The following is a 72,089-nucleotide window of genomic DNA, read 5'->3' on the forward strand; positions in this document are numbered from 1 at the left end:
ATCTCGGCCGACTCATCCTCGCCCACCGAAGTCATGACTTGCGCCCCAATTCCCTTCTCAAGTGTGGGAGGTTGAGTTTCCTACATTTTTGGGTCATCCTTTGTGCCCGCCGAGATTACCATGGATCCATCGGCGGAGGATGGAGGAAGCTTGGCCACGGTCCCCCATGAAGAGGCCCATCTACCATCCCCTGATCAGGTATGAAACAAGAAATACATACATATGCACATATGCAATTTATTTCCCTTTCTTGAAATATAATGCCCATTTTTCTTGCAGCCATCTGGTGATATTTTTGACTTCTTAGATCAGTGGGATGCATCTATATCCTCCGCATGAGGCTTCCACTCGCCTTGCCACTTCTTCCACATCGACCAGGGGCCCTACAGTTCAGGGGTGAGGCCATACTTGTCATACAGAGATGGAGACCTCATGTCCTTGGAGGACAAAGATGAGATAAGCAAGCTCAAGGCCGCCATTGAGACTTTGGCGAGTTCTGGCTTTCACGATCCACGCTGCTAAGATTACTCATCTCTTTGGTCGGTGGAGAGATTCGCCCCCGCCGTCCTTTTCTAGAGGAGCAAAGGATAGGCCAAGACTTGGAGCGGCAGATTACCTCATGTAGTGCCACCATGAGGAGGAAGATCGAGATCGCCCGCCAAATGCAACAGGAGGCTGCAGATATCGATGGCAGGTGAGGCAGCTTCAAGAAAGGAAGGTGGCATTGTTGCCAAAGTCTCCGAGATTGTCCGGAGCAATAGGCCTCTCGAGGCTCAACTTCTCAGGATGCAGCGGCGGGAGCATATCGAGAGAGGAAGTTGATGATTCAGTCTACCTTGTCCGCCGGAGATACCGCGATGGAGAGCTTTAGGGCTGCCCTCCGCACCCTTTTCCCCGATGCTTAGGTTCATACTTGGCCATTGGTTGGCCCATTTTGTACTTAGCTAGTTTCCTTTTCTTTGGTCACCATATGTGGTAGAACTAGCTTAGTTATTATTTCTTGAACCTTTGGTGGATATCTAGGCCATTACTTGGCCCCATTTTGTTGTAGACTTTTGCCCACCTATATATATATGTGATATCTTTTGGAAGAAATTCTTTTATGATGCCCATTCTTCCAATAAAGATCATTATTTTATTGTGATATATTTCTTCGTGGCAGGTTATCTCTCCGCCATTTCCCAAACCGTTGGGTAATATTTTTTCAAAAATCGACCATTGATCGGCGCATCATGGACCCGACCATTTTGGTCACTTAACTTGTACGCCCCCTTTCCTAACACTTGGTGGACGAGAAATGGGCCTTCCCAAGTTGGAGACCACTTGCCAAATTTTGGATCCTTTGATCCCACCGGAAGAATGGTCTTCCATACTAAATCTCCGACCCTAAAACTCTTGGCCTTGGTCTTTTTATCGTATGCTCGAGCCATGGCCTCTTTTTGGGCTTTCAATCTATCTAAAGCGCCCAATCTGACCTCGTCAAGGTCATCTAACTCTTGTGCCATGGCTTGCCCGTATTCGTCCTCACTCCATTCGGCATGGTGAACCACTCTTAAGGACTTAACCGAAATCTCAAATGGCAAGACGGAATCATGGCCATAGGTGAGGGCGAATGGCGTTGTTTGCGTGGCAGACCTTTTCGAGGTTCTATACGCCCATAGAGAGTTGGAAAGAAGAGAGTGCCATTCCTTGGGATTTTTATCAATCATTTTTTCCAAAATCCCTTTTATCACCTTATTACTAGCCTCCGCTTGGCCATTTGATTGGGGATTGTATGGGGTGGATTGAACCATCCTAATTCCCCAATTTCTCGCGGCGGCTTGAACAGCCTCGCCCATGAACGCCGTTCCTCGGTCAGTCATGATGGACTCGGGCAAGCCAAATCGATGGATGATATTCTTCTCAATGAATTCTATCACCTCAACTTGAGTAACTTGCTTGAGTGGGACAGCCTCCACCCACTTTGTGAAAAAATCGGTGGCCACTAATATATACTTATGGCCCTTAGATGACTTTGGGTATATTTGGCCAATCACATCCATTGCCCAACCTTTGAAAGGCCAAGCCTTGACAATGGGATTCATTGGTCTGGCCGGGACATGTTGGATCGGCCCATGCCTTTGACAGTCTTTGCAACCCTTGGCATATTCAATGCAATCTTTGAGGATAGTCGGCCAATAATAACCGTGCCTTCTTAAAAGCCACCTCATCTTGATGCCAGCTTGATGAGCACCGCATATCCCCTCGTGGACCTCGGTCATTGCTACGAGTTGTTCCTTTTTGCCCAAACATTTCATGAGCAAGTCATCGGAACCTATGCGGAACAATACTTCATCCCTTATCACATAATATTGGGCCCTCCGCCGAATTTGTTGGCTATATGACCCATTTGGATTTTTCAAATACTGCACGATGTCGTGCCTCCAATCCTCCGGTGCTATGGTTAACACCATAACTTCTACTGGAACCCCTCTTTCAAAGACGGAGGGGAGAGACCTCTTCTCAACTTTAAAAAGCTCCTCAGAGAGCCCTTCGGAGATCTCCACTCCGGATGCTAATTGGGCCATGGCGTTGGCCTGAGTGTTATATTCTCTCGGTAAGTGGGCGAGTCTCACATCATCGAAATCTTCCATCAATTGGCTAGCCAACGCATGATATCCAAGCAAAGCTTGGCTAGTCACCTTGTAGTCGCCAGACAATTGTTTTAAGACCAACATTGAGTCTCCCATGACCGCCACACTTTTTACCCCAAGCTCTTTCAAAATTTCCAACCCTATGATCAGGGCCTCGTATTCGGCCTGATTGTTGGTACAATCAAAGTCCAATTGAAAAGAATAACGAGTTCGGAATCCTTTGGGCGTCTCAATGATGACACCTGCCCCGCCCATGTTAAATGTTCGAGACCCGTCAAAATAAAGGCGCCATGGAAATAAACTCAATGTGCCCACCTCGAGGAAATCCATCTCCTCCATTTCAACACAAGGGTGGGCCGCCAAGAAATCGGCCAAAGCTTGCCCCTTAACGGCCTGCTGGGGCACATATCGGAAAGTGAATTCCGCCAATGCCATTGTCCATTTTCCTATTCGCCCTCTAATGATTGGGCGAGTGAGCATATATTTTATCAAATCAGTCTTGGCGATTATATGCACCACGGAGGGCAACATGTAATGCCTTAGCACTTGGTCGCAGTAAAATACAGGGCCAAGCAAAGTTTCTCCACCGGAGAATATTTTCTCTCGGTGGCCGTTAGAATTCGGCTGAGGTAGTATACCGCTTGCTCTTTCTTCTCATCATTGTCTTGGGCTAGTAAACTTCCGATGGAGTTTTCCGCGGCCGAAATATATAGTTTCAAGGGTCGGCCACGCTTTGGTGGAATGAGCACCGGAGGCTTGGCCAAATATTCTTTAATGGCGTCAAATGCCCTTTGGTGAATCTCTTCCCACCGAAATTTCTCTTCATCTTTGAGTTTTAGCAAAGATGAGAAAGGCTCAACTTTCCCTGCGGAGTTGGCTATAAACCTTCGAAGGAAGTTAATTTGGCCCAATAAACTTTGCACTCCTTTCTTGTTTTTTGGAGGGGGCGCATCAATGATAGCCTTCGCCTTATTTTTATCAATCTCAATCCCCCTTTGGTGCACCAAGAATCCTAAGAAATTTCCGGCGGATACCCCAAAAGCACACTTTTTTGGGTTCATTTTCAATTGATGCCGCCGCATTCTTTCAAAGGCCGACCGGAGGTCATCCAAGTGGCCTAGTCTAGACTCCGATTTTATAACAACATCGTCGATGTAAACTTCTAAATTTCGACCGATCATGTCATGGAAAATAGCGTTCATTGCCCGCTGATATGTGGCCCCGGCATTTTTCAGGCCGAAGGGCATCACCACATACTCAAAAGTTCCAATGGATCCGGGGCACCTGAAGGCTGTCTTGTGGACATCCTCCTCGGCTATAAAAATTTGGTTATAGCCGGAGTGCCCATCCATGAATGATAAAATTTCATGCTTGGCCGCCCCATCGACTAAGAGGTCGGCCATGGGCATGGGATATTCATCTTTGGGAGTTGCAAGATTAAGATTGCGAAAATCAACACATATTCTGATTGCTCCCGTTTTTTTCTTTGTAGGTACAATATTTGAAAGCCATTCTACGTATCTAGCTGGCCTAATAAATTTGGCTTTTACAAGCCTTACAATTTCTTCCTTAACCTGTAATTCTACTTCTGCCGACATCCGGGGCGGCTGCTTGAAGGGCTTGAAATCTTCCACCATTGGTAAGCGATGCTCGACTAAGTCACGACTCAATCCGGGCATCTCGGTGTAATCCCAAGCGAAGCAATCCTTGAACTCTCTCAAAAGCTCTTCCATTTTGGCCCGAAGTTCTGGCTCCATTAGACCACTTATGTAGATCGGACGATGGTTGTCTTCCGTCCCCAAGTTGATTTCTAACAAAGGGTCTTGGACTTCCGCCTTCGAATCATCCATCTCGCTTGGTGCCAATTCTACTTCTTCGAGCTCAAGTGCATCATCCTCCGGGCCTTCATGAAGAAATTCCACCAAGTTGGCGGTGGACCCATGCTCGGCCGCTCTTTCGGCCCAAAAACCATATAGCCGTCTCAAAGTGTCTTCCACCGCGGCCTTCTTCTCTTCCTCGATGTTTGTATCACTCATTGAGGGAGAAAAAATCAGCTATAGTGGGACGCTCCCCATTCGCTTGGGCATCATGTGCCCCCAAGTCTATCAACTTTTGGGCCGAGACTCCCGTAGGTCGGCCGTTCTTATCTGACCCCGTAAAATAAAGGGGCCCAATGTCATCTTCATAAAACTTTGCCTCTACTGCATTGGCAGAGGCCATGAAGGGCCGTACATCGGCCTGAACAATCTCTACACTTCCATCCTTGTGCCAAAATTGTAAAAATTGATGTAGTGAAGAGGGCACGCACATGCTTCCATGGATCCAATCTCGGCCCAACAAAGCATTGAAATGGGCCGTTGTCTCCACCACAAAGAAGGCAGTCATCCTCTAACTTTTGCCGTACTCTAACTTGGAGTGGGAGAATCCCCTTTGAAGTCGTAGTGTCTCCCACGAACCCACTGACTGTTGTCTCGGTCGGGATTAACTCATCTGACCCTTTCTTTAATTTCCTCATGATTGAGGCTGGTAGGATGTTGACCGTAGCCCCCATATCTACAAGGACTTTACTCACCGGAACTCCATCGAAATGGGCTCCCACATACAAGGGCTTAAGGTGGGAGGACATTTTCTTGGTGGGCATGTCATAACACACCTTCTCGGGCACTTTTTCCTCCTTTTCGGGCACCATGATGCAAGGTTGGGCATTCCCTTCCTTTGGAGTTTCTTGGGCCATCCCAATTTCTTTGGCCCCTTCCATTTGGACCATGGACTCAACCTCATCGAACACATCTCCGTCCATAAAATTAGGTTGATCCGGCCGAGCTTCGAAAAATAATGGGAGTGTAACAACCATGGCATTTACCTCGTCAAAGTCTCCAAACTTTACTTTGACCTTGCCCACTTTTAGCTCATTCTCAAACTTGGCCATCTCTTCATTCCGTTCTTTCTCTAAGTGTTCCATAGCTTCCTCCGACAGATCCTCTAAGTATTCGTCGTCCGCATACTCCTCATCTTCCCCATATATCTCTTCGTCTTCGGCCGCCGAACCTTCGAGATTTTCCAATGGCTCCTTAGCTTCTTCCTCGGCCGTGTGCTCGGCCTCTTCTTCTACCACATTAATTTCAGCGTCGACCATAACTTGGTCTTCTTCCGCCCTAGGCTCGCTTACTATTTTATGGGGCACATCCCCAACTTCTTGGACCATGTTTTGGTCATTTTCTTCTTTACTCTCAACCTTGGTGGGTTGAGCCACTTTGGTCATGGCCGGGGCCTTGGCGACTAGAGGCTTGGCTTTTGGTGGAGCCTCCCTTGCCTTTTGAACCTTGAGAAGTTTATCTCCTCTCCTCTTAGTCGGTTCACTAGCTTCCACTTTAGAGTTATTCGCCTCGAAAGCCCCAGTCAAATGGGCCTCCAATTCCGAGATTGGCTCTTCTGGGGCCAAGTTACCACAACTCGGCCATTCACCCATTCTCGACGTATTTTCATCTCCTCGGCCGCGGCTGCCTCCAAAGAAGCGACGGCATCGGCCTTGGCCAACTCCAACTCCTCCAATCGAAGTTTTTCGCGAAGCTCGACCAATCGGTCAAGTTGAGCTTGCCTTTTATCCGCCCAATCTAATTCTGCCTTGCAAGTGGTGGCATATTGCCTTTGAGCCCTTCTTGTTTGAGTCTTGCTCAAAGGTACAGGCGGGAGTTTTGGGCCCCTGCTTCTATACCATTGGCCCACCTTTGTGTTTGGCACCTTGAAAGTTGGGACACCACTACCGTCCGCGGGGCGGGGTCTTGATACATATGCCACATCTCGGCTTTTGCCTTCTCCCACCGAAATCCACATGCTTCGGTTTTGGCTTGAATCGGGCGAATCAATGTGTTCATATCTTAAAGGGGCATGTTGATTTCTCCTCTTCGGCTGATATCTCGGCCTCTCATACCTATCTTGGTACTCATGCAATGGCCGTTTGTTCGACCTTACTTCCATTTCGCCCCTTGGGCTATGTGGGCCGTAATTCTCGGCCGGACTTGTTATCATCTTCTTTTCAAAACTCCTAGATCTGCCCACTTGGACTTGATCCTTGGTTTGCTCCTTAATCAGCCCTCTTAATGGGTTCATTGGTTGGCCCCTTGGGCTTTGGCGAAACCACTTCGAGAGTCACCTCACATTGGCATCGACTACATAGCACAATGGCCTTTGGAGGTTCTTCCTTGGTCAAAACTTTTGTCTCGGGAACCTTGGCCACCTCAGGGTACATTTTAGCCTTGCCCTTCACCTTAGGATCCGCCGGAATTTCCCTTGCCCTTCTTTCTGCCGCAGCCCTTGCTGAGCCACCCAAGTCCAACCTAGGCCTAGGTTGGTCTGGCCTTGGGAAGTTAGCATTCACCATGTTGACTTGAGCATTTGGGAAAGGATTCTGGTCGACACCCATTGTAGCTTTCTCCGGAAACTTCAAGATCTTCCGATCGATGAGATCCTGCACGGCATTCCGAAAAACCAAACAATTGTTAGTCGTATGAGACCACACATTGTGAAACTTGCAATAAGTTTTATTTCTAAGTTCGTTAGCCGACGGAATATCATGATCATTAGATAATTTTATGATCTTTTCTTTCAAAAGTTGGTCGAAAATTTGTTCGGCTTTAGAAATATCAAATTTGTAGGACTTAGTCACGACCGCCTTTTGGGAGGTTCCACTAAACTTGGACATTTGGGCCGTGGTCGGCCTTTGATCCTTAGAGGTTTTAGACAAAGCCTTGCACACATATGGCCCTTTGGCCATAATCTCGGCCAAGTTTACCTCGGCCGACTATTCTTCCTCCTCTAAGTAAACTTCATCACCTCTTTCTTCTGAGTCTATATCTCCAATGTCTACAGCGTGGACCGCCGTGGTCCTAGACCCGGAAGGTTTGGTTGAATCCCTATAAAATGTCGGCCGGGGTGCCGGCCGCCCTTTTTGTTGCTCCTCCTTTAGAAGGGCTTCGTATCGATCCACCCGAAGTAAGAGATCATAAATGTCGCGGAACTCAATTCCTTCGAATTTCTTTCGGAGGTCAAGCAACAATCCTCCTTGGGCCAATTTTGCAAACTCGTGCTCCGGCATATTGACCGTACACCTAGCCCTTGCTTCTCTAAACCGCCCCAAATATTCTTGGACCGACTCACTTGGCTTCTGACTTATCTTTGCCAAGTCGGCCATTGAGACTTCCGGCTCCGGTCGATAAAATTGCTCGTGGAAGACTTGCTCCATAACTTGCCAATTCGGGACGGAATTTTGTGGAAGCTTAACATACCATGAAAAAGCTGCCCCCGTAAGGGTACTCGGAAATAGCCTTAGTTTCAAGGCCTCGCGATGCCCAATCTCCGCGCATTGGGCCGTGAATCGGCCAATGTGCTCAACGGTCGACTGGAGCCCATCTCCCGAAAATAGTGCGAAATCCGGAACCTTGAAGCCCTCTCGGAAATTCCTCTTGATCAAAATGCTCCGGATATGGCCTTCGGTAGACTGGCCTACCAATCCTCCTAGCATGGGGCACCATATCTTGAATCATTTGTTCGACCGCACCTCGGTCGATTGCTTGATTCCCTAGCAATGGGTTGTTAGCATTCCCGCCGGGGTTATTCCAACCACCAACTCCGAATTGGTTGATATGAGGCCCAGCGAAATTGGCCCCAGCCGCTTGGTGAGCTTGTGGGCGGAATTGATTATATGGCGGGAACACTTGAAATTGGTTGACCGCCGCATATGGGTTGTTGCCCATCGGCGGAATATTAACCACTGGGGCTTGGTTGCCCCCAGCTGGTGGATTAAGTTGGGGCAGATTTACTCCAAAACCATTTGGTTGGGCCTCCACTTGTGGCCCAACCGCTGGTGCTCCAATAGGCGCCCCTTGGTTTCCATTTTGGCCATTTTGCTGGCCTAACCATCGATCAAATCTCTCGTTGATCTGAGCACTTTGAGTGGCCATCGTTTGGGCCATTGTCTCCATGACACGCATGAGTTGTTGGAGTTCCAATGAAGTGGCCGGATTCGGCCTCAATACTGGTCCCCGGCGACTTCCGTAATATCCTCAACCACCACGTGATCGTGGCCAACGGCCGTGTTTCGGCCGGGGCCATTTTGCTCTTGAGTGGCCGGAACATTTTGTGGCTGAGTATTCAAAGGGAGTGAACCAGCCATGCTTGTCTCTGATTCCGACCGAAGTCTAGACTCTTCAAATTCTTGATCTCTTCTAGGATTCCTCCTAGTGTTTACGACCATACAAAACCTAGTGGTCCCACTGGGCGTGCCAAATTATGTTACCCTCTTTTCGGCCGGGGCGGCCGACGGAAGGAACTTTTGGTCCTTCTTCTTTTGGATGCGGGGCGTGCCACCACCAAGCCCCGAAATTGGGCTTGAATGGAATGAGAATAGATGGATGTGTTGCGCTTCTAACTTCTGAGCAAACGATTGATCGACCAAGCAAGGAACCTCTTCTTGGCCTAGATTCTTTCACTTTCTCGGGCTCGAGAATGGTTAGGTTTCGTACGGATGTTTTTGTGATTTTTATGGTTTATGTAAAAATAATGCAATTAAACTAAATATGCGTATAAACGTAAAGACAAGAATTGAAATGCAATAAAATAAATCAAAGTGACAGATAAAGTAAGAATAAAATAAAAGCGATAAGAACGATAAGAACGAAAAAGAAATAAACTTGAAGTTAAATTTAATCGAAGTGCGATAACAATTAAATGTAAAGGAATTGAAATAAACTTGAATTGAAACGACAAGAAATATAAACTGAAACAAGAATTTAAATGACAATGAAAATATAAACTTACACTAGCAAAACGAAGAACTCACTACACTAGGTGCTTGAAAAATAAAATCCTAAGTCTAGGAAAAGAAAAGTACGAGCCGAAAGATAGGTTTGTTTGTCTGATGTTGTGTGTCTGATGTCTTCATGGAGCAAGGTTTATATAGGGCACTCGTCAGCCCATGGGCTAGCCATTGAATGGCCAAATGTCAACTCTTCTTTAAAATTTCCTTTCGAAGCCCTCCTAAATCCGTGAGATTGCGTTGATATTCTGACAGGCTTGATTCTTCCTTGTTTTGGAACACTCGGAGTTACTATAAAAACTCCCTTGATTTCTTTCCTTATGAGGCCCTCCGCCACGTGCACATTATCCTCCGAAAATCTAGAATAGGATGGGAAGGGCTTCAATTTTGAAAGCTGGTCGTGCCCAACAGTTTCCTTAGTTTACATATATTTGTATATGTATACAAATAATTATATATATATACCAATATATGCATATATGGGAGAATGAATCAAGACAGCTTGGTTGAAATGCCTGGCCCATGCGGATGGGTTCATAAAGTGAAGCCATCCATTGTGATATACAATATTAATATATATATATATATTAGGTCAATAAGTTGGCAGCCGCATTCATCCCTTTTATGCCCAGCCGCATATTCATCCGGCCGCATATTCATCACACCCGCCGCAGTCTTCCAACTCGCCCGACTACGAACTCCTCCAATCTGGCCGTGCCCAGCGAGAACAATCTATATGCACTAGCCCAGCCGCAATTCTTCTTCTCCGGGCACACCAAATCGTGCCCCGCCTATTCATCACACCCGCCGCGGCCTTCCATTCTGCCCGGCTGCGGTCTTCCAATTCGCCCGGCTGCTCTTCCACCCTGCTGCGGTCTTTCAATTCTGCCCGGCTGCGGTCTTTCCACTCTGCCGGATGCGGTCTTCCAATTCTGCCCGGCTACGATCTTCCAATTCGCCGGTGCGGTCTTCCATTCTGCCCGCTCACGATCTTCCACCGGCTCACGATCTCCTCCAATCTCGGCCGTGCCCAACAGAACAATCCATATGCACTAGCCCACCGCAATTCTTCTTCTCCGGTCACACCAAATCGTGCCCACTGCCTATTCATCACACCCGCCGCATATTCATCACACCCGGCCGCTATTTCCAACTCCATTCGAGCCGTGAGGCGCATCTTGTATGCCCAACTTTTTCGGTCATGCCCATGAAAAACCTTGGCCGCAACCTCGTTTCAGCCCTTTCGAACAAAACCCAGCTGCGATTTTAGAGAGCTGTTCAGCCCGACCGTACTCTCCTCGTGCCAATCCAATATCCCGTGCCGGATTAGGTGGGTTTCACCACCCCCAAACAGAAAGTTTTCCAAACAGCTCTTACCAACTGAGGCAGCTCCAAAGCACCGAGACCAAAAGACACCCCTTTCGACTAAACCCAGCTCCAAAAAGACACCCGGAAGAAGGAAACACCGGGCTCAATATCAAACTCTTGCCGTGCCCGAAGCTCACTCTAAACTATGCCAAAACTCCAAATCTTGTCTGAATATCCAAAGTCGGCTCCAAACTTCCTCCTCGCTAAAGCCAAGTTTGGAGGTGGCCTCCAAATATTTCCAATCAACCTCTGCCGTTTGGCAAGGGTCGAGCAAAGGTTAATGGGGACTACCTCCTTGCAGCCGTAATCCAATTCCCACCCAAATAATACCCACCGAAGGTCTAGCTGAACACAAGACCCGGCTTACCCTTGCTTCCTAGCCCTCTTGCCGAACCCAGTGCGGTTCCTAGCTAAAAGATACAATAGGCAGCAACGACCAGTTGCAGATGGCCCAGCTCCCAAGACCCCTGCTGAGGGCCTAGCTCTCAGACCGAGACAATTTTCACCAAGGCTGCAGAAAATCCAAAGCACTATTGCGGAACGGCAAGGAGCGTGCAAATGTTTTTGGGGGACAAAGCTTGACAAATGCCCAAACCCTATAAGTTGAAGTCACAGCTAAGACAAGACCCCTGGTCCAACCCACGAGTCCAGCTCCAATTTGGAGGCCCGCCCTGCCAAAACCACAAAAAAAAAAAAAAAAACCCAAGGGCCCAGTCCCAAAGGCCCAGCCCTTGCCTCACGCCAAGCCCAGTCAACATATGGCACTCACCCTAGCCACCAAAGACCAAGGGCTGAGCAGAAGATCAAGAAGGCTTCGCAAGGCCCTCAAGGTATCTCCGTGTCTTGCTGAAGGTTTTGCAGGTCCGGCTCCTATCAAAACACCTTCAAAAAGGGAAGCTATTATTATTATTATTCTTTCCTAAAATAATAATAAAGAATGCATTCTTGCATTTTTCCTTCAGCACCCTTGTACCTTTTACAACCCATTTTGCTTTCGGCACTCCCGTGCCTAGCCACATCGTCTTGCAACATGCAAACTTTGTGTTGTCTTAGGCACCCTCGTGCCTGGCCACATCTTGTGTTGCCTTTGGCACCCTCATGCCTAATCACATAGCCTTGGGACACGCAAGCTTTGTGTCACCTTCGGCATCCTCGTGCCTAGGCACATCGCCTTGCAACATGCAAGCTTTGTGTCCCTTCGGCATCCTTTTTGCCTTTGGCACCCTCGTGCATAGCCACATTGCCTTGCGACACGCAAGCTTTGTGTCACCTTCGGCACCCTTGTGCCTAGGCACATCGCCTTGCAACATGCAAGTTTTGTGTCCCTTCGGCATCCCTTTTGCCTTTGGCACCCTTGTGCCTAGCCACATTGCCTTGCGACACGCAAGCTTTGTATCGCCTTTGGCACCATCGTGCTTACCCACATCGCTCGACATGCAAGCTTTGTGTTGCCTTTGGCACCCCCGTGCCTAACCACATCTTGTGTTGCCTTTGGCACCCTCGTGCCTAGTCACATTGCCTTCCGACACGCAAGCTTTGTGTCGCCTTTGGCACCCATGTGCCTAGCCACATTGCCTTACAACATGCAATTTTTGTATTTTCGGCACCCTAGTGCCTAGGCCCATAGCCTTGCGACATGCAAGCTTTATGCCTTCGGCACCCTCATGCCTAGCCACATCTTGTGTCGCATTCGGCACCCTCGTGCCCGACCACTTCACCTTGCGACATGCAACTTTGTGCCTTCGGCAACACCTTAACCTTCGGCACCTTCATGCCAAGTTTTCTCCCCCCAATATCCTTCTTACCCGGGGACTTGGGGGACTATGGGCAGTGCCATATATAGCTTGGGGATCTTGCTTCAGGACCCTCAAGGCCTAGCCTCTTTACCATAGCATCCTTGCCGAAGCCTCAAGGCCCCGGCCTCTACCAACGCTCAACTCCACAGAGCCCAGTCTCGGGCTCCCTGCAAAATGTTTAGGTACCCAGCTACCAACAACGTTAGAAGCTCACACAGCCACCGTACCTTCCAAGTGTTGAAGCAACTTCTAGCTTGCCAACTTGGGGGACTAGGAACTACCCTACAGCTCCCACTGAACCTAGAATGCTCGGTCATGATTACACAAAAAACTCACAAGTTCCCAACCCAGAAGTCACTTCTCGACCGCGAACTTGGGGGACTACTGTTTACACCATAATCAACCGAGCATATCCAGCCTTAAAGCAACTAGCACCAAGGCAGACACGTATCACCACCACATCGACTTACACAAAGTCCCACATCAGAAATCTACACAAACCTCCCACTTTCACCTCTCTATAAATAGGGAGTAGTATCCATGTGAAAAGGGGACTTCTTCTCCCCACTTAGAGGAGGATCTGGGTCTCAGAGCTAGACTCTAGGGCCGGGAACTCCCTTCTAGATCCTTAGCCTGGGCATCTCACTTATCATCTTTATATTCGGGTCCAACCCCATGTACAAATGTAATTATACACTATTATAATGAGAACATACTTCTCCGTGGACGTAGCCCATTCATTAAGGGTGAACCACGTATATCTTGTCTTCTTTACATTTATCGCTTGCCTAAGTCTTTACAAACATGCTTAAGGTCCTCACCTTCATTTATCATCCATCACACATCATCACTAAGTTGGACTCAATCTTGGCCTAACCATTTTGAGCATCAACAAATTTAATATTATTATTTTTTAAATTTTAAAAAAAAAAAATTTGGTTTTTTTTTTTAATTAAAATGAAATTGCAATAAAAAGATTAATTGTAAAGAAAGCATTTATTTTATAAAATAAAATAAATGTATACAAGAGAAATATTTTAAAAATAATTATGGAAATAAAAAACTAATCAAATAATGTTCCAAAATCTACATGGTAAATCGTCTGCCACATGCGGCTCGGAGGTGTGGGCGTCTACAGGGCCGTGGTGCGGTGGGGATGCTCGGGTGGGACGTGCTCGGAGTTCGGCGCACAAAATTCGGGATTGGAATGCCGGACCGCAGGAGGGACTGCAGAATCACCGACATCGAACTCTCAAGCTTGGCAACCCGCGATGTCAAAAGCAGTCACTGATTGTTTGCTCGCGATGATGACCGCGTCGAGGTTCCCTCTGTTGGGCATTCCCGATCCCCTACAATATGTTCCCAACCTTCTCTCGAGAGTCGATCCAGCATCCTGTGGAGGATCCACAGACTCGATCAGTCTCGGGAGGAAGTTGGGAGGCGGACTCTAAAAAACCAACTGGCTCTTCTCCACCAACGTCGTCTATTTAACATTACATAAAATATAAATTAAAACATACATATAAATTGAATGCATAACATAAGAATTAAAATTAAATAATACTTACACGAAGGGACTCGGCCAACTCATTCCCAGGTCGAACATAAACGTCACCAAAGACGTCGATATCTGGGAATTTCGACCCCCCCTTAAATTGAACAAGAGAAGAAAAATATTAGTATGAACAAAATAAATTAGTAATAATGACGTATTAAAAATTAGATATAAATTATTTTATTCTTACCCACCGCCGTGCTTCCATCCTATATGAGAAGGGCCTGGAGCCGGAATGGTGGAGAAGAGTCTTCTTCTTCCTATTGCCCTTATTCACTTGGGCTTTATTCTGTTATACAAAAAATAAAATGTATTAGTTGAAATATAAAAAATTAAATAATAATGAAATATAAAAAATTAAATAAACATTAATAAGAAATATGTAATAATTAAATAAATATTATTAAAAAAATACCACATAATCGGGCTCCTGAAAATGAGCGCTGAGCCACGCCCAACTATCCTCCGCCCCTCAAGCTCTTTGGGCAACCTTCACGAAGAGCGATTTGCGGATCATTAAAGCGCTGAAAATAGCGGTGCAAGTCGCTTTTCCCTTGCTTGTACCTCTCAAATGAAGAGTCTATTGACGTACGCCAACGATTCCTCGTCAAGGTCCTCTAAGTTGTAGTTCGTCTGCAATAAATTAATTACATACATTAAGTAATAGAAATATATAAAGTTTGAAAGAAAAATAATTAAAAGGTAGGATACATACCGACAACTGGCCGCGAATCTCCATCTTAGTCTTGTCAGGCATGACCTTCCAAGACTTCCATTGCATCGGGCAATGGGTCCGAACAACGTGGCCAATGTCGTGGGCCAAGGAGCTATGCAACTCCGCCATCGGTGCAGCCCGACGACGCTTTTCTTATCCGATCTTGATACGACTGTTGGTCACCCGGGTGACCTTTGTCGTCTTCAGCTGCCGACACGGCCCTAAGGTGTTCTTCTTGGCTGCAAAGAGATATGACAATAATGTTAAATAAATAACAAATTTAACTATAAAATTCCCAATTAAAAAAATTAAAAAAAAAGAACTACATTGAAGGATATATATACCGTGACCCAGAAACCAAGATCGATCGATGTGGTGTCGGTGGTGCTTTGGCAGACGGTGCCGCCGCTTAGCGCTAATAGGCTGCACCATTGATGAATTTGATGATGCAGGCACAGGATCCCGGGACCAACTAGCACGTGGTCCTGGTCCATCGATCTTTGGAGCAAAGGATGATGTGAGCGAGGGCTCTGAACTCGGTGTAGTCGTCACCGCCCTACGACATTTAATCAAGTCTGACATCTGCAAAATTTCATTAATACACATACAAATTAATCAAATTTAAGAATATATACTTAAGCACATACAATATCATTAAGAATTTGAACTAATTAATTAAAAGCATAGTTTGGCCTAGGGTTTGCGATTTCGGAGTATCCGAGACTCCGATCCACGATCCGTCGAATCCTACACGATCCTATAAATACAAGATACAACATATGTGAGTTTGAGTTCGATCCAACGGTCCGAACATATCAAACCTGGAAACCGCACAATAGGCAAAATCCATTCGAGACTCAAACGGTAACCAAATTCCAATCCGAACACACCTACGCGCTCGTGACAACTAGGGGATTGCACTAGGACCCCATGCCCAATGCTACAGTATCCCACGTGCCACCACACGTGCGGCCGCGTGGGTGCCCAAAGCGATAACAATAGCCGGAAAATCCAAAAAACATTAAGGGTCAAGGTTCCTACCCTAGGTTAAAAACATCAATTGGAGGCACTTTTGTTCTCGGACCTACCCCGAAAAATGGCCGGAAGTGGCCGAAATTTCAATTCAAAAATCGGCCGAAACCTAGGATTTCAAATCCACTGCCCTATTCAAATGATCAATCAAATCCTACCTAACCATCAGCTAAAGTATCAAAAATAGTCCAGAAACCATACCTCAATTGTCGGATTTGGTGCTCGAAGGAGAGAGAACAACGCCGGCGAAGATTCGATGAAAACCGAGCAAATAACGACGGAAGGATGAACGGCGCGGCGGGAAGCTCGGGGTTCGAGGGTTGTGGCGGCTGGGTCTCAATTGGGGCGGAGTAGTGGCTGAGGTGACGATGGAGAGAGAGAGAGAGAGAGAGAGAGAGAGAGAGAAAGAGAGAGAGGGAGAGAGAGAAAGAGAGAGAGGGAGAGAGAGGGAGAGAGAGTTAGGGCAGATTTGAAAAACTGGGGAAGAAGGAGAAGCTTGCGGCGTTTCTGAAAACTTATGTGAAACAGAAACAGTTCAAACCTGAAATAACTTATTAGATATGACATTCAGTGGCTAGCAGGTAATAGAATGAAAAATTTATAAACTAGTGTAAATAATACAATTCAAAACTTCAACTAGCTCGGTCAGTTTGTGGTTCACTATTTTTCTATTTTGGCTATAATAAATGAGCTCACCATACAATAATTAGATGTAACCAGTTTGCAAAAAGCCTTAGAAGCTTACATATTACTACAACCTAGACATAAAAGCAACAAGAGGTTATGAGAAGCACCTTTTGGTACTTCAGAACTTCTGAGTGCCTTATTCGAAGGGTGAAGCACTCTATTCTGCAACCAACTTTGCACCTAAGACAATTGCAATAGAGTAGGGCTCTAAAAATGATTAATCAAGGACACCTTATGGTAACAATAGTAACAAGAATATCATGGTATTATACTACAATAAAAGTAAAGGAAGAGAGAGTGAATGAAATGTACAACCTTAGTCCATTTCACAATTGGTTTCCCAGCACGACTGGCGGAGTGACTGCATAAGCATAAGAATCAGTACAATATGAAATTCTAACCATGAAATGAAACTCACTTAAAACATTTTGCAATATTTTGACAAAATTGTCACTTTAGCACTTGTTCTCCTAATTCCCTCAGCAATCTCTCCATTTTTTGAGTCTGTTCATAATGGTGGTGGAAAAAACCAAATAAAAGCAAAGCACAATTAATTTCAACAGATAATCTCTCCATTTTCTAAGTCTATTCAACAAACATTTATTATTTACAAAACCAATAAAGACCAAGAAGAAAAAATTGAGAAAAACTTACTACAAGAAAACATGCCTTTTGTGAAGAGGGGTAGTCGTCACTGAAACATGGAATTTCGTCACAGTTGAGTATATGTGACGCAATTTTAGCGTCACAACTTTCGTCACCTATACCCCGTCACCGATTCTCCCACGTGACGCTTTCTCTCTTCGTCACATATACCCGATATGTGTGACACATACTGCGTCACTATACGTCGGATTATGTGGCTATCCGTTAGTAGCTTCCTACGGCTATTAGTGATGCATGATTTGGGTCACGGTTTAGCTGCATCTGTGAGGAGTAATTCCTCTCCTAAACTTGGTATAAAAAGCTCCTTCCTATACAATACGTGACCCTTTAGGTGTCATATATTTATGTAGTGTGTGATGACGTGCGCATCACATATTTTTTAATGTGTGACGATGCACATGTCGCATTATTTTGTAGTATGTGACGATGTATACATAAGATGTCTTTTTAATTGTGACGATATTGGCATCACATATTTCTTCAGATTGTGATGAGGTCTGTGTCACACATGTTCCATACCAAGGTACCTAATTATGAATAATATGTGCAAATCCAATCACAATTCTCAATTCTCATCCTTTTCAATGTATAATATAAAAATAGATAATCGCATTTTCATTAATAAAAAAGTAGGTAATTACATTGTATGTTCCAAAATAAAGATCCAAAACTAAGTCTACACTTTGTACAACTAAAAGTAAGTCTAGAGAGTAAGTGTGTTCCAAAATAAAGATCCCAAACTAATTCTAGACTTTGTACAACCAAAAGTAAGTCTAGAGAGCAAGTGTATGTTCCATATGGATATAATCCCTAAATAAGTTCTCATCAAGATTCTGGTTTGCTAGTTCATCATAATAGTCATCATCAATATGGACACCATTACTACCTCTAGAGCTGGTGCTGGTCTGGCCATGAGATGCAGCCAAAACAGACCTCAATTGGGCTCTCAAATCTTCCTTCTCCTTTTGCAAAGTGACTAAATTTGTTGATAGCATCTTGAGCTGATCATAAATTGCACTCAACTCAGAACTTGAAGCCATTGAAGAAGGAGTGGATGAGCTAGAGGTCTCCATGCAAGGAAAAACACCTACACCATGGATTGATCTTCCCCTTCTCCCGAGCTTCTCACCCATGATTCCAAACACAGCATCTAATGGCACTTGTATCGAATCAGGTGCAGTACACTCAGGAGCTTCTTGAATCAACTTCTCCCTAATCTCATCTTGCATTTTCTTCATCTCATCCTACAAAATAAAGTTTTAGAAAAACCACACAATTAACCAACATTACTGACTTGAGTGCACAACACATATGACCATAAATCCACACCTGGAAAATTAAATGGAGCAAAAAACCTTGTACAACTTTCCTGTACTAATTATAATTAAAATTGGAGTTTTATTTTTAGTTCATAACATCAAACAAGATAAGATGTCGTCAAACCTGCATTAAAGTGAAAAAAAAAATATGAATTTTAATCTCTAGAATCCCCCCACTGAAGTTTTTATTTTGTAGTAGACTTAATTAGTATGACTTGTCTGAAATCTTGCTTTTTTTATGTTAATGAATTTTGCTCGGTAAACAAGGTTGACCATGCTAAGCACCAACCTAATTCCCACAAGCAAAATTGTTCATCTCAAGGCTAGGACTCAAGTTTACATCTTTGACATCTCGGACAAGGAAGAAAATTCCAGAAATGTAGTAAATATAAATACAAACAAAAATACAAATAGAGGTTAAAAAAATCTGTTATAGTGTTTGATTGCAACCAAGTTTAGAAAATAGAAAGCATGGACATCTATTGTTAACAATTTAACTAAAAACAAGGCATTGCATACCACACATATTGTCTTCTCATATGACTACATTGATTCAATCAACATATTGGTACAAATAACTAAAGAGATACCCAAAATAAAAGGAAAAGGAGACAATCTCCGAGCCAACAAATCACTACCCCGCATTCCAAAATATTGGTTCAATCGACATATTTTTTAAGCATTGTTACCAGTTATATATACAAGGGATATTAATTGTGTATTTAGTACTCACCTTGGGAGATGCAATACTGGATTCCTTAGTTGACCTATCAATGTCAAATGCCGCTTGACCACATTTGTTCATGGAACTTTGATGCACTCTTCCATCCCACATCAAGTAATACATAATCCAAGTCTTTCTTTCTGTGGTTGCGAGATGCAAAGGCGTGTTTCCAATGACATCAGGCTGATTTATGAGGCACTCCAGTTCTGGTGTTTCTAGTATATACCTGACCACATTTGCTCTGCCACCAACGATCGCCATATGAAGAGCATTCTGTCCATATAGGTCACAAATTTCTCCCGAGTCTGGGCAATGTCGGATGATCTCTCTAATCACAGAGGTATGACCTTTGCTGGCTGCAACATGAATTGGTGAATGGCCCTCTTTGTCCAAAACATATGCAATAGAAGTATCAAGTTCTAGTAATCGTTTAACTGTTCTATGTTGGCCAAGGGATGCTGCATAGAAGAGAGGAGTTCTGCCTTGGTGATCAGTTTCTTTGATTAGCTGCTGTTTGAATTGTAGGAGTGATTCCACGATGTCTTACCATGACAAATATTGAGTTTGAGTTTGAGTTTAAATAATGAAAATACAGAAGTTGTGAAACTAATATGACCCTATGTTCAATATATATGTGTATACGTGTTTGTGTGATTGGAATTTTATTCTATGAAACTTCAAATACCAAATGCATCTATCTGAAGTTAAAGTCCATAAAGAATTGTAAGGAGTTGGATATTATAATAGTTGCTGAAAAAGTGTGCAAAGTTAAAACATCCATTGCTAAAACAGCTAGAACAGAACTACGCCAAAGTATGAGATAATAAAATGCTTCTCAACCACAGCTGCATGCAAGGCTGTTCTGCCATCTGACCCGCCATGAGTTGATGATGCAGTTGATTTTAAAATGATTATATATTTAAATATAAAGACTAAAAACGATTTGATTAAAATGAATATGAAATTTACAAAAGACAAAAATGTAGATAACCTAAAGAATAGTTTTTTATTATTTAAAAAAACATAACAATTTGGCACTAAATAATACCTTTCCAAAGCTAAAACTATGAGTTCCACCAGTAGATTGTGTAAAAAGTCTATCTTGATCACAGTGCAGGGGATTCCTGAGGCCACCAAGGCAAATTCAAATTTTTATTTTGCAATTCATAGTCAAAATGTAAATTCAAAGAGGACAAAAGCACCATCATCAAAACAAATAGAAAGTATGTTGATAGCGTTGCTAGAATATGATTTGGTTGTTTCATCTCTTTTCCTTTTCTATTGCTATTTCATGTTTGAGTCCAAATAGGTTAGTAGATGACACAAAAAAAACGTTGATTGAATGTAGACGATTAAGCTAAAAGCATGCAACTGGGATAGAAGTGTAGATTTAAAGAAAATTGAGTTTTAACCATTATAAGGCACAGCTATAAATCTGTGTCAAAGGGGCAAATGGAGTTGGGCTACTTTGTAATCTGCCTGGAGTGAGTCAAGCCTATCGTGGGTTGTGACACACGGGGGTAGTAATGACACGTTGTGCAGAAAAAAATCATTTTATTTGAAAGAAACAATGTAATTGGTAAGCAGTGAACACCAGGGGATATCAAAGATAATTTAATCCAGATTGCCATTAGTTAATCCTCAAACTTAATATGTTGTGTATTCCAAGTTCATTCAGACATTGTTACATGTCAAGAAATAAAGAAGATGCTTTACATAACCAGATAAAACATGCTGAGAAATGAGAGGCATCACGAAGAACAGAAATCTAACCTCAGGGAGTCTGACAGCAAAATATTTATGAAATCCCTTCCGATATTCTTTACAATACTGTCCAAAAGATAAAGTTATGGTAACTTCTGCTCACTAAAAACCTGCAAATTACTTTCTACAATTAGATACGAAACACTAGTTACAGCCAATATTGTTTGAACAAATAAGTGACTGATAAACCAAAGACACATCTCCAGACACCAGATAATCCTGAGACAGCTTAAGCTAGAATGGCATCACCCTATGACTAATTGCAGATGATGTTGAGGAAAGAAATATGTGAACTCTCTGCCTCTCTGCCTCTGGGTTTGAAACAAAACTTCAAACTTTTTTTTTTGTGGGTATTTTTTGTATTAGCAAATATATTTTTTTCATGGGAAAGTTTATAATTAAGAAAAGAAAGAAAGGAGCAAAATTATTGCATCTGAAATGGAACTTTAATAAATTTGACTATTAATTTCTCTAAGTAGAAAAACAGAGAATTAATTCAAAAGATGGTGAATGCAAAGTCCAGGGCAACAACCAATTGAACATATGACAACATTATCTTATATCAAATTGAATACTTGGGATATATAAGCCGAAATCTACACCACTGTCATTGAACATAAGAGTATTAAATTCCGAAAAAAAATTGCCAAGATTCATAGAAGAGTCAAATTGTCAAAATACAAATGACAAAAGTCCTAGTCAATTGTAGAATTAATTCAGTCAATTGTCAAGATGAGAAATTGGTCACTAACAATATAATCTTGAAAATTCATAACGGTCCCCAATTTTATCAAATTGGTGAACTGATGTGTAGTAGACATAGTCATTTTCTTTTTACTTTTTTCAATTTAAGATGACAGAGTTGTAGTTTGGTTTTGTTGTTAATGAGATTTGTATCAAGATGATGGTGGAATAGTAGTTCACAAAGTCTTTGTAACGCAAGGATGCATACAAGTGTGTTAGTTGAAATGAGATATAAAGTCATGTCTGCACTTACAGATAAGACATTCTTCAGCACAGATGCAATATTTAACATCAGGTAGAAGGAGAACCCCGATAACATTGCTATAAACGGGTAACTTGACAGCTGAGGTATTGTGATAATCTGCATTATGGGAATCATGTGCCGGAAAAAAAAGAGCCACAAAGGTAAAGAATAGTATAGGTCAGTACGCATTACGTCGAAAGACATTTATCATGAAAAAAAAAATGCAGAAGCTACAACAATGCAAAGGGAGTAGGAGCTGAAAAATTACCCTCCAATGCAAGAATCATTACAGGACCAAGAAGCCTTTCCACAAATGGGTATATGGTGATTTGGAACACAAAAAGACCAAAACCTACAAGTTGATAAAATCGACAGCGATTATTGAGCATGTGTAGATTTATTTACATAAATCAAAAATTGAAACTGTATCAAATGCTCTATCTTTTGAGTGAAATTATTGTCAAAATAAGTTATTCTACAATTTCTCATCTAGTCAAATTGTCAAAATAGAATTTCTCATATTTGGCCATGTTCAGATTACAAATTAAAGCATGAATCAAAACAACACAAACCAGAACGTAAAAGAAACTTACCTTTCGAATATATACATGCATCATACATCAACTTTTGAAATATATTTCAATTTATACGCATATCGTAAATAATATTGGCTAAAGTAGTCAAGAGGATACATTATACACGTGATGTCTGCAATTTCTTTCTTCTATATAAAGACCAAGTGAGAGAGAGAGAGAGAGAGAGAGAGTTATATATTTTTCACCAGGCTCTAGCTAATTTCATACAAATTACAAAGGTACGTTATACAACTCTCAATTGAACAATACATAATATATGGCTCAAATAGCAAACATAGAAGTCCAAACCGAGATCAAAGCCAGTGCTAACAAGTTCTACGAAATCTTTCTTAGCAAAGGGTACCTTTTGCCCAAGATCTGCCCTAATATTATAAAGGATCTACAGGTGCTTAAAGGTGACGGCAACTCTGTGGACTCAATCAAGCAATGGACTTACTTTGCTGCAAGTAACAAATATAATATTAATTACTATTATAATATACTGGAGTGATAAAATAATCATTATAAACTGCTCTTATATTGTCATACATTCAATCATAACTGTCAATTTCATAGCTGGACTATTATTTATCATAAACCTAACCTCCACCTTAATTAATTGGTTCTCTAAAACCATGATAGGAAATTTTTCTGAGGTTTCGAAAGAGAGTTGAATCCATAGATGAGAAAAACAAATCAATCGCCTTCTGAACTGTAGAAGGAGAGGTCACGAAACACTACAAGAGTTTTAAGGCGACAGTTCAAGTTACAACAGGGGGTGATGGATACAGCCACAACAGCAGCTCGTCAGTGAAACGGAACATAGAATACCAGAAGCAGAATGAGGCTGTTCCGGCTCCTAATAAGTATCTAGACTTTGTGGTCATTCTCACTAACAATGTTGATGCCTACCTTCTCAATAATGCATAACAGATGCATAACAAATTAAAGCATGAATCAAAATTAACGAAGAGCACTGCAATGCCCATTAGAAATTTCTATTTTACCTCAAATATACAGAAAAAGCCAACAAAAAGATATCAAATAAAAATCAACAATTGAACAGGGAAATAACAATCAACAATTTAACAATCAATGAAGAATTTCTATTTACCTATGGGTTTTTTAGAGTGGGGGTCAAGGGGATGAGAGATTACAAGTGGAAGGTGGCCTTAATTAGCTGTGGTCATTGTCGAGGGAATAGATTGAAATGAGAATTTGTTGGTGATTGAATGTGGGAGACAATGGGTCACTTGAAGGGGGAGACAGAGGGAGTAAGGGAGAGAGGGAGAAAGAGAGAGAGAGAGAGAGAGAGAGAGAGAGAGAGAGAGAGAGAGGAGGAGTGGTCGTCGTCGTCGCCAGTGGTTTGTGGATGAGAGCGTAGCTAGTGATGAGGATGAAGGGACTGAAGCTTCGATTAGGTTGAATGAACCGTTGGGGGTTTTCTTTGTTTTTTTTTCCCTTTTTCTTTTGGGCCATATGTGACGCTGCCAATCTTCACCCAATAAAATTTATGGGCCTCACTTTCATGCTCTGTGAAGAATGTGCATTATTCGTCACGTTTAGTAAAAAAATTGGGCGCCAAGATTTCCCGCTATTTAATATGTGACGACATGACGAACATAGAGCGAAAATTTTGCTACGTCCCTTCAAGACTTTTAGGTGATGACTTGCAAAATTCTCACTTATACCAAATGTGACGAAATTTTCAGCGCCACATAAAATTTGGTCATAGAAGGCCTATTTTCTTGTAGTGACTTGAAAAAGCCAGTCAATCCATCTTTGCAAACCGACCTTGTATGCTTAATTTTTTCATAAAGTTGTTATATGTCCACCAATCTCAGTAACTAGTTAATCCCAAGCTTCCTCCTCATCTCCTGAAAACCAAATGAAACAATCTAAAAAGAAACCAGAAATAAAAAAAAAATAATGTAAACAAACCAAACAAATCAAGAGAGACAGAAAATCAAATCGGGAGAGATAACATACCAGAAACGCGAAGAGACTAATCTCGAATTCACTGGCAAGATATAGAAGGGTATTGAGAGATTAAGTGACTTTCAAATCAAACCTTTCGAAAGGTAGGAGGCTAGGGTTTCGATCTTCACAATTATCAGGAGATTAGGACAATTATAGGGCTTGGACCTTTAGAGGAGTGCGAGGGCCAAGGGCCTGAAGTGGTGACGACACCATGGGCCTGAAGTGGCCTGCACGATCGATTTTGATGAGTCTTTCTAGATCGCGACTACAAATTGGAGAGCTAACCGGACCAAGCCGCTGAGGTTGATGCGAGAGTTGAACGCCTGAGATGGAGATCATCGTTAAAGAGTATGGAGATCGAGATCTTCACCATCCAACCAACTTTGATTCTCAGATACAGAACCTCCCTCTCCATTTTTGGATCTGCAAAGACCTGAATCTCTCAACTCCTTCATTGATATCGATTTTCTGATCATTTTGTAGAGAGTTCATAAGGGTGTTTCAAAGAGCTGAGGAGGGTTTCAAGGAGGGAGATATAAGGTTTTCAGAGACGGGGAAAATCTGAAAATTTGTCGAGCGCTAATTCACTTAAGCGGCCTTTTTTTAATCGTGTTTTAAAAGCTGACGCTTGTTAGTGACAAGCATTGTCTTTTAAAAATCAAGTGCCCTTTTTTTTGTTCAGCGTGTTTTAAAAGACGACTCTTGTTAGTGACAAGCGTCGTCTTTTAAAAATCAATCTAACGCTAGTAGTGTATAAGATGATATATCATGACGATTTTAAAAACACCATCGTCTTTTGAAACATAATGACGGTTTTAAGATGCACCGTCGTCTATTTTGTGTCGTGGTTTAACTATTTCGTAGTAGTTTTGGAGAGTTAAACACCAATTCCTTGTTGTATATTTGGTGGACAGAGTGACAGTCATAATTTGAAATATATGGGCATCGATGCCCTTGGTCGACTAATAAAGATTAGTCCAGAGATAGCAGAGCAATAAATATATGGGCACTGATTGATGGCTCAGAGTGAGTGTAGGTGCAGCAATCACAGAAGGTGCTGCCTTAGGAGGTGCTGCTCCTAGTGGTTCGAACTGATTCCTTTGCCTTGGATGGTATGGTTGTGATGCATCCAAATATAAGGCATATTCAGCAACCATGGGGTTGTCATCTTGGGAGGTAGCAGCATGGACCAATGTAGATTCCAATGGATTGCTCGGATTCTCCTTTTTAAATGTGTCTGAAGCAATTTCATCTATTAATTCCATGTGAAAACAATCCTCCGCTTCTCTTGGAAATTTAATTGCTTCAAAAACTTTGATGTCGTTCATTCCCAACTCTCAAAGTTAGTAAGCCTTCTTCTACGTCAATCAGAGTGCGTGAAGTAATCAGGAATGGGCGGCCCAAAATTAGCCGCGTGTCAGAATCTTCTTCCATATCCAAAACCAGAAAATCCGCCGGAAATATGAGTGTATCAACCTTTACTAGAACATCCTCTATAATTCCATCTGGGTATGTGATTGACCTATCCGCCATCTGCAAAGAAATAGTAGTGGGTTTAATTTCACCAATACCAATCTTTTTAGCAACAGATAAAGGTAGTAAGTTAATGCTAGAACCCAAATCACATAAAGCTCTTTCAAAGAAATTATTTCCAATAGTGCATGGAATTTTAAAACTCCCTTTATCTTTTTTCTTTGGTGGAAGCTTTCGTTGCAGAATGGCGCTACATTCTTCAGTCAGTTGGATTTTCTCATGATCACCAAATTTCCTTTTCTTCAAGAGGATGTCTTTCATGAATTTTTCATAACTTGGCATTTGTTCCAAAGTTGCAGCGTATGGAATGTTGATTTGCACCTTTTTGAACGTCTCCAAGAAATTAGAAGATTGCTCATCAATTTTATTTTTCTTCAACCTTAGCGGAAAAGGGATCGGTGGGACATATGGCTTCAATGAAGGAGAAGGAGTTGGCATAACAACATAATTTTCTTCTTCTTGGGATTTCTCAGCTTCTTTCTCTTTTTCTAATTTTTCTTTTTCCAAGTCGACCGCTATATTTACTTGCTTCTTTTCCCAAATTGTGATTGCCATTACTTGTTCTTGATTTTTCGGATTAATTTCTGGTTGGCTTGGCAATACTCCTTGATTTCTTCCACTCAATACATTAGCTAGTTGGCCTACTTGCATCTCCAAATTCCGAATAGAGGTGCCCTGATTTTGAAACTGGGTTTTTGTTTCTGTCATAAATTGGGTGGTAGACATAGTCAACTGGGTAAGCGCATCTTCCAAATTTATTTTCTTCTCTTGAGCCAGAAAGCTAGGTGGTGGTCTCTGCACATTCTGAGTATTGCTCCATGAAAAATTTGGATGATTTCGCCCACCGGGGTTGTACATGTTGGAATAAGGATCATTCCTTTGTCGATTAAATTCTACAACTTGATTTACTTGCTCAACGGACGCGAATGGGTTCCCTGTAGTGCACTCAGAACTTGGATGAGAACCTGCACAAAAATCACAACCAAAATTAGTATTAGTGTTCACAGCATTAACACTTAAAGAATCAACTTTTTTAGTAAGGTTAGAAATTTGTGCTGTTAACAAAGCCATGGCATCAACTTCCAGGACCCCTGCGGGTTTCGGATTCATTCTCTCATTCGGCCATTGGTAGTTGTTGGATGCCATAGTCTCAAATAATTCAAATGCTTCGGTGGCCGTTTTTACCATTAAAGCCCCTCCAGCAGCTGCATCAACTAGTGTCCTGCTTGTTTGACTCAACCCATTGTAGAAAGTCTGAACTTGAATCCAGGTTGGTAGCTCATGGTGAGGACATTTGCGCAATAAATCTTTAAATCGTTCCCAAGCTTCATATAGAGGCTCCTTATCATATTGAGCGAATGACATAATATCTTGTTGGAATTTCGCAGTTTTGGCTGGGGGAAAAAATTTAGCAAGGAATTTCTTAGATAAATCATCCCAAGTACGGATGGAGTCTTGTGGTTGTGACAGTAACCAAAGCTTGGCTTTATCCTTCAAGGAGAAGGGGAATAGCCTTAAACGAATCGCATCATCAGTTACCCCATTGAACTTGGACGTGTCACAAATCTCCAAAAATATCGCAAGATGTATATTTGGATCTTCATTTGGCAGACCACAAAATACGGATGAATTCTGCAGCATGGTGATCATGGCTGGTTTGATCTCAAAATTGTTGGCTGCAATAGCAGGACGTCGGATCGCTGAGGAGTTGCCAGGGGGCCAAATTCCCTCATTGCTCTTTCTCGCCGTCGCCATAGGTGGAGGTGTCGGAAAAATTCAACGTACTTGAAAAAAATAAAAAAAAATTCAAATTAAACACCGAATTAAAATATGTTGATATTAAAAGAAAATAAAACAGTCCCCGGCAGCGGCGCCAAAAACTTGTTGTGAAATTATTGCAAGCGCACAATCCGTACAAGTAATATAGAAATAAGTAGAGTGTCGTTCCCACGAAGACTGTAATTTCCTATTAACTACCAATTATGATTAATTCGGAAGTTTATTTGAATAGATGATTAAGAAGATTGATTGATTTAAGTAAACTAAAACAATTATGAAAAATAGCAATTTAATTAATGATAGAAAATCAAGATGATGAGACACTAGAGCATCTGATTTCACCATAACCAATTCCACTTAATTTTTATAGCCAATTAACCCTAATTACTACCCATGTTGACACTTGGTTTCTCCTAATTCATTCGATATCCCCTCTCGGGCTCAACCAAAAGTATTCTTAATTAACAACCCATTCTCTCTCGAGCAACCGATTTAGAAAATCAAGAACCCATTAAGTTCTATGAGAACCTGCAAGAAAACTGCATGTGTCATGTTAGTCCCTCTCGAGCACTCATTCAAGACATGGTATTTGTTATAAGAAGCAAACACCAAACATCTCCTCTCGGTCTCCGCTTGGATCATCAAATCAATTAAATATTGGCCAGATATTCAAAGCATTAAGAACAATAACAAATACTCAACATGGGATAATAATCAGAAATTAATATAACTATAAAAATTAAGTATTCATGGTTAGGCTACATCGTAGCCCTAGCAAGGAAAATTAGTTCATGACAAAAGAAAAGATAAATAAGAGAATTATTGTCATAAAACCGATTTGGCCGATGGATTTGATCTCTGGATTCTCTCCACAGCAACAGAACAAATTCTTGGCTCTCTTTCTGATATATTTGTGGCTGTATGAAAATTGTATATGGGAAGATGATAGTGGAAAAAGATGATGGTATGAAGAGATCCTAGGGTGACCTTATATAGTATAAAACAACTAAACCCTACTTCAAAAAGGTCTAGAAAAACTCTCCTAAAGCAAAACAAAATCTCAAACAATTAAGGAAACAAACTAGGAAAGAATCCTTCTTTGACTTGGAAACACGTCAGCCAACTTGCACGCACGTTTTGGGGTCGTTCCACTTCCTAGAAAATTCTGGAAAAATATGAGAAACGTAGCTTTATCTCTAAGCTTTCCAAGCATATATTACACGCCACTAGGAAATATTGGAAAGATATTCAAATCTTCAATCTTCTACAGCAGTGCAGTTCTGACGGGATTTCAACTTAGGCTGTCTTGACTTGCAGGTCTGGAGCATTTGGCTTGGTAGAAAATTATGAAACTTTGATACAATGATCTTCAATGTCTTAGCTTTCTTCTAGGCCTTGCACTAAAATGCATTCGAAAAGTCGATTTTTAGTTGAAATCCTTCCAAGAGCGTAGAATAGCTGAAAATAAGGAAAGTAAAGTAATAATACTCTTTTTAATTAACTTTCCCTACAAAACCTACATATAAAAGGTATAAAAATATAGGAAATAATACACTTATCATATATCATGACGGTTTTAAAAACACCATCGTCTTTTGAAACATAATGACGGTTTTAAGATGCACCGTCGTCTATTTTGTGTCGTGGTTTAACTATTTTGTAGTAGTTTTGGAGAGTTAAACACCAATTCCTTGTTGTATATTTGGTGGACAGAGTGACAGTCATAATTTGAAATATATGGGCATCAATGCCCTTGGTCGACTAATAAAGATTAGTCCAGAGATAGCAGAGCAATAAATATATGGGCACTGATTGCTTAGAGGTGAGAGAATTCTGTTGGGTTTGATGGATTGGTTTCAAATCATGCTTTAAACTTTTAATTTAGATGACGTTTGAGATGCATGACGCAGGACCCAGATGATATTCTGAAGCGAAAAACATTTTAACTATTGTACAAGATGACCAAGTCCTCCAATGTGGAAGAGATTGTGGATTGTATGATTGATATTGATTAGCATTAATGATAACAATTACAAAACATATATAGCTTCTCGATGTGTGGAGCACGCAGAGCAATTTGCACCAAGTAATCAATGGTTTATCCAAGTCAGAGTAATACATATAGATGGAGTATTTTGTTATTGTTTATTAAACAACCAATGTCATCCATGCCTGAAATTGAATAAAGTGTTTGAACATGCGGGAGATTTGGTAAATGTCAAGGTGGCACATAACTTGATGAAGTTGATTGCTGAGGGATTTGGAGAGGATGATGATTCTGCAGATAGTCAGTTGAGATCATCTGTAGTATGTAACTTTAATTTTACACCTTATGTTTATAAATGGTTTATTCAATGTCATTAAAAAGGTGCTATTTTAGTTATTATATGGTAAAGAAATGTTATAGCATGCATGCCTCCCTAAATTTTGTGTGATTTCAAAGGTTACTGTTGAACTTTTGGTCAATGTCTCCCTTAAATATTTAGCCTCCTCAAATAGTCTCATCCATTAACTTAGACCATCAACAATTGATGGGAAAATCGTGGGCGCGTCGTGTTAGGAGGATGAGTTTTCACGTCAAAGAATTTGAAATATAACTTACAGGTGCCATGTGTTCTAGTTAGTTATAAAATTATGTAAGTTACTTTGAAACCATTTGATGCATATAACGTTTGAGACCTCACAGGTGGATTTTTCCTTGAGATTTAGTTTACCTCATTGGGAATTGAAGCATTACTCTATGTTCGTTATTTGTGATGAAAAACATTTTGGGGTTGCAAAAATTGCTAAGGTTTTCGTTCTTTTTGCCATTGAGTTCAACAATCCCTGATAAATTGAGCAGAGAAGATGTAGTGCTGCATTCACCTTTTTATAGTACTGCTATTAGTGTAACATTTGAGGATTATATGCTAGTAGTATGTTTACAACATTTTGTGCATTGCTTGCTTCTGCATTCTGTCTTAAACCATTTCCCTGCTTTCCATGTTTTGGAATGTTAGAGAATTAAACTTCTTTATGTGCAGGTGGAGTCATATTTGCGTATAATTGGTGAGACAAAGCTTCCATCTGTATTTCTTCAGGTACGTTCTGTCCTTTCAGTTCTTTTCTTCATGTAGAAATTTTGGGAAGAATATTCCTGGCAGAGGCATATTCAAATGATGAATCCATCAAGGTATCCCTCAAACTCAGTTTTGGAGGAATAGGCGTATTCAAATATCACTGGGAAGTTTGTAATTTTTTAGACTTTAATTGGAAGGAATTTTCCATATGCCTCTTAAATTTGGTAATGAGGTCAGGGAACAATTGTTTAAGATGCATATAAGGGCAGTTTCATTTACTTTTGGTTATTTCAATGACCTCATGTAGAACCACTACTACAATAATATAAAACAACGATACATGATGCAAAATGAAAAAACCGTTGTGGTTTTAAAAACCATTACAAACCATGATTTGTGTTATAATAACCATCGTTGTGCAGTTCGAAACCCTTAGTTGATTTTAATAGCACGATGATTGAAAGAAGTCACCGTCATCTTTCAAATTAGTTCATTTTAATAGCACGACAGTTGAAAGAAGTCACAGTCGTCTTTCCAAGACGGGCTAATAAAAATTCCGCTTAAGTGAATCCGGGGCGCTTCGCGAACCCGCATTTTTCAATCTATGTCCTAAAGCTCCTGATAATTGTGAAGCTCCAAAACCCTAGCCTCCTTTCTTTTGAAATCCTCGGCCCTTTGTGCTCTTTATCTTGTGGATCTCGTTGAACATGTCCTTGTTTAGAAATAATAGACGACAGTTCTCTTCAAAAAATCGTTGTCTTTACAGTTAATAGACAAGACAACGGTTTATAGTAAAAGCGTCATTTTTACATTTAATAGACGATGATGCACCATCATAGTTTGTCACTCAAAAGATGTCGGATATGACGACGGTTTTCCCCTGTCGTCTATTTCAATTTTTGTAGTAATGAACAAAACTCTTTAGCCTGCCTCAACTACACATAAAGCTTATGCACATCAAACACACTTCCTCACATGTAAAGAAAATTGTGCTGGGGAATCGTCCAGATGTGACCCATATGCATGTGGGCCCCCGAAGGAAGCCCCGCACAGGGGCATATTAGTTCAGCGCAAATCATAATTCTAAAAATTCGTTTCTTAAGAATTGGGATTAAAAGATAATTTTAAGTACAAATTTTGTTCGATTGGAATCAGCAGGGTAGTGGTGTAGTTATAGAAACATGAGAGGGTTGGGCACAATATTTTGTGTTTTTCCATTTGCTTAAGAAGCAAACTCTCTCTCTACACACTCTCTCTCATTCTCTCTCCCTCAACGGAAACTCGTAGAAAATTGGAAACTCTGAGAAACTGATGGTAAAAGTTTCAAGCTTTGAAAGTTTTCTGCTATGAAATGCCGAATCTGCGCTAGTTTCTTTACATGAGCGCACCGTTTGGAGACCTGATCGCTTCTAATTCCAGTGCCGCCGGAGCTCAGCCTAACAAGGAGCCAAAAATGGCATCAGCTGAGCAATTGGTGCTCGAACTCAGTAACCCTGATCTTCGTGAAAGTGCCCTCCTTGAACTCTCGAAGAAGATATAATTATTTCAAGATTTGGCTCCATTGTTGTGGAAATCTTTTGGTACTACTGATGCTCTGCTACAGGAGATAGTTTCAATTTACCCTGTTCTGTCACCACCAAATTTAACTCCTGCTCAATCAAATCGAGTTTGCAATGCTCTAGCTCTTCTTCAGTGTGTGGCTTCTCACCCAGACACAAGAATGTTATTCCTCAATGCTCATATACCTTTATATTTGTACCCTTTCCTTAATACAACAAGCAAGTCAAGGCCTTTCGAGTACTTGAGGCTTACTAGCTTAGGTTCATTGGTGCCTTAGTGAAGGTCGATGATACAGAAGTGATTAGTTTTCTTCTGTCAACAGAAATAATTCCACTGTGCCTGCGCACTATGGAAATGGGTAGTGAACTCTCAAAAACAGTGGCCACATTTTTTGTTCAAAAGATTTTGTTAGATGATGTGGGCTTGGATTATATTTGTACTACAGCTGAGCGGTTTTTTGTAGTAGGTCAAGTCTTGGGAACCATGGTAGCATCACTTGCTGAGCAGCATTCATTGCGCTTATTAAAACATATTATCCGATGTTATCTTCGATTGTCAGATAACGCAAGGGCTTGTGATGCTTTAAGAAGTTGTCTTCCAGAGGCATTAAGAGATGCTACCTTTAGTGGTTGCCTTCGTGAAGATCCAACTACAAGGAGATGGCTGCAGCAGTTGCTTCACAATGTTGCGTTAGTCGGGTTCCTGCACTTCAGGCCAGAGGAGGGTTTGATCATATGATGGTGAACTAATATAAATAATTCAATGTTGTCCTCGGGCTGCCATCTGCTGTTTATGCATCAGAGAGGGCTGCATGCTTCTTATTTATCTACCTCTGTGCTAATGGGAAAATTTCATCTTTGTAATTACAAAATGTTTCTTCTGTAAACTTGGCCTCAAAAGGCGAAGCTTTTAACTATTGACTTCCAAGAGAAATCAATTGTTCCCAGAAGAAATTGTCTTCTTAGCTGATTTCATGTGTAATTTTTTGAATTGTTCGGTTTATTTAACAAACCTCCATTATGGCAAAATTATTCCTAATAAAGTCAGCCTTTCTTTTGAAAAAAAAAGAAAAAGAAAAAAGAAGCAAGCAAGCATAAATTCCGTATTTTAAGAGTATTTCATCGGTTTGAACTTTTCTTCTCTCATTTTTTATTTTCGGTTATCTATTCATAAAAAAAGCACCATTTGTATTTGTGTGTAGATTTGTATCTTACTTGTCCAAATTGAAGTGCGCCTGTTCTTCTTTTGAAAATATATGCCTTTGAAATTTCAGCTCAGAGAAGTGGATATCCTACCTAAGGTGCATATAATGAACATGGAAGTTTGCTGCACTAGTTGGCTATCAAGGTGCCATCTTCTAGAACTTTGCTGCTGTAGGGGTTGGTAAAGTCATGGAAGTTACTGTTTCACCCTCACTTTGGTCTAGGGTGATAAAAAATTGCTCCATGTTTGTTCAGTATGACCTAATTTTTGCATAATTGAATCAGTTGTTTTTCTACGGGTGGTTTTATTTTCTTTTAGTTTCCTGCTGAAAAATGAGGTATAGGCTTGTATTTGTTGCACAATGTGGCTTATGTAGGAATATAACCAAGTTAGTGATGCTTCAATATGTTGTTTTGAGCCAATTCAATGGGGAGCTTTTTATTTGCGGCAATGCGGGCGGTTTGGAGCGCTCCAGGGATGCCGTGCATGTTTGTCTGCATTTACACTGCTGTGTACCGCTCCCTTGTTATAATAATTCTATCTGAAGTGAATTTTTGTTTTTGTTGTAGGGACATTTATTCCTGTCATAAATTTTACTTGATGTCAGTTCACATTGTAAGTTCTAGTTATCTTTTTGACTATGAGAAGCCCCTTGTAATTTTTTTGTGCATAAAATTGAACATTCGACATCTGTAGTAGCTATCCGGTCATGCAATGACAATAATAATGCGCTTCCGTGAACAAAGAATAAAGTTGTAATTCCTGCCCGTTTTTTCCTAGTTTGTAAAGCCAAATTCTTTTTGGGTAAATGGAGCCATTGGAGATGTTAGCTCTACCAGGGCTGTTCAAACAACAACTGGTATTCAAAGAACCAAAATCCATTCGCAATCTAGACAGGAGTTCGAAAACTACAAAATATGGATGACACTATCATTGCCCGTCAAACTTTTCATCTTGCAGTTTCAATTGTTCCAAATCCCATTTCGTGCCTTTTGCAAGATTATCAAAAATCCTGCAGTTGAGTTGCAGCAACTTCACATCATTTAGACATGCTGGGATTCTTGTACCTTGCCAATACCAGCAACATCACTAGTATAATGAGACATAATCTTTCAACAGAAATATGTTGGAAATATTTGGATGCCTGTTTACAATTAATGTCTAATTTCAATAAACCTTGATTGGAAATTATGAAATAGATAAATCTGTTACATTTTGTCCCCAACACACATCAATTCCAGTTAATGAGATAGAAGAATCATAGACAAAATATATGTGTGGAATGAATACTGGATACATCAATTGAGAAGAAAGGTATTGCCTTATGCAACTTAAAATGGAATCTCAGAAATTGGTAGCGCCTCAACACACCTCTTGATTACTAGACCATTGCCGGAAATTGTTGGCGAGATATCCTAGTCCTATTAGAATATTTCTTTCTTATTCTATTAGGATTTTATTTGTTTCCTCTTTGTATAGATATTATGTAATTATGACTTTTCTTATTTCCTAGTATAACCCTACTAAGGTTTGTAACCTTGTATTATAAATACCTCCTTTCGAAGAATGAAATATATCTGAAATATTCTATCCATATTGTTTGACTTGGCATCAGAGCCGACTTTCTGGTGACCTGTGTGTGTTGTGCCCACTCGTGTTCTACTGTGTGCCTTAATTCCTTTTAGGGTTCTTGTGCTTGTGACTGTGCTGTGTTTGTCGTATCTGCTTCGTGTTGTGTTTTTCCACTGCTATCATGGGTGATAATTCCAAAGTCGTGATGGGTGCCAGTGCATCTACAACAAAGGAGGAACGTCCCTCGCGTGATTACTCTACCCCGATTACTTCTGACAAATTGGATGGCTCTAATTATGCGTCTTGGTCTCGTGGTGCGGGTATTCCAATTACTAGTCGTCGTATGGCAAGTTGGATCAATGGGAAGAAGCCTGCTCCATCTAAAGATTCCACTGCCTATGCCGAATGGGAAGAAAATAATTGTCTGGTGCATCATGGCTTCTCGGTTCCATGACTAAGCCAGTTTGTGCTTTGTTTGAACATGGTGCTACTGTTTTTGATATATGGGAAGCCGCTCGGAAGACTTATACTGTGACTCAAAATAGTTCTCGTCTGTTTCAACTCCGACGGCAGTCAATCCTTACGTGTCAGAATGGTGAATCTATCAAAGTGTTCTATGAAAAACTCCATGCTATCTGGCAAGAGATTGATTGTCTGCGTCCACATGAATATAGTTGTACTGATGATGGGGCTTGCCGTTTGAAAGAACTTGAAGCCGATCGAGTTTATGATTTTCTTGGAGGACTTGATCTACCATATGATGGTGTCCGTAGCCGTATCCTTGCTCTTAGTCCTGTCCCGCCCCCTCTTGAGGCCTATGCCATGGTTATGGAGGAAGACACCTGTCAGTCCGCTATGCTTGGAGGAGGTTCTATGGCCCTCAAAGTCAACCCAGCACGTCAACAACCGGTCGCACAGCACGACGTAACCGGTCGCCCCTCATCCAGAAAATTTTCTAGTTTTGCTGGGTCGCGTCCTGCTGGCTCTACCCCTAGCTCTCTTGACGGTCCTCCTAAATGTCTTCATTGTAATGGGAATCACTACTCTGAGAAGTGCTTTAAGGAGCATGGTTATCCTGATTGGTTTGCTGACTACAAAGCTCGTATATACGGTCCCAAGGCCGCCTGCACTATGACACAAGATGGGACCTGTCCTCCGGCCCCGTCTGCAAATCTGTGTGCTTCCGATACCATGCCAGGTATGGGTTCTAATACTTGGATAATTGACACTGGTGCTTCTGATCATATGACTTATGATACCAATATGTTTGATGAGTTGTCTCGTAACCCTCGTGACCCCTATATTACTAATGCTAATGGTTTAACTTCCCCAGTTACCGATGAAGGTACCATCCACCTCACTCCTTCTTTACCTCTGTCCCATGCTCTTTTGGTTCCAAATATTCGTTGCAATTTGTTGTCTGTTAGGCGTTTACTTGATACACTTAATGCTTCCGCTACTTTCTATTCTACCCATTGTTTTTTCCAGGATCTCAAGACTCACGCGAAGATTGGGCATGGTAAACGGATAGGGGGTTGTACTACTTACATTACGGCTACAGCAGTTCGTGGGTGTGTGGCTAATAAAGTCCAGGGTGGTAGTGTCAAAGACAAACAACAACTTTGGCTGTGGCATCGTCGCTTAGGACATCCTTCATTTGGTTATCTTAAGCATTTGTTTCCTTCATTATTTAGTTCGTGTGATGAGTCTAGCTTCAAATGTGAGACTTGTGTAATGGCCAAGAGCCACCGTACTGTTTTTCCTTTGAGTAATAATAAAGCTGCACTGCCTTTTGAGTTAGTACATTCTGATGTATGGGGCCCTGCCCGTGTGACTTCTCATGGTTTCCGTTGGTTTGTCACGTTCATTGATGATTGCACTCGCTTAACATGGGTATATTTGATGAAGAATAAACATGATGTTGCCTCTATTCTTCCTGAGTTTTGTGCCATGGTGTCTACTTAGTTTCATGTCAGTGTTAAAGTATTTCAAACTGATAACGGAGGTGAATATGTGAATTATACCTTGACCCAGTTCTTCCATGATCAAGGTATCATCCATCAAACTACCACTCCATTCACTCCTCAACAGAATGGTGTGTCTGAACGTATGAATCGTCAATTACTTGAAGTTGCTCGCTCTCTTATGTTGGATATGTCTGTTCCCACCATCTTTGGGGACATGGTGTTTTGGCCGCAACCTATTTGATTAACCGTACCCTAGTCGGGTTCTAGATTTCAAGACTCCGCTTGATGTATTTTATGCCCATACTCCTCCAGTTTCGGTCTCCAAGCTACCTCCGAAGGTGTTTGGATGTGTTGCTTATGTTCATGTTTATTCCCATCAACGAAGTAAACTTGACCCATGTGCTCTCATTGTGTGAGGACCCGCCCGAATTTCCGGAACCCGAGGCGATTTAACCTGCGGAGACCCCGGCATCACCCCATGCCGGGTTCACTCCTTAAATCTATGTCCTCGTTTACAGAGAGGATTAAGGGCATGAGACTTCTGCGAAATTTCGCATGATCTCCCCTGTAAATTGAACATTTCCCCAAAATTTCCACCTGCATAAAACACATTTTATAACTCATCCGACAACACGCACAATATAATCTCATGCAATTTACACAAATGGGTTCAAATGATTCTAGCAGAACTACCCACAATGTTTTTACAATAATTTAATGCGTCAAACATGCATATAACAAATTCAAAATCTATTTACGCACACCTTCACTCACTTAGTCCACAGGACAAGTCTCAATTCAACCAAGTTTTGGGACCAACAACGAGGTCTAAACCAATCCCAATAAGACCACCTAAGTGGGGTCTAATCTGTGGCTGCACCTAGTAACTTCAGGCTGCCTACGTACCCTACTAAGGGATCAAGCCACACGTAGCTCTTTCGTATCTATCCTGGCTCCTAATATCAAATAAACCATTACAGCCATACAAATTCATACATTCTAGGATTTAATCATCACAACTCACCAAACACAATTATAATATCTCCCCATACGCTGGAACATCCAAAATTACGTATGGGACCTATCCGCACGCCGGATAAACCTACAACACATGAGAACTCATCAACATATCACATAATCCCCTCATACGACAGGATGCACCCGGCCTCGTATGAGGTCTGTCAACACGCCGGCTAATCCAAAGACTCGTGCGACCTCACACCTGGGCTTGGCTACATTCTCACCAGCCCTCACACAAATCTCCTCATACGTCGGGACGCACCCGCCACGTATGGGGTGCAACACGCGGCTAATCCAAAGCGCGTGCGACCTCAACACCTTGGGCTCTGGCTACATTCTCACCAGCCCTCACACAATCATATCTCCTCATACGTCGGGACGCACCCGCCACGTATGGGAGTGCTCAACACGCCGGCTAATCCAAAGCGCGTGCGACCTCACACCGGGCGACTACATTCTCACCAGCCCGCACACAATCATATCTCCTCATACATCGGGACGCACCCGCCACGTATGGGTCCGCCAACACACCAGCTAATCCAAAGACGCGTGCGACCTCACACCGGGCCGACTACATTCTCACCAGCCCTCACACAATCATATCTCCCCTCATACGCCGGGACGCACCCGGCCACGTATGGGGTTTGTCAACACGCCGGCTAATCCAAAGACGCGTGCGGCCTCAACACCGGCCTGACTACATTCTCACCGGCCCTCATCTGTTCACTTTGGCTGGCTACATTCTCACCACCACACGGGTTTAAAGACCTCAACATGATCACAATATGGGGGGGGTACGTGGGGTAGTGCGTATAGCACTGTAAACTAACATTCGATCGCTTTATTTACCTTTATACATCCACACAATTAAATATAAAAATATAATTTCTATTCCTAAATAAACCTCAACCCTGGTATAGCATCTGATAATTTCACAATTTAAATCATATATAATATTCTAAATTCACGTATAAACCATTTAACTCAACAACACTCAAGACCTACCACTAAGGTCATTCTAACCCTCCTGGGATGGTAGAACTACAACGAAAGTCTAGCGGTCAACCCAGGGTCAAACTACCCAAATTCGGTCAAACAGGCCCTCGGGGCCCACGACCTCCAAATTATGATCCGAAAGTTCCTATAGGTTCTACAAAGTCTAGGACACACGTCCTGCAAGTTTGGTCCAGATCGGACGGTCGGATCGCTCACGATCGCACAATCGGACGGTCACTAAAACCCTAACCCTAGGGTTGGCATTTCCGGAGTATCCGGGACTCCATTTTTCGATCCGTCAAATCCTACACGATCCTGGTAATACCAGATCAACATATTATAACTTCAGGACCATCCAACGGTCCAAACCTAGCGAACCCGGAAAATACGCGATATGCGATATCCGTTCGGAACTCTAACAGTATCCAAAATGAGATTCGAGCACACCTATGCGCTCGTGACATCGAGAGGATCACAGTGGGACAAAAATACCCCTTAGCTACAGTGCCCACGCGCCGCCACACGTGCCGTCGCGTGGGTGTCTAAAGCGATATCGCATCGCCGGAAAACTTCCAAATCGTGAGCCAAGACTCCTACCCTAGGTAATACACCTAATTTGGAGTCACTTTTGTTCTTGGGCATACCCCAAAAACTGACCGGAAGTGGCCGAAATCTCGATCCTAAAATCGGCCGAATTTCAATTCGTAGATCGAGCTACTTAGCCTCAAAATTTAGGAAATCCTACCCAACCATCAGCTAGATCATGTAGAAGGGATGAATTTCCATACCTTGATGGCCAAAAATGGCGGCCGGACGACGGAGAACGAAGCCGACGGTTTCGCAAACCGCCAAAACACGCATTTTCCGGCGAGCGTGGCCGATGTCGGGAAGGGCAGTCTTTGGCGGTGAGCACATCCTTTTGGCCGGTCCGTCCCATCGCCATGGGCGGTGGCGGAGTTTCGAGAGAGAGAGAGGAGCTGCCGTCGGAGAGAGAGAGAGACGCGGGGAGAGAGAGAGAGACGGGGTAATTCCGTCTTTTAACCAAAAATCCATTTTCCAAATATTTACGATTATGCCACTGAGCTTCATTTGATCATATCTCTCTCGTTACAACTCCGATTCGAGCCCGTTACGTGTCTACGGACTCATCCCACCGTGCTCTACGCAACGGTACAACCGGAATTCATAAATTCCTTCCGGATAACAAAATGACTAAAATACCCCTATCCCACGGGTAATTTCTCAATTCCACTTAAATAAATTAAAACATGGGATAAATTTGGGGTCGGGGTGTTACACGCTGCGTCTTCATTGGCTATTCTACTACTCATAAGGGTTACAAGTGCTACCACCCTCCTTCACAGAAGGTACATGTTACTTTGGATGTCACTTTTCATGAAGAAGTACCGTATTATGTCTCTTCCTCCTCTCCAATTCAGGGGGAGAGGGGGAGTGAATTAAAGAATTTCGGAATGGAAGATCTTGGACGGAAAAATGCATGTGAAAATCTTGGATGTACAGAGGCATCTGAAAGAATCTCTGACGGAGTGCCAACAACCGGTCGTTTAAAGGACGCGGCCGGTCGTCAAGCAATCTGTGCAAATCCGGCAGTCGTGTAGAGGGTGACGACCGGTCGCACGGCACTTGTGTGACGAGTGTTTAGAAACGACCGATCGTCCAGAGGAAATGACCGGTCGCCCAACAATCTGTGCAAAACCGACCGGTCGCCAGTTGAATTCCTTGATGAGATTTGCCCTTTGCCAGAAGAATGTTATAGTGATATTGGCTGTGAAGATGAGATTGATATAAGGCCCCCCTCTGCCCTGCCATTGTCCCAATCAACTCGTGATGATGATGAGGTACTTTCTAATGATGTATCTATTTATCCTTTACCCCCACGCACTACTCGTGGTAAACCTAAAGTGCAATATTCCCCTGATATACATGCCAAATCTAAATATCCCATTAATCATTATGTGTCAACTCATCGGCTGTTTAAGTCATATGCATCATATTTGTGTCAATTATCTAGTGTATGTGTGCCAACTAAGTTGCAGGATGCTCTATCAAATCCAAAATGGGTAGATGCAATGCATGTGGAGATGGAAGCCTTAAATAAGAATGCCACTTGGGAGCTAGTCCCTTTACCAAAAGGAAAAAAGGCAGTTGGGTGCAGATGGGTGTTTACTCTGAAGCACAAGGCTGATGGTTCCATTAACCGTTACAAGGCAAGGCTGGTAGCGAAAGGTTATACTCAGACCTATGGAGTGGATTACACGGAGACCTTTGCTCCAATAGCAAAGCTCAATACTGTACGCGTACTTTTGTCCTTGGCTGCTAATCATGATTGGCCTCTGTTACAATTTGATGTCAAAAATGCATTCCTTCATGGTGACCTCAAGGAAGAAATATACATGGACCCTCCGTCAGGTGTCCCTGTAACCTCTAAGGAGGGTATGGTGTGCAAACTACAGAAATCCTTATACGGATTAAAGCAGTTTCCAAGAGCTTGGTTTGGGAGGTTTGCTGCATCTATGAGGAAGTCTGGGTATGTACAAAGTAATTTGGATCATACTTTGTTTCTGAAGAGTCGGAAAGGTAAATTAACAGCTTTAATAATTTATGTTGATGATATGATTGTAACTAGAGATGATCGGACAGAAATACGGAGTCTCCAGAAATATTTGGCGTCTGAATTTGAGATGAAATCATTAGGTGACTTGAAGTACTTTCTCGGGATTGAAGTGGCCAGATCTAAGCATGGTATTTTCTTGTCCCAAAGGAAGTATGTTTTGGATTTACTTGCAGAAACTGGAATGTTGGATTGTAAACCAATTGATACTCCTAGTGAACAGAATCACAAGTTAGGGTTATATCCTGATCAAGTTCCTACTGATAAGAAGCGCTATCAACGGCTTGTGGGGAAATTAATTTATTTAGCTCATACACGTCCTGACATTGCGTATGCAGTAAGTGTGGTGAGTCAGTTTATGCTTGCACCTAGTGAAGATCATATGGCAGCTGTGACGTGTATTTTGAGATATCTCAAAGTAACTCCTGACAAAAGGTTAATGTTTTCCAAGTATGGTCATACAGATGTGGAAGGATTCACCGATGCTGATTGGGCAGGTTCGGCTACTGATAGACGTTCTACGTCTGGGTATTTTACGTTTGTTGGTGGTAATCTTGTTACTTGGAGAAGCAAGAAACAAAAGGTGGTGTCTCGATCTAATGCTGAGGCCGAGTATCGTGGAATGGCCCATGGTGTATGTGAGTTACTGTGGTTGAGGAGATTATTGAGAGATCTTGGCTTTGGGCCTAAGAAACCTATGGATTTATATTGCGATAATAAGGCTGCGATTGCAATTGCTCATAACCCTGTACAACATGATCGTACAAAGCATGTGGAGGTTGATCGAAATTTCATTAAAGAAAAGTTGGATGCGGAGATTGTTTCCTTCCCACTCATTAGTTCTGAATATCAATTAGCAGATGTTCTTACGAAGGCTGTTTCTACTAGTATCTTCCACAACTCACTTGACAAGTTGGGCATGTGTGACGTCTTTGCTCCAACTTGAGAGGGAGTGTTAGCGAGATATCCTGGTCCTATTAGGATATTTCTTTCTTATTCTATTAGGATTTTATTTGTTTCCTTTTTGTATAGATATTATGTAATTAGGACTTTTCTTATTTCCTAATATAACCCTACTAGGGTTTGTAACCTTGTATTATCAATACCTCCTTTTGGAGAATGAAATATATCTGAAATATTCTACCCATATTATTTGATTGGAAATTGGGTTCGTTAGCTAAACATGGGGCTCGCATAAACCACTTTGGAACTTCATTATTGCCTGAAAATTTAATATCGAATATATAGCGCTAAGAAAAAGGATTTAACCTAAAACCAAAAGAAGAAAAAACTCACACCCTGAAAACTACAACATATACCTAGATATGCACAGCAAAATATTGCTAAACTTGAATTGAACACAAAAAGCAGATTATGACCAGAAAATGCAAAGATATCATTCAAAATTTAATGGATTTACATACTTTGGCTCCTTATTAGGATCAATGTGCCTCCTGTTTTGGTGATCCGCTGGTCCCGTAAACAAAGCAAGCCATTGAGCTTCATGATCACCAATCTCGACGACGTTAGCATGATGATCATCGTGAAGTGCCATGTAATTTGATTGGCGAGGCCTCTTGCCAAGACTAGTCTTTGACGCTAAAGACAAGGAAAGGAATTCGCAGTCATGGTGTTGATCATCATAAAGTATCATCGTCCACTGCCATCGCATCAGGTAACAACAACTGCGTTGGCCCATGATCAACAACATCAGTCTCACTGACATCAGCAACCTGGTGGCCTAGTAGGTGGACCCCGCAGGGAATTTTAACAGGTGTGGGCACTTTGACAAACAAGTCAAATATAACTTGACACGTATTACCCTGCTTCGTCAGTGGTTCTTCAAACTCGTACGCGTGCCTATCCAATAATGGAATAGACGTGAGTTGCACATGACTTTCCCATGATGCAATATGTCTCTCATTGACGAGTTTTCCATTGAGAAGAATCTTGGCATCAGCTTGAGTAACAACACATAGAACCAATCTTAACGTCTCCCATTTCAAATTTGGGGGAATTTCAAAACTAACTTCACATCCAGCATTGTATTTCTTCGTTCCAGGACTTGTAACCAAATAAGGTCTAACTATTGTTGCATCTTTACGACAGCTGAACCACTTTGGAACTTCATCGCCTGGAAGACGAATGTCGAAATGAGAATGCGAAGAAGAAACCGAAACCTGATTCAGAAAAATATTTTCTGTGATGTCGTAGCCGCGTAGTCTAACGCAGTTGATCAAACTCAGATACATATTGTCATCCTTCCGTGGGAGTTCTGGAATTTTCTCCAATGATGTGCAGTTATCTAGCAATACCCAAGCCAGTTTTGGAATTTTTTCTAATGATGTGCAGTTATACAGCGATACGGATTCTACTCCTGGTGGAAGCACTTGTTCTGGAATTTCCAGAAGACTTTGGCAATAACTCATGTCAAGATTCCGCAAGTTGACAAATTCGCTAAAGCATCTCGGAAGATTGACAAAATTGTTTCCCGATAGATCAAGTTCTGTTAATGTGGACCAGCAATCAAGGTGCAGGAGTAAATCAAGTTTTGATAGATTGCATCCTGTGAGATTAAATTGAAATAGGTTGGGAAGCAGCTGTAATTCGGAGTTGCTGGATGAAACTTGAGAGTTGAACGTAATTGTAAGGTTCTCACAATATGCAGCGAACAAGTGAGAAAGCCCAGTAAGATATGCAATTGATGAAGGCAATTCTCTTATGCCACTTCCTGATATGTACAAAATCCTTAGTGATTCCATCTCGACTTCTATTTCTGGGAAACTCTCAAGCCTTTTGCAATCACAAAGATCAAGTAGTTCAAGAGATTTCAATCCAAATGTTGCAAACCTTGTAAGATTGAAGCATCCACCAAGATTCAAGTTTTGAAGGCCAGTAAGATATGCAATTGATGGAGGCAATTCTCTTATGCCACTTTCTCGCATATCCAATATCTGTAGTGATTCCATCTCGACTTCTATTTCTGGGAAACTCTCAAGCCTTTTGCAATTATTAAGATAAAGTTTTTTAAGAGATTTCAATCTAAGTCTTGTTCCAAACCTTGTAAGATTGAAACATCCACCAAGATCCAATTCAACAAGTTTATCAAGGAATCCAATAGAACCATCGACCTCAAACAAAAGTGTGCACTCGCGTAGATTCAAGTACTTTATATTTGGTATTCCGGATAAGTCAGGGATTTTTTCTAAGAATTGACAACCCCTCAAATTCATAGATGTCAACTTTGACAAATGCTGCAAGACAAGAACACAAAAATAGGAAATAATTAATCACACGCTTCAAAAGACAAAAGCTTAGAAAACAAATTTTCATTTTTTTCGTTCTAAAATTAACAACTGTACTTGAAATTATATATAATGGATGAAAATAATTTCGAATGCATACCTTAAAGTTAAATCTGTCCAATTGTCTGATACGACTGCGTGGCATATTGAACTCAACAAGACGATTTCCTTGAAAATTGGGTGGCAAAGATTGTAACTGACATCTATCCCAATCAATCAATCTTAACGCGTTGGGCAGATAGTTAATGTGCCCACATAGAGATGCATTACGGTTTATGAAAATTTCAAGATTTACCATATTACAGAAGCATTCTGGATTCAAGGTTATCTCTGCTGGTTCTGGAAGCTTCACAATGATGCCTTTAATATTTCTTGTTCCCTAAGATAGAAAAGCATTAAGATCAAAAAATGGATTCATTTTACAAACCAAAATGCAAGCACATTTTGTTAAGAAAATTATATAGGCTACATAAGGTATTCTTTCTTGTCAATTTGAATATAATAACATATGTGATACTTACTGTATTTTCCGTTAGAACTTGTTCAACATCCTCGTAAAACCACAATCTACTACGCTTGCCGGGATCATTGGGGGATTCTTTGTGAACTATATCCTTGCCCAGTTTTTCTAGTAAGTCATGCATCTGAATCGTACCACAGTCAATAGTTATCATTGCCTTCTCAATGAGTACTTCAATACAATCTCGGGAGACCTTGTTCTTAGAATTGCTTACTATTTGTAGAACATAGTCCTTCTTTTTACCCTTGAAGAAACATGCGATGTCTAGAAAAAATTGTTGCATGGAATTTTCCAAGGCATCATAACTTTTTTGAAGTATTTTTTGAATACCTGTATATGGTTCTCCTTCATAACTATCTAATATATCTTGCCAACGATCTTTGTCTTTATTATGAAGATGAGAACCTAAAATTGTTAGAGCTAGTGGAACGCCTTGAGCATACTCTAGTGCACGTTGTGCGAGTTCCAAATAATCCTTTGGAGGTTTGTTGGTTCCGAAGGCACAGAAACTAAAAAGCTCAAGAGCTTGGTTGCCATATAACTTTTGCACCTCGTATATCAAATCAATTCCATGACATTTTAGCAATCCGCGATCTTGTGTAGTTGTAATGACTCTACTTCCCTCACCAAACCAACCAACACCAGCCAAATTGTCTAATTGCTTCAATTGATTCACATCATCAAGAATTAAGAGAATTTTTTTATGGCTCAACCGTTCTTTTATGACACCAATTCCTTCATCAACACTATGAATTTTCCATTCCCCGCCAAGAATTTTATGAAGAAGAGCCTCCTGTAGCTTGATTAAGTCCCCATCTGACATTGAATTTTCTCTAACATTTGACAAGAAACAACTTCCTTCAAATTTATGTGCAATTGCATTCCATATAGCTTTTGCAATTGTTGTCTTGCCTATTCCAGATGTCCCCCATATCCCAACCATGCGACGATCTTTCCCACCAACATCTAAATGCCTTTCCACATCTTGTACACGAGATTGAATTCCAACTGGGTACTTGGCCACATTCCAATATGTGCAGCTCAGTACTTGGCTTAAGATTCCATCAACGATGTTGTTGATAAATGTAGTTTCATACCTGCCAGTTTAACCAAATTAGACACATTCAATGAATCAGATTTAAACAAATCCAACCACGCAAAAGAACACAACATACTCAAGTACGTAATAGTTGTTCTGACCAAAAAAGAAAAAAAGATGTAATAGTTGTTTAACCACAAACCTATGTTATGTATCATTTATACTTGTATGTCTTTTGAAGAGATTAATATATGGATTTTGAACTTCTACTTACAGCTATCAAAAATACAAAAGTACCCAAGAAAATAAATCTTCTCACTACAGTTGTATATTTTTATAACAGAATACTTCTCGCTACGTAATAGTTGCTCAACTTGCCGCTATTCGGTTTCACGTTTTTTTGTCAAGAAGAAATTATCATATAATACTTAGCAAGCAACGTAAGATCCTACAAAGCAATCTAAAGCAAACATTAAAAAGTAGATATCATTGGTTTTCAATGTCGATATGCAAAATGATTTCTTACAGAGAAATTATTTGTTCGCTAGCTGAGTTGACTTTGGCTTACCTTGTTCTACTTCAAATGACGAAGTTTTATGATGGCTCATTTGTGAGTGATTCCGGATAGGTCAATAATCAATTTTATGGAGAAATACATGGGATGTGTTTTTGTCCATAATCACTTAAAATTACTAAAAATGATTATATAAAGAAGTACGTAGAAGGTGTACCCAATAAGTGACAGAATAACTCCCAAACGAATTTGGTAGATTTTCGTCACCATTGACATAAGAGTTGGATTAACAAAATCGTATAACACTGTACAAACATATCCTCGCTAGATCAAGTTCCAATGATCAATTGCAATTGTGTCTCTAATTTTCGCTGGAAAAATTAAAAGGAAATTCCAATGCAAAAGTACTCATAATTTTATATTTATTCAATTTCCAATATTATGAGTTACATAATTACATTACTCTATTGAGAAAAGTGGAGGGCATCTTCATCAAAACATCTTTTTATCGATAAATTTAAGTAATATTTCTGGAAATGTTACTTTAGCTTAGGCGTGGGCATCTAAAACCGAAATACTGAAACAGTACACTAATCATACCGTACCATATCGATTTCACACCGTTTCATTTGGGATGGGGTGATAGTCGGTACCGTACCGTACCGTACCAATAGAGTATGGTATGGTAGCGGTGTCAAGTATTTGGTACCTGTCAATACCGTACCGTACCGAAATATAAACACGTTCAAATAGAAACATATAGTTGTTGTGATGAACTGTGAAGGTAGGAAGGAGATTTTCCAAAGTCCCGTTTTGCAAATTTGTACAGATAAAAAAGAAGAATTCTTGAGGCTGCTGGGGATTTGGGTAGCTGTTGTTTACTTTCTTTGATCAATGTCTATGAATTGTAATTTTCTTTTTGCATCTTCTGTCAAATTTTCTCTAATAATCATATCTATAAGTTCATTTTCATGGCTTAATTAATGTAAATTTCATTTCCTCAATTTTTGTTCTCCCCATTTCTGCAATTGAGTTGGTTTCCCCCCATAATTAATGTCTTGCACATATAAGAAAATGTTGTAATTTAATATGGGTAGCCAACATTATGTTGAAAAACGTTGTGTTTTGTCTTCAAGCTTCAGTTTGAAGCTTTGGATTCTCAGGGCATATCATATGAATGAATTATGAAATTTAGTAGCTATTTTTATTGTCTTATTCATTTCGTCTTGCATTTTTTAGTTGTATTCTTTTGGTACCGATATCGTATCGATACTGATTTGGCATGGTAAGGTACGGTACCAACTTTGGCAAATGATAATTCCATACCGTACCATACCAGTTTTAATTTCCAGTATCGGTAGCGGTATGAACTCAATACCATACCGTAGCGTGCCCATCCCTACTTTAGCTAATCATGTGGTGACTCATACAATACTCTCTATTTCCAATATTCTGCAGTTGCTGTGGCAACCCTGTACCCACCAACGTGTGGCAGCACACAAGACTCGATGTCTTTTTACTTTTTCTAATTTTTTTTAAAATTATATATTATTAGTGTATTTTATATGCTTATTAAAATATATAAGTTTGGCCTCAAAATATGACATCGAAAATATTTATAAAAAAAATTAAAATAAAGATCTTCTTCCTGCAATTTAATAATGAGTAACAATTAAATGTGTAACAAATAGTAATGAGAAAGGAGAGAAAAAAATTAAACATGAAAATGATAAAGATAGAAATATACGCACTCTCCATCCTTGAAAGTATGTCCGGACAAATTTGCTGCTTCTGTAAGAGCTTCCCTCCATATGAGCACTTTCTCCTTGTCATTCTTGAATTTCCTTTTAATAAGTTCTTCAAATGCGTCACCAAATTTACTTTTTTGGTTTCGCACATGAGATGGATCCACCTTGTAAAAAATGGGCAAAACTACTTGTTGCTTTGATTCTTTACATTGAAGGATCTTGACAAGTTCATCCAAGCACCACCTCGAAGATGCGTACTTTTCAGAGAATACAATGAGAGAAATTCTTGATTCTTCAATTGCTTTGACAAGGGCTGGCGATATTTCTTCTCCTCTCACAAGCTCTCGATCAATGAAGGTCCGGATTCCCTTACGGACTAAAGCCTCGTGCAAATGATCTGTAAAATTGAAGCGTGTATCCCCACCTCTAAAACTCAAAAACACATCATATGAAGAAGAAGAAGAAGAAGAAGAAGAAGAAGAAGAAGAAGAAGAAGAAGAAGAGACTGGTTGAGTGGTCATAGTGGGCATATCTGAAGGAAGTTGAGGTTGAGTAGCCCAACTCCCTATACACTTGAATAAGGATTTGAAGAACATTGAAGAATTGAAGAAGAAGCAGAGAGAATCTTATCTGATTTTGTATTTATTTTCTTTCTTAATAAAACAATACAGTAAGAACTAAGCTTATATGCATGACAAATAGCTAAAGGCTTAAACAAACTCAACAAAATTACGTGCTCTCCATGTGCCTAACTCAACTAACTTGTACATTCATCAGGATAAACTAAATAGAAGCTCAAAAAATTGGGTGTGGTAGTGGCGCCCTGGTTAGATTTATGAGGTCTTTCAGTGCAAGTAGTTGTAGACTAGTCACCAAGCTGTTTCTTTGTAATACGACGGTACCTACAACGTGTTGCTGGTTTTTTAGTGCAAGTAGTTGAAGACTAGTCAGCCATAGCAGTTTATTTGTAATGTGACGGTACCTACAATTTGTTCAAGTGAAGGGTAAGGAACCCGTTTTCTTTGAAATGATGGTCTTCCAGTGGAAGTAGTTATAGACCAGTTAGCCGAAGCAGTTTCTTTATAATGCGACGGTACCTACCACGTGTTGAAGTGAAGGGTAAGGAACCCGCTTTCTTTGAAATGATGGTCTTTCAGTGCAAGTAGTTGTAGACTAGTCAGCCAAAACAGTTTCTTTGTAATGTGACAGTACCTACAACGTGTTGAAGTGAAGGGTAAGGAACCCTGCTTTCTTTGAAATGATGGTCTTTCAGTGCAAGTAGTTGTAGTCTAGCCAGCCAAGCAGTTTCTTTGTAATGCGACAGTACCTACAACGTGTTGATGGTCTTTCAGTGCAAGTAGTTGTAGACTAGTCAGTCGAAGCAATTTCTTTGTAATGCGACGGTACCTACAACGTGCTGAAGTGAAGGGTAAAGAACCTGTTTTCTTTGAAATGATGGTCTTTCAGTGCAAGTAGTTGTAGACTAGTCAGCCAAAGCAGTTTCTTTGTAATGCGACAGTACCTACAACATGTTGAAGTGAAGGGTAAAAACCCATTTTCTTTGAAATGATGGTCTTTTAGTGCAAGTAGTTCTAGACTAGTCAGCTGAAGCTGTTTCTTTGTAATGTGACGGTACCTACAACATGTTGTTGGTTTTTTAGTGCAAGTAGTTGAAGACTAGTCAGCCGAAGCAGTTACTTTGTAATGTGACGGTACCTACAACGTGTTCAAGTGAAGGGTAAGGAACCCGTTTTCTTTGAAATGATGGTCTTTCAGTGGAAGTAGTTATAGACCAGTTAGCCGAAGCAGTTTCTTTATAATGCGACGGTACCTACCACGTGTTGAAGTGAAGGGTAAGGAACCCGCTTTCTTTGAAATAATGCTCTTTCAGTGCAAGTAGTTGTAGACTAGTCAGCCAAAACAGTTTCTTTGTAATGTGACGGTACCTACAACGTGTTGAAGTGAAGGGCAAGGAACCCGCTTTCTTTGAAATAATGGTCCTTCGGTGCAAGTAGTTGTAGTCTAGCCTTGAAGCGTTTCTTTGTAATGCGACAGTACCTACAACGTGTTGATGGTCTTTCGGTGCAAGTAGCTGTAGACTAGTCAGCCGAAGCAATTTCTTTGTAATGCGACGGTACCTACAACGTGTTGAAGTGAAGGGTAAGGAACCCGCTTTCTTTGAAATGATGGTCTTTCAATGCAAGTAGTTGTAGACTAGTCAGCCGAAGCAGTTTCTTTGTAATGCGACACGTGTTGAGGTGAAGGGTAAGGAACCCGCTTTCTTTGAAATGATGGTCTTTCAGTGCAAGTAGTTGTAGACTAGTCAGCCGAAGTTGTTTCTTTGTAATGCGACCGTACCTACAACGTGTTGAAGTGAAGGGTAAGGAACCCGCTTTCTTTGAAATGATGGTCTTTCAGCGCAAGTAGTTGTAGACTAGTCAGCCGAAGCTGTTTCTTTGTATTGCGACGGTACCTACAACGTGTTGTTGGTTTTTTAGTGCAAGTAGTTGAAGACTACTCAGCCAAAGCAGTTTCTTTGTAATGTGACGGTACCTACAACGTGTTCAAGTGAAGGGTAAGGAACTCGTTTTCTTTGAAATGATGGTCTTTCAGTGGAAGTAGTTATAGACCAGTTAGCCAAAGCAGTTTCTTTATAATGCAACGGTACCTACCACGTGTTGATGTGAAGGGTAAGGAACCCGCTTTCTTTGAAATGATGGTCTTTCAGTGCAAGTAGTTGTAGACTAGTCAGCCAAAACAGTTTCTTTGTAATGTGACGGTACCTACAACGTGCTCAAGTGAAGGGTAAGGAACCCGTTTCTTTGAAATGATGGTCTTTCAGTGGAAGTAGTTATAGACCGAGTTAGCCGAAGCAGTTTCTTTATAATGCGACGGTACCTACCACGTGTTGAAGTGAAGGGTAAGGAACCTGCTTTTTTTGAAATGATGGTCTTTCAATGCAAGTAGTTGTAGACTGGTCAGCCAAAACAGTTTCTTTGTAATGTGACAGTACCTACAACGTGTTGAAGTGAAGGGTGAGGAACCTGCTTTCTTTGAAATGATGGTCTTTCAGTGCAAGTAGTTATAGTCTAGCCAGCCGAAGTAGTTTCTTTGTAATGCGACAGTACCTACAACGTGTTGATGGTCTTTCAGTGCATGTAGTTGTAGACTAGTCCACCGAAGCAATTTCTTTGTTATGCGACGGTACCTACAACCTGTTGAAGTGAAGGGTAAGGAACCCGTTTTCTTTGAAATGATGGTCTTTCAATGCAAGTAGTTGTAGACTAGTCAGCCGAAGCAGTTTCTTTGTTATGCGACAGTACCTACAACATGTTGAAGTGAAGGGTAAGGAACCCGCTTTCTTTGAAATGATGGTCTTTCAGTGCAAGTAGTTGTAGACTAGTCAGCTGAAGCTGTTTGTTTGTAATGCGACGGTACCTACAACGTGTTGTTGGTTTTTTACTGCAAGTAGTTGAAGACTAGTGTCAGCCGAAGCAGTTTCTTTGTAATGTGACGGTACCTACAACGTGTTCAAGTGAAGGGTAAGGAACCCGTTTCTTTGAAATGTTGGTCTTTCAGTGGAAGTAGTTATAGGCCAGTTAGCTGAAGCAGTTTCTTTATAATGCGACGGTACCTACCACGTGTTGAAGTGGAGGGTAAGGAACCCGCTTTCTTTGAAATGATGGTCTTTCAGTGCAAGTAGTTGTAGTCTAGCCAGCCGAAGCAGTTTCTTTGTAATGCGACAGTACCTACAACGTGTTGATGGTCTTTCAGTGGAAGTAGTTGTAGACTAGTCAGCTGAGGCAATTTCTTTGTAATGCGACAGTACCTACAACGTGTTGAAGTGAATGGTAAGGAACTCGTTTTCTTTGAAATGATGGTCTTTCAGTGCAAGTAGTTGTAGACTAGTCAGCCGAAGCAGTTTCTTTGTAATGCGACGGTACCTACAACGTGTTGAAGTGAAGGGTAAGGAACCTTCAAGGCAACTTCTCGTCTGGTTGAGCTAGTAGAGGAAAATGTAATGATTCTTTTGGGTATTAAACTCCTTCTTGCAAGAAAAGAAAAGAAAAGAGATGGCAGCCACAATCGCATCATAACTTCTTATAATACTTCATAGGCCATATGTCAATGCATCATAACTTATTCTGAGTAATATGGTCCAAGATTCTTTCGTAAAGATTCTTTCATCATAACTTATTTTGTAGTGGCTCTATAGACAGATTTATGAGGGCTTGACGAAGTTTCATACCACCTTCTATGTGGGCCTAAATTGGCAGCTATATTGGCAGCTACAAAAGTCGTCAAACGCTGAAATTTCTATTTTCACTGACGCGCTTTCTTCCAATACAAAAGTGAAAGTGGGTAAGGAGCCTTCAACGAACTTTCATATATAATGACCAAAGATTCTTGCCCTTTTCTAACTCCTAGCGACTGTAGCCTTTATTCTACTTACCCTTTTTTTTTCTAAATTAATATATTAACACATTGACTTATATATATTGTATAGTATAACCCTAATTTCTACCCTTACCAGATAAGCTCTATAAATTTCAAGAAATCTCTTCATCTTTCGACTGCAAGTAAGCCATTCTATTTTTCTCTCTAATGCTTCGCAACTATAATTTGAAGTTCTGTATAATTTAGTTGTATAATTTAATTGTATTGTATTATTCATAAATTTTTCTTATTAAAATAAATTAATGTTAAAAAGGCTTACGCCTCACTGCTTCAAGGCTTACGCCTCGCATCATCGCCACACCTTTCAAAACATTGATAAACACATCAAAATTAAGGTTAAAAGAACTATGATTAGATGCTAACACAGTATAATAACCAACAAATAACTCAAATTGATTAGATAATGAGGCATCAGAGTACCAAGAACTTCATCCAAATCACCAGGCCGCTCATTCCTCTATCCTTTCTTGATAATCTTCTTCACAATCCCACCATCTTTGCTCAAATTCACCACTTTGATCAATGAAACGAGTTGAATTCAAATCGAACAACAGCATTGGACGGCACAACAGAACCACCCCCACAACAACACCATAGACTAGCTGAGCAGGCAATGTGAACAATGCAATCTCTCCCTTCTTCATAGAGACAACGCCATGGTTCAAACCCTTCACCACTCGACCCTCACCGAGCTTAATGGTGAGAGCCTCATCTCTGTCTCTGGTCGACTCGAACTTCCCATCAAGTAGATTTCCAACATAGTGCACTAAATTCAAATTTCCACACTGAATGTATCTAAAATTATAAAGTTTTAATAGGAGAGAAAAGTAGAGAGAAAAAAGAAAGAAAGGGTATTTTTGGTATTTTAAAAAATTAAATACGGGTATTTTGGTAATTTTAAAAGTTTCATTAAAGGGAGCCAAGTGCTTCATGTGTTTTTGTCCTGCAACTCCTTTATGAGAAGCACCTCTCAAGTGCTTCTTCCAAAACCACTCCAAGTGCTTTGGGATCTAACCCAAAGCACTTTTGCAATTTTTGCTAAACACCATTTTAAAAGACAGAAGCGCTTTCACCCACTTTTCGTTGCTCCAAAAGCACTCCCAAATGAGCCCTAATTCTCTCAATTCCTCCACTTTCCTTCCTTCTGCAAATATTCAACAAAAAAAAACGTTAAAACAAAAACTAGTTTTTTTTATACGCAAGTAATAAAAAATAGTTGGTGTACATTTTATATGTGTTGAAAGCTTTAAATTTAGCCCGTTGAGTGTAACTTAGTTGGTTAAGCTCTTCCACTTTCACCCATGTAGGCAGAAATTTGAATTATAATTATATATTATTGTATTAAACAAACACAAATTCATAATAAATCGGACAACTTTAGTTATTGCAGTAATACATTTATCAATTAGCTCCCCAAGTCACTAGAAAGAGGTGAAAGACCCACCACTTTTGTATTCATGGCCTATATCAAGTTGTAACAAATATAGTCAATAAACTTCGTATTTTTGTTATCCTACATAAAATTGCTCACCTGGGGATAATAACTTATTATATATAAAAAACCTAGAGAAAATAGTTTTAGTTCCATTTCACGACAAAGAGCTCTCTTTTCTTTCTCAAGCACTTTCTCCTTCCCCCTGTTACCCATCCCACCTACAGAGCAATCAATCTTTAAGAAACGCTAACGGTGTATTTGGATGAGGGAAATAAACTTGGGATTTTAACAAAAGTCAAAATTTCTAAATTGACATGAACCAATACCCGTGTTTGGATAAAAAAAACATAGAAATTTAGAAATTCCGCGTGGGAAAAAACATGGAATTTGGATATCATAAATCCCAACTTTAAATTCTATCTCAAAGTCGTCATTTCTAACATCCCAAGAGATATTGTGGTTTAAAAAAAAATAGCTTTACAAATAAAGGTTAAATTCCGTGTTTTAAATCCGTCACCCAAACAAAAAACTTTACAAATTCTATGACATTGATTTTTGTCATTTTAAATTCCGTCATTTATGAAATCCCTTGTACTTTGAAATTTCCTCATCCAAACGCACTGTAAAAAAAAAAAAAAAAAAACTATTTTCTCTCTCTTTTTTGGGAAAAAAATAATGGATAAAGCATAAAACTCATATGAATAATTGAAATTGTGATTTCATTTCTTTTGTGGGAAAAAATTATTTAGCATCTGTAGGTGTGAAAGTTGGATTGGAAATTCTAATTTCGACCAATTTTTATTCGAAATTTTTTAACTTTTAGTGAGTTCAAATCAATTCCAACATCCAAAAGTTTCAAAAATTCTAGAATTTTTTTTTTAAAAAAAAGAAAAAGATTTAAATTAGAATGTATCTCAAGATTACAATTTTTTTGAATTATATCGGATTTCCAATGTTGAACTGCATATACTGAGTAATATCCATGGGCACCGTATTGTGAGAATCCATATTCTTAAAAGTTTTTAAAGAAGATTAAATGTTTCGGCTTTCTATTTATTTTATTTTAGTTTTTATTTTCTTTACTCACGCACCGGACGCTGATTTCCACCGACCAGGGTCCGGGGCGTGAGAATGGTATCAGAGCTTTAGGGATTAGATACCCTTGGGAACTGTGGTATAGTATTACTACAAAATAAGTTTGAACTGGTGAAGTAAGTTAATGAGATAGCTTTTCAAGGGCTCATTTATTTTTTTTTTATTAAGTGTAGGCAACATGACAAATGATGAAAATGGTAGTATGAGGGTAATACTAGCCATTCAGGATATGACCTATGCTATTCGTGAAACAAATCCAAATAACTATGAGCCCCATTAGGAAACTTAGGACGATCAACTAATGAGGATTCAAGGAGAATTTCGTAAGACACGGCCACCTGTGTTCAAGGGTGATCCAAACCCTATGACAGCTTAAGTATGGTTAAGACAAATAAGGAGAAAGATGAATGAACAAAGAGTTCCTAGAGACCTGAGAATGACCATTGCTTCTACCTATTTGGAAGGACAAGCTTATCATTAGTTGGAATTTGACTTGGCTATGCTTGATGTTAAGAATGCAACTTGGGTTGCCTTTGAGACAATATTTTTGGAGAAATATTTTTATGAAACAATGAAATCCATGAAGTTTGCAAAAGCAAAGAAATTTGAGAATGGAGGTCAAGGAGAAAGTGGAACTTTTTAAGTTGAAGAAGTATGCTTAAGTTGTTGATCGTGCCTTAACAGCCGCATATTTAGTTCTAAGAGAATTTTGGAACCCAAGAATCGTAACAGGGGACAAAGTAGTAAACACCAAAGATTTTTCCCCTATCGTTCTCAGTATCAAAATCCAAGATCATTTGAGTCAACTCAAAACTCAGGATTTTGTTATCATTGTTGGCAGATAGGACATTACCGGAGGGATTGTCTCCAGCTACAATCATATCAGATAACTTGTTGTTCCACAACCACAACCATAGTTTTGTGCACCACAACAACAATTTCAGGTTCCACAAACACAATACCATGCTCCAAACCAAGCCCTATACCAAGCTTCACATAATCAATTAAGAGGTCCTGTTAATCAACAGGCACAAGAATATGATTCTGTGTCTAAAGACATTCGAACTAAGATTACAACTAGAAAGACACCAGATGGATGGAATGTCCATGCAGACGGTGGATTAAGCTATTTGGATAGATTGTATGTACCCGAAATTTCTGATCTGAGAAATGAAGCTCTAAAAAGAAGGACATCATTCATCCTGGAAGGACAAAGATGTATCGTGACCTGAAACGTAACTTTTGGTGGAGTAGCATGAAAGGAGATATAGAAAAATTTGTAGCAAAGTGTCTTACATGTCAGCAGGTGAAAGATGAATATCAGAAACCTTAAGATCCATTGTAGCCATTGCCAGTAGCAAAGTGGAAATGGGAGCATATAACCATGGATTTTTTTACAAGTTTATCTAGATCTCCAAAAGGACGAGACGCATTATGGGTTATAGTGGATCGTTTGACCAAATCTGCAAATTTCTTACCAGTCAAAACAACAGAGTCCACTGAAAACCTTGGAAAGCTTTACCTTCGAGAGATAGTAAGATTACATGGGATTCCTATTTCAATTGTTTCAGATACAGATTCCAAGTTTACTTCCAAATTTTGGGGAAGTTTACAGAAAGCGTTAGGTATGCAACTACATTTTAGTACTGCTTTTCATCCCCAAACTGATGGACAGTCAAAGAGAACTATTCAAATTTTAGAGGACATGTTGAGAGCATGTATTCTAGATTTTGGGGGAAGTTGGGAAGATCATTTGGTGTTGGTAGAATTTGCCTACAACAACAGTTATCAATCTAGTATTCAAATGGTATCTTATGAAGATTTATATGGAAGACCTTGTTGGTCACTTGTATGTTGGACTAAAGTAGGAGAAACTGTGTTGCTAGGACCTGATTTGGTACAGGAGACAACTGAAAAGGTTAAACTTATCAAGCAATGTCTCTTAACTGCTCAAAATCGACAAAAGAACTATGCTGACCAAAGAAGGAAATCATTAAATTTTAATGTGGGGGATTATGTGTTTCTCAAAGTCTCACCGCGAAGAGGAGTGAAAAGATTTGGAAAAATTGGAAAATTAGCACTAAGGTTTATTGGACCATTTGAAATTTTGGAAAGGATTGGTGAAGTAGCTTATAAGCTAGCATTACCACCTCAACTTTCGAATATACATAATGTTTTCCATGTTTCTATGCTTCGAAAGTATGAGCCTAATCCAACCCATGTTCTAGATTGGGAAGAGCTCAACTTAGATGAAGAACTGTCATTTGGGGAAAGACCAATACAGATTTTAGATCACAAGGAACAAGTCTTACGTACCCAAAAAAAAAAAAACCATTGGTCAAAGGTCTTTGGTTACATGGGAATTAGAAACTGAATTAGAAACTGAAATGCATAAGAAGTACCCATAAATTTTTCTCTGATTCTAGTAAGTTTTTCTTTTTAAATTTCGAGGACGAAATTTCTTTAAGGAGGGTAGATTGTGAGAATCCATATTCTTAAAAGTTTTTAAAGAACATTAAATGTTTCGGCTTTCTATTTATTTTATTTTAGTTTTTATTTTCTTTACTCACGCATCGGGCGCAGGATTTCCACCGACCCCCGGGTCCGGGGCATGACACATATGCACTTTGCATAAGCAAAAACAATTCAACTAATGTTATAGCCGCAATATCAGAATATAATTATGTTAAATTCTAAACATGGAAACTTTAAACAAAAAACTTGATCAATCATGAGGATACCATGGCATCTAATTTCTTCGTTATGAAGAAACATGTGATTTCTTTTGATTCTAAAACATGCAGACTATGATCTGACACCACATGTAAACTGTATTGACTGCACATAAGTAGAACACATGTATTTTAGTATTCCATTAGAGTTGTCGGAATATCAAGAACATACAAGATCTCTTCTCCTCAATACGACCCCTCACACACTCATTTATAGACAGGATGAATACTTTAGTGTAGGTTACATTGATCGGGTAAGTCGTGGCACTTGTATTTATATGCATCTGCCTAAGAGTCTTGCCCATCAAGAAACTCTCTAGGAATCCTTATTGCAATAGGAAAAGAAAACCCTTGTCCATATTTAGAGCCCGTTTGATAACAAGTTCATTTTCTATTCACTTTTCACTTTTTAAAAAAAATTGAAAACATATTTTATAATACTTTTCATTTTCAGTTTTCAAAATCACCCTTACTAATTCTCATTCTATCTAACATTTTCAAATAATCCATTCTCCAAAACAAACAGTACTTAATAAGTAGTGACATCTGAATCATTGCGTGTTAATGAACTATCTAAGACAACATAACGTTCATTAGATAATGCTTTTGACCTCATTATTCTTGTAGTGAGCCTACAATTAGAATAGTACATTACCATTTGAAATGACTATTATTATTATTATTATTTGCATAAAGGAGGGAAATTCATTGAATAACAGAGGTAAATACAGAGAACTGAGACATCAATACCATCATAACATGGAGAGATCCAGCCAACTCAAACTTTACAATACAAGCACAAAGACTAGAATTAATGAGCAAACACAAAAACAATAAACCCATCTCACTAGAAGCCAACCATATAAACAAATAGAGCATAATTCTCATGTAAAATCAGTGCTGAATCGGACCTAGCAAACACCTCTGCTTTTGTCAGTATTTGAGAAGAGGACAGTACCATTAAGAGAAAGAGCATATCCACCATCTTCCTCCAGATTCTCATACAAGCATCACAGCACCATCCTTTCTCCACCAGGTCTCAGCACCAAAGCTCTGACAACAGACGTTGGCTTCTCCTCCAGAAAACCACAAGCCTCCAAAAACAGAAAGCCCATAGCTCAAAAAGGAGATCTATTCCAGATACAAATAGGGGCACCACCAGACCTTGACAGATCTAGAACAGATTTTTTTTTTTTTTTTTAAAAAAAAAACATGCCTAGCTAAGGGAGAAAACACTTGAACCAAAGAGATGATGGGGGAAACCCAAGCAAAAAAGCTTGGGGGAAACACTCTCCACACCATCACAGGGGAAAGAGAAGCCAGCGAATCACCGATTTCTTAGGGGGTGTTTGGTATCCTATTCAAATAGGAAACTCAAAAACTTTAATTTTTCTTAGAGAGACTCCAATATAAGCCCATACAACTGATATCCCCTAGACACAAACTCATCTATCTATATAACTACGTTGAAAACCCAAATTCAAATTTAAATGACCAGTAGGATATAAGAGGTCGTAGTATTTCTATGTTTTTACATCGTTGCCACTAAACTTCATATTTTATTTATAATTTATTTCAAGCATTTCATTAACTGCCATAATTGTAATTAATATACTCCCTATTAATAGCATATCAATCACCCCATTTCTTTTAGTTGTCATTCCCTCTCACATCTCGCCCCCTAAAATTGCAAACAAAAAAAAATCTGTAAATTACATATCCAATAATGTACCTATGAAAAATATAATATAAATATATACATATAAAATATAGGTATATTATTTACCCAAAAAAAAAAGTCAGTTACTTTGTAATTGCGTATATTTTTCATAATTAAAAATAGGTACACAATAATTTATATAAAATATAGGTACATTATTTGAAGAGGAAAGATAGGTACATTATTAGAGGAAAAAAATTGGTAAGTTATTTGGAGAGAGAAAATAGGTTCATTTAAAAAAATTACGTTTGATAAAACAAATAATAGGTACTTTATTCAGAGAAAAAAGGCTATATTATTTATAGTAGAAAATAGGTACATTATTTAGATAAATAATAGGTACTTTATTCGTAGTAGGTATATTATTCAAATGGTAAGTACATTGGATGACATATAATACCTAAATCCTAATTGTAAGTACATTAAAATTAATGTAGGTATATTGGAATAGATAATTATGTACACTTTTCATACTAGGTAAATTATATTTTTCATAAAACAAATAGGTACATTATTTTTTCAACATAATTAGTATGTACAGTTTTATTCATAAACAATTATAAAGTGGATTATTAGTCATGTATAATTCATAAAAAGAAAATAACATAAACATTTTATTAAACAAACCAATTACCCAAATTTGAATTTATTGTTAATTTTTTTTTAAAATGTTCCAAAATTAATTCCTACATCTATTACAACCATTTGGAGATATTTCCAAATTCAACATCTGTCATTATATACAATCCAATTAAAAACTGTTTCCATATTGATTCCTACATTAATATACAAAATGCAATAATGGCTTAGTTGGGGGTATTTTTGGAATCTGAAAAGTACAATAAATCAGATTTTATGCTTAATTAGGTAACTTGCTGAGTTGGATCCTAGTCATGGGTTTTTACTTATACAAATTGGGTATTATTTATAGGAACAAAAAGTGAAGGGTTTTAGGTATGGCAAATTGAATTTAAAGGGTGTAAGCCAAATTTACTATTTTTCTTAAAAATAAGGAGTTCTCAAATTTATTTTTAAGGTTCAAAAACTTGTTTGGTATGCAACTTGAAAACTATTTTCAATTTTTAAAAATTTGAGAACTTGTTTGGTTGAATTCTTGAAAACATTTTCTCTTCAAATAACATTTTTGTCCTTGAGGGTAGGGGTATTTTGATCACTTTTTGTTCATGAAAAAGTTTCCCCAACCTCTCTTCTATCTTTTCCCCCAAAGATTCGGCCCCATACCTTGCTAGAAAACCCAAACCGACGCAGAGAAATCAAGGGTTTTCTCGTCCGAAAATCTTAAAATCCAGCCACCTCCTGTCATTTTTGGCCATCAACTCAAGTATAAAGAAAACCTTAAACCCAAACTGACTATCATTGCATTGTTGATTTTGCTAGAAATGTAAGTTTGGAAATCTGAGAGAGAGAGAGAGAGAGAGAGAGAGAGAGAGAGAGAGAGAGAGAGAGGAGAACAGGAGAAGAGAGTCATACGGAACAGGGAGGAGAGATAGAGAAAGCATGGAGAGAGGGAGGAGAGAGAAAGACAGAGAGGAAGGGGGAGAGAGAGGCACAGTGGTGGGTTAGAAAAAAACTAAAAATATATATATTTTTTGTTTTAATAATTGGGGTGTTTTTGAGTTTAAAATTTTAAAAATATGACTACCAAACAGATTTTCTTTGTTTTGGACTCAAATTCTTATTTTTTTTCTAAGAGATCCGGAGGAAACCCCCAAATCTAAAGAAATCCAGTGGCTGGGAGGAGGGTTTTTGGTTTTCCTTGGTAGACCCTTCGAGAGGGAGAGAGAAACAGAGGGGAAAATATTTTGGAATAAGTTTGTGATTGAAAATTTTCAAACAATCCATTCTCCAAAACAAATAGGATTTAATAATTAAAATGAGTTAGATTCAAATCTGCTCTAACAACTCCCATAAATAGAACGCTCATATTTCATTTTGTAACTACAATCTATGAGTTCACTTACTACAATAGTTAGGCACTTCTCACAATTTTCACGAGAAATGTCCACAGTACATTCAACTATACCATAAATTTGTATAACCTTATTATATGGAATATGTGCCCCCTGAGCATACAATGGTCCACGAACAGCTATAGCATTCAATCTCATGAACAACACATGAAGATAAGACTTAGCTGGCTGAGGATAATCATTTAATTTAGTTTTTATCTGATAAAACCTGTTATTCGTGTCAATAATACCAAAGAAATTTTTAGCTGAGTGCTTGAAAAGACACCTTAATTTCCAAATAATAGCTCCACGATTGAAAGGGCAACACTTGCGAAGCTCAAGGCCTATGTTACTAGACATCTTATGCATGACTCCTTATGCTTATCGTGTTTCATAAATTTTCAGCACTGCCCTAACCCATATACGTAAGTATTTTGTTCTATTTTAGATTTAAATGTGGCACCGAGAGCAACATTTTGGGATGTTGCTGCTAAAATATGAAAACTATGAGAGAATATTTGTTTGTGGGAATTTTCTATGTATTCTTCTCCTTGTAGGAGGTCATATTTATAATACAACAAAACCTGAATGGGCAAGTAAATAATAAATTTCTAAATCTATTTACAGTAGGAAATCAGGAATTTTAAAGTAAATCAATTACAAATAAAATAGGAATCCTTGGTGTGTAAGGAAAGTAAGTCAATATCCACAAGTCATGCCAACACTCCCCCTCACGTTGGTGCATAGATGTCGCCAATGCCTAACTGATCCAGTGAATTGTGGAATGCTTTACTGGAAATCGCCTTTGTCAAAATATCCGCCAATTGATCCTCAGATTTCACGAAAGGAAACTAAAACACTTTAGCCTCAAGCTTCTGTTTGATGAAGTGTCGATCCACCTCAACATATTTAGTACGATCATGCTGAACCGGATTCTGTGCAATGGCTATAGCAGCCTTGTTGTCACAAAAGAGATTCATTGTAGATGTAGGTTTATACCCAAGTTCAGTAAGCAACTTTCTTAACCAAAGAAGTTCACAAATCCCTTTAGTCATGCCTCTGAACTCGGCTTCTACACTGGATAAAACTACTACATTCTGTTTCTTGCTCCTCCATGTCACCAAATTACCTCCCACGAATGTGAAGTAACCCGATGTGGATTTTCTATCTGTTACATTACCTGCCCAATCTGCATCTGAATAACCATCAATATTTGGATGATCATGCTTTGAGAACATAAGTTCTTTTCCAGGTGCAGACTTCAAATATCTAAGTATCCGAAGAACTGCATTCATGTGGTCTTCACTTGGAGAGTGCATAAATTGACTGACAACGCTCACTGCATAAGCAATGTCTGGTCGAGTATGTGACAAATAGATCAATCTTCCCAACTAACCTTTGGTATCTTTCTTTGTTAGTTGGAACTTGATTCGGATATTCTCCAAGATGATGATTCTGAACAATAGGAGTGTCCGCAGGTTTGCAATCTAGCATTCCTGTGTCTGTCAACAAGTCCAAGACATATTTCCTTTGAGAGAGAAATATGCCTTGCTGCGATCGAGCCACCTCAATTCCCAAGAAATACTTGAGTCCACCTAGATCCTTCATCTCAAACTCTGTAGCCAGATAGTCTTGTAGCTGTGATATTTCCTGTTTATCATTCCCAGTAATAATCATATCATCAACATAAATTATTAATGATGTTACCTTCCCTTTCCGATGTTTCAAGAACAAAGTATGATCTGAGTTGCACTGTTTGAAACCATTGTTCTTCATTGCCATGGTGAACCGTCCAAACCATGCACGTGGTGACTGTTTCAACCCATACAATGCTTTTCGTAGCCTACAAACTGTTCCAGTCTGAGTAGTATTATAACCAGGAGGAATGTCCATGTACACCTCCTCCGTGAGTTCTCCATGTAGAAAAACATTCTTTACATCAAACTGGTGTAGTGGCCAATGCAAATTAGCTACAAGGGACAATAAGACTCTGACGGTGTTTAACTTTGCAACTGGAGCAAAGGTTTCTTCATAGTCTATACCATAGGTCTGTGTGTACCCTTTTGCCATAAGTCTTGCCTTGTATCGCTCGATAGATCCATCTGCATTGTGTTTTATAGTAAACACCCATCTACATCCGATAATCTTTTTTCCTCGTGGTATAGTCTCCAATGTCTAAGTCTGATTTTTCTCAAGAGCTTTCATCTCCTCTTTTATATGTTGGACCCACTTAGGATCTTTCAATGCTTCAGAGACCTTGGTTGGAATATGGATAGCAGACAACTGATGCACAAAAGCCTTGAGTGGTTCAGACAGCTTCTTAGTAGATACATGATTTGCAATTGGATACTTGGATGTCTTGCAAATATCAGGTGAATAGCGGTTTGGTGGCTTCCCATGATTTTGCCTGAAAGGTAATTGATATCCAATAGTTTTATCCTCTAAATGCACAAGTCTAGTAGGAGTAGTTACCTCAAGGATATTCTCAGGAGATTGGTCTGTTGGTACTGTTGAGTTAGAGGAGGGTCTTCATCTTGTTGTTCTGTATTGTCTATAGGTGTAAGACTCGGATCAGAAATATCTTCGTATGGATCAGGTGGGTCAGGTAATTGATCGCTATGAATGGGCGATTGGTCTCTTTTCGGCAGAGAGTAATCTTGTGCTCCAGACTCGGGATGATCAATCATTTCTGTACATAAGAGAATTTCTTCATTTTCCAAGTTGCTCCAATTCTGCTCTTCATTTCGTATCTTCCCATGAAGCGTAGAATTAAATGATGGGTCATGGAAGAACAGCTCAGATTCCAGAAAAGTCACATCCAAAGTGACATAGGTACGTCGGGTAGGAGGGTGATAACAACGGTAACCTTTCTGATGAGTGGCATAACCCACAAAAACACAACGAAGCGCACATGGATCAAGTTTGCTACGTTGATTTTTGTGGAGATGAACGAAAGCCACACATCCAAAGATTCGGGGTGTGAGTACCAAAGCAGAGGGCAGAGGTCGTGTTGCGCAAGCACCTGTAAGGGAGTTTTAAAGGTCAATACACCAGAAGGCATGCGGTTGATTAGGAGAACTGTAGTGACAATAGCATCATCCCAGTGATGGCGAGGAACATGAGCGCCAATTAGAAGTGCTCGGGCGGTTTCAAGAAGATGTCGATTCTTTCGTTCAACAACACCATTTTGTTGTGGTGTCTAAGGACAAGTCGTCTCATGGATAATTCCATGTTGTTGGAAGTAAGTCTGAAAGTCATGATTGACAAATTCTCCACCATTGTCGGAGCGAAGAATCTGGATTTGAGCATTAAACTGAGTTTTCATCTGTTTGTGGAATGAGAAAACGGGAAAACACTTCGTTTTTATTCTTCAGACAAATAAAGCCATGTCATCCATGTACAATCATCTATGAATGTGACAAACCATCGAACACCAGAAGGAGCAGTGATAGGTGAAGGTCCCCAGACATCATAATGAATTAATGTAAATGGAGTAGTACACTTGTTCGTACTCAACGGGTAGGGCACACGGTGACTCTGAGCCAAAATACAAGTATCACATGTGAAGTCGAAGTCCTTGAAACCTGAGAATAAATCTGGTATAAGATGCTTCATATAACTAAAAGATGGATGTCCTAATCGACGGTGCCATAACCAAATTTGCTTTTGTTTGCTATCAAAGGGATGCGTCACACTGTTAGCCATGCCAGGACTGAAGTCATCGACATAATATAGCCCCCCTCTCTTAGTACCACGACCAAGAATCTCCTTAGTGTGAATATCCTGAAGCAAACAAAAACTCGGGTAAATGAGTACACAACAATTTAATTGTTCAGTAAGCTGACTAACGGACAACAATTTAGTGGATAAAGATGGAACAAGTAAAGTATTAGACAGTGTGAGAAAGGATGAGAGTGCAACAGTGCCAACCCCTGTCACAGGATAAGTAACGTCATTGGCATTTGCAATACAGGTTCGTCGAGGTTGTGTAGTATTCAGAAAATTATCAGGATCAAACGTCATATGATCAGTTGCACCGGAATCAATTATCCAACTCCTGGAATCAATCTTATCGGAAGTATGGAATCCATAACCGACGATCTTGGTCGTATTGCATTGTCCTCGATCTTTAAGAGTAGCCCACCAATCGGGGTAGCCATGCAATTTAAAACAAGTCTCACGAGTGTGTCTCGTATCACCACAATATGCGCAATCTAGTCCATGTGTCGGTGTCGTTAGTCGATAAGTCATAATCTGTGCAGCGGAAGATGCATAGGATATAGGTAGAGTAGGAATTGAATCGGGATCCGAGCCCGAGTCGGTGAGTCGAGTCGAAATCGGGATCGGGGTTTGAATCATAGACAAATTCGGTGTTGTGGTCATCATCGAAGTTGGGGTCGAGGTCGTCTTCGAAGTTGGGGTCGGGGTTGTCGTCGTCATAGTCGAGGTCGGGGTTGGGGTCGTCAAAATAGGATCCTGATTCAGGATCAAATTCAGGGCCAAAGTCTACATCTGTAGGAGCTGAGCCATGTGGGCACTCAACTCAGCTATGGTTGGTTTAGAATGAGAGAAGGAGTCAGTGGTGCTACCTCCATGAGGGTTGAAAAAATCATCAACCCCCATAGCGGCGGCGGGGTTTGAAACTAGAGTCAGCAATTCCAAGAAAACCTGGCTCTGATACCATGCTAAAATATGAAAACTATGAGAGAATATTTACTATGAGAAAATATTTGTTTGTGGGAATTTTCTATGTATTCTTCTCCTTGTAGGAGGTCATATTTATAATACAACAAAACCTGAATGGGCAAGTAAATAATAAATTTCTAAATCTATTTACAGTAAGAAATCAGGAATTAAAGTAAATCAATTACAAATAAAATAGGAATCCTTGGTGTGTAAGGAAAGTAAGTCAATATCTACAAGTCACGCCAACAGTTGCATGTGAAATTTTTTCAGATGTGTCAATAATGTATTAAAACTTTCCTCATAATAATCATTGGCTCGAAATTCTATTTGATTGAAATATTTATGTCCCAAAATACGAGGTATTTCTTTTCCAAAACTCTCTTGGGGCTAAAACACGGGTGGACACAACACACTGGTCACCAGAAAATCGGCTCTGATGTCAAGTCAAACAAAATGAGTAGAATATTTTCAGATATATTTCATTCTCCAAAATGAGGTATTTATAATACAAGGTTGTAACCCTAGTAGGGTTATACAAGGACATAAGATAAAATCCTAATTACACAATATCTGTACAAAAAAGGAAAGAAATAGAGTCCTAATAGACTAGGAAATAAATCTCCTAACTAAGCTAGGATCTCGCTAACATTTGTTAAATAAAAAAATTCAAAACATTATATCAAATTGACTTTATTGAAAATTTAAAATTCTAACTAAACTCCATAGCGCACATGTTCCTTCACTGATGACATAGGGAACTTAACATCCCTCCCTTTGAAGTGAATTTATCAATCTATTTCTATCTTCTTAGCCTATATCAAATTGCAATAAACGTCATATTTTTGTGATCCTACATAAAACTACTCGCATGTGGTCCTCTTTTTAAGCTACTATGAGCAATGTTGTACCCAATGTGTCACTGGGGCACCCTCTCAAGAGCCCAAAATATATTCTGGCCTAGATCACTTGAGGAAGTGATTGGACCCTTTCAAAGTACCTGAAGCCGGGGGCTTCTATAGTGAATGGAAAGTTATAAGGGGTGTTTTTGAGGGGTATGTAAGAGTCCTTGGATTCATCCAACGGTGAGTTTTTAAAAGAGAATGCATGTAGAACTGGTTGAAATCGACCCGTTGGAAACCCAACTTCAGTTGAAGATTTTTCCCTCTCTGTGAAAAACTCAAGAACACAATCCTCTCTTTTTGAATTTAATGCAAACCCACAATTAGAAAGATCCAAAGCTCCCAAACCCTATAGTCGCTCCATTGTCATCAGCTCCTTGGGAGGCCTGCGATCTATGGTATCCTCGGTATGACGATTAATGGCTCTTACCTATTGCCCTATTTTGATTCTATGACTCATGTGAAAACCCCTTCTCTTTTTCGATCAGCAGACGAGATTCCAGATGAAAGCAAAGTAGCATATCTCTTTATGTAGCTAGACACCGTAGCAGTAGTTGTTCCAATATTTTGGTAGAGATGGAGTCTCCACTACCAAAGAATCTTCTCTAATATCCACCACATTCTCTCAAGCTGACTGACTTCGGAGCTCCCGATTAACTTTGAGAGGTAAGTTCACTCTTGCTGGATTGATTTTGTTTGGTTTGTTTTTTGTGAGGGTGGGAAATTCGTCATTTGTGGCATCAATAATGCGTCATTTGTGGAATCAATAATGCGTCATTTATGCTATCAATAATGCGTCATTTCCTTATGAATATTCAATATACTTAGTTGATTGTTTTTTTTTGGGGAGGAGGGGGGGAAGAATTATGAAATGTAGGTAAAAGATCCTAAACTTAGGCTTAATGACATTAGGAGTAAGCATTTGGAGAGGATATTGGGTGAAGTTCTGTAATTGCTGGTTTGAATTACATTTATGTTCTTAATTGAACATGTTGGTTCTAATGTTATTTTTTCCAGACTATTTCACAAGAGATGACATAACTATTATTAAATTTTGCTTGCGTTTTGTGTAATCGGAATCCAACAAGCTAGGCTATGCATGTTTTGTGTCAATTTGGGCAATGTTTTGTGTAAGTGGAATGCATTGATATGTTGTGATGCAGTAATGATTGATTAACGAATTAATATTTGCTATGCAGTAATATAGAAGTAGATCAATAATATACATGGATAAAATGTCTGGGGGCTCAGAGAGTGATGATTGTGTAATAGCTAATAGGAGGGTTTACATTCTTGAAGTAAGAAATAAGGAAACACTAGCAGTTGGGATGAAGTTCGACTCGCTTGACCTCGTTTATAATTTCTATAATAGATATGCATTCTTGGCTGGCTTTGGTATTTGACTTCATTCCAGCTTTTGGGGGAAAAATAAGAAAGAGATTCTGAGGAAAGAATTGGTATGTTGCAAACAAGGTGCATACAAGAAAGATGAAACTCGGGAGAAAAAAAGACAGCGGGGAATAAGTTGATGCAATTGCAAAGCTAAGATTGTGGTTGTGAAGACAAATGGGAGAAAGAAGTATACCATCTCTCTTTTTGTAGAGGGACACAATCATAAGATAACACCCTCAGAAAGAATGCATTTATTGATATCACACAGTCGTATTTCAGATTCTACAAAAGTACTCACAAAACAGTTGGGTTCGGTTAATATTCCTATTAATAGAAGGTAAGTATTTTCGAGGTGCAAAATGGGATATTGACATTAAGGATGAGTTTGATGCAAAATGGAATATTGTGGTTACAAAGGCTAGTTTGACTGACCATCCATGGCTAAGTTCAATGTTTGATTTAAGGGAATCTTGGGTTCCAGCCTACGCACGACACTTTTTTGCTGCTGGAATGTCAAGCAGCCAAAGAGCGGAATGTTCTTATGGTTTCTTCAAGCAATACATATCAAGGAGAAATTCGTTGATGGATTTCATAATACAATTTGAGAGGGCACTTTCTCATCAACGTCAAAAAGAGTTAGTTGCTGATCACGTAGATGCATTTGAAGTGGCTCAATGTATTCTACCGATGCCAATGAACAAACAAATGGCTACCTTATACACAAGGACAATGTTTCAAAAGTTTGAGCAAGAACTAATACAAAGTACAGCATGTTTCTTAGAGATCAAAATAGAGGATGCTTCTAAAGTTGTCTTTAATGTGAGCGGAAGGAAAAATTGGGAAACAAGAGTGGCAGAAGTCGTATATGTCAAAGATTCTGACCACGCATCGTGTAGCTGCAAAAGATTTGAATTTGTTGGAATTATTTGCAAGCACATCCTAGCATTGTTTAGAAGGGACCAGATTGAATATATGCCCGATAAATACATTTTGAAGAGGTGGAAGAAAACTGTGAAATCTGGATTGGTGTCATATGCAAATGGCAACAAAATTAAAGACTCTGCAGATCCTGATCTTTTAATAAAGCGGAGTACAATGTCCCGACTTACTTCAAATGTGGTTGATGATGCATTAATGTGTGAAGAAGGATGTGAGCTACTGTCAAAGACTCTAAAAAGTTTGCGGGTGAAGTTGAAGTTGTTGAAGGATGGACCAAGTAATAACGAAGTTGGAGGGCCCAGCTCTTAAACACAATATATGGAAGACCCTAAGAGAGTAAGGTGCAATGGAAGGTCGAAACGAGTAACGGGAGCAAAGGAAGAGGCAGTGAAGAGAGGAATTAGACACCGTCGGGGGTGTGGACACATTGGTCATGATAGAAGACAATGCCCAAGAAATTTGAACACATTGTAAGATGTTAACACTATTTATAATAACACCTAAAATTTGAATAGGTAATTTTTTATGTGCTTGTGTTTGATGTTTATGCAGGACATCACCGTCGAACAATGACGAATCAAGTCCAATAGATGTTAGTGACCCATTATTCAACGAATTTGACAGGATACACGGACCAACTCAATGATTTATGTTTCTATTATACGAAGCTCGGTTGTTATGAAGACTAATGATCAGGTGAAGTTTTCTAGATACAATTTTATTATTATTATTTTTTTGTTCATGTCCACTGATGAGCTCTTACTATGTCCACTGATAATTGAAATGAAAATTTGTTTGGTTTCATTCTTGCATGAAATTTGGACACATGTTAATTTTACGTCTTCTCCCTATTTAGAAATTTTCATAGACATTAGATAAAGTATCAAATTTTGAGTTATGTGAAGAAGCAATGACTTTTACCTTGATTATATCACCGGCTAATGCAGCATTTCCAGCAGCACTCATCATTTCCAGTGACATCCCCTTTTTCTGAATGTTATGTTCTAGTTTTTTACTGGTTATTGAGATCTGAGCTCGACTGGTTATTAGGTGCACGATTTTGTAAACATTCGTAACTGAAGGATACTTGAAATACTTTGTTGGAACATAGTGATTAGAAAGCAGCGTGTAAAAAAGTACATTGCAGCTAATCACATTTCAAACGGTTGGAGAATATTAAAGGTACACTAACATTTGAACTACTCATAATTCCACACACAAAAGAAAATTTGATTGCAAAGCATTTTATGTGCTCCCTCTTAGCAATACCACGATCTCCCCAACCAACTGAACAACGGTAGCCACCATCACTCGGTCGTATTGGTCAGCTTCTTCTTAGCAGGTCTCACGTGCTTATGGTCACTCATGTCCCCAGTGATATAGACGAAATAAATATTTAGCAATATTTGAAATTTTATTATGTATAAATAAACCATAAACCATTCACTAAACAATGCATAGCACATGGTATGTTACTTATGACTCACGTGTATGTTTTTTGAGAAAAAGTATGCCAGCTCTTTAATGTGAATGGACATGATAATGGGGCTTTACTGATTCCCAACGTGCTATGATATTGACTACTTATTGAATAATATTTCAATATTTGCAAAGTATAATGTTAGACAGAAGGAACACTTGATGACTTGCAATACATAGTCCCAATAATTACATATGAAGCAAATGAAATTGATATTTGT

The 72,089-nt window shown here is 39.8% G+C and overlaps 3 protein-coding genes, 1 long non-coding RNA gene, 1 other non-coding gene and 1 pseudogene across 6 annotated transcripts; 2 read left to right on the forward strand and 4 right to left on the reverse strand.

Annotated features, from left to right (window-relative positions):
* Positions 1-17,855: 17,855 nt before the first annotated feature.
* On the reverse strand, positions 17,856-21,187 carry LOC148916783 (uncharacterized). Of its 2 annotated transcripts, none has more exons than XM_089051722.1 (4): positions 21,083-21,187; positions 20,358-20,433; positions 19,319-19,767; positions 17,856-18,510 (listed from the first exon to the last, which is right to left on the reverse strand). In XM_089051722.1, exons 3-4 carry the CDS (start codon positions 19,568-19,570, stop codon positions 18,040-18,042), a joined length of 723 nt encoding a protein of 240 aa, XP_088907848.1. In that variant the 5' UTR covers positions 19,571-19,767; positions 20,358-20,433; positions 21,083-21,187; the 3' UTR covers positions 17,856-18,039. The 2 variants fall into 2 exon arrangements, with proteins under 2 accessions (XP_088907848.1, XP_088907847.1); XM_089051721.1 differs by having other exon boundaries at positions 19,319-19,851.
* Positions 21,188-21,978: 791 nt separating this feature from the next.
* LOC148916784 (uncharacterized) lies at positions 21,979-24,046 on the reverse strand. Its single transcript, XR_016126718.1, has 3 exons — positions 23,751-24,046; positions 22,330-22,413; positions 21,979-22,178 (listed from the first exon to the last, which is right to left on the reverse strand). It is a non-coding gene; the product is annotated as an uncharacterized LOC148916784 (long non-coding RNA).
* A 1,875-nt stretch (positions 24,047-25,921) lies between these two features.
* On the reverse strand, positions 25,922-27,904 carry LOC103331078 (uncharacterized). The gene has a single exon (XM_008233694.2). It carries the CDS (start codon positions 27,902-27,904, stop codon positions 25,922-25,924), a length of 1,983 nt encoding a protein of 660 aa, XP_008231916.2.
* LOC148916785 (small nucleolar RNA R71) lies at positions 27,426-27,532 on the forward strand. Its single transcript, XR_016127542.1, has one exon. It is a non-coding gene; the product is annotated as a small nucleolar RNA R71 (small nucleolar RNA).
* Positions 27,905-32,242: 4,338 nt separating the features above from the next.
* On the forward strand, positions 32,243-33,630 carry LOC103331043 (uncharacterized; annotated as a pseudogene).
* A 9,846-nt stretch (positions 33,631-43,476) lies between these two features.
* LOC103331079 (TMV resistance protein N-like) lies at positions 43,477-49,794 on the reverse strand. The gene is made up of 4 exons (XM_089051720.1): positions 49,067-49,794; positions 45,764-46,859; positions 45,343-45,621; positions 43,477-45,191 (listed from the first exon to the last, which is right to left on the reverse strand). The coding sequence occupies exons 1-4, from the start codon at positions 49,657-49,659 to the stop codon at positions 43,578-43,580; spliced, it is 3,582 nt and encodes a 1,193-aa protein (XP_088907846.1). The 5' UTR covers positions 49,660-49,794; the 3' UTR covers positions 43,477-43,577.
* Between the last annotated feature and the right edge of the window lie 22,295 nt (positions 49,795-72,089).

The sequence above is a fragment of the Prunus mume genome, linkage group LG5 (genome assembly GCF_029339155.1).
Source record: "Prunus mume cultivar Tortuosa linkage group LG5, ASM2933915v1, whole genome shotgun sequence".
Taxonomy (NCBI): Eukaryota; Viridiplantae; Streptophyta; class Magnoliopsida; order Rosales; family Rosaceae; genus Prunus; species Prunus mume.

Coding starts and splice junctions, on each gene's coding strand:
- LOC103331079 (XM_089051720.1), bottom strand. CDS start 49,659: ATGTTCTTCAAATCCTTATTCAAGTGTATAGGGAGTTGGGCTACTCAA. Junction 46,860..49,066: donor CATACTTTCAAGGATGGAGA/GTGCGTATATTT, acceptor TTAAACTGGCAG/GTATGAAACTACATTTATCA. Junction 45,622..45,763: donor AAGTTCTAACGGAAAATACA/GTAAGTATCACA, acceptor TTTCTATCTTAG/GGAACAAGAAATATTAAAGG.
- LOC148916783 (XM_089051722.1), bottom strand. CDS start 19,570: ATGGCGATCGTTGGTGGCAGAGCAAATGTGGTCAGGTATATACTAGAA. Junction 18,511..19,318: donor CCAGTATTGCATCTCCCAAG/GTGAGTACTAAA, acceptor TTTATTTTGTAG/GATGAGATGAAGAAAATGCA.
- LOC103331078 (XM_008233694.2), bottom strand. CDS start 27,904: ATGGCGACGGCGAGAAAGAGCAATGAGGGAATTTGGCCCCCTGGCAAC.